Source organism: Fringilla coelebs (genome assembly GCF_963513975.1).
Source record: "Fringilla coelebs genome assembly, contig: SCAFFOLD_30, whole genome shotgun sequence".
NCBI lineage: Eukaryota > Metazoa > Chordata > Aves > Passeriformes > Fringillidae > Fringilla > Fringilla coelebs.
In genome coordinates, this window is record NW_028167448.1 from 6346231 (window position 1) to 6417810 (window position 71580).

Here is a 71580-nt window from a genome sequence, read left to right on the forward strand (position 1 = left end):
GGCCCTTGCAGAGCCACTGCTTGGACTTCCTTTGGCTTTTGTGCTTCTTGCAGGGCTGGGCAAACCACAGGCAGGCCTTTTACCCCACAGAATTCTCACCTCTGCAGCAGCTCTAAAGCTGCCAGAATCAAAGCCAAGGGGGCAGGGGGGACCCTCAGGTCCTGGCTGCCACCCAGGGCTGGCCAGAGCAGGGCTGGGCAATGGCCATCCCTGTGCAGTGGGGCTGGACCATGGCTGGGCCCCACCCTTGGATTGACAGGGGTCCCCAGGATGTGCCACCCCTGGGACAGGCTCCCAGCCAGGAATGTGCAGGGACATTTCTGGAACCGCCACCCTCTGGTAAAGGTTCTCCCATTCCAGGATGTGTCACCCCCTGGGACAGGTTCCTCCCAGTACAGGCGCCCCGTGGATGTGCCCCCCCAGGAGAGATCCCCCTTCCCCCATTTCCCATCTGAAACTGAGCACAAACAGCCTCTTCCTTCTTGTCCAGGAAAAAGAAAGTGAAATTGTTGAGGGGGCACAGCCCAACACTTCCATCTCCCACAGCCTCCCCACCCTTCCCTGCACCCCCTGCTCCCAATTCTCCCATTCCCCTGGGTCCTCCCAACCCCTTCCCTGCTTAGGTGCTCCCTGGGATTTCTGAGCCAGGAACCGGGGGTGAGGAGACCTGGCACAAAAGTGAGGAAAATAAGGAAAAAAGAGAAATCAAGGGAAGGGGAGGGCACAGAAGCAGAGGACCCCCATGTGATGCCTGCACAGTAAACAAGCACTCCATGGGGGCTGTGCTGTTCACTGGGTCACCCAAAAATCTGAGGCACCCAGAGAAGGAGATGAGATGCCTGTGCCCATCCAGCAACTGCCCATCACTGGTAACCCTCTTCCCCTGGGAACCCACACATGGGAGCCCCATTCCTTATATCCTCCCATTCCTGGGACCCCCATCCCAGCACTGCCATTCCCCAGGATCTCCATGGCCCAGCACCCCATTCCCAATGAACCTTCTCCTGTTCATTCCATCCCCTGAAATCTCCCTTTCTCCAGAGCCTTTATTCTCCCAGGACACCCCATTCCCCCGGCACCCTCATCCCAAGGACCCCCATCTCCTGATCCCTAATCTCTGGAGTCCACATTCCCCTTGGATTCCCAAGTCTGAGTCCCCCCAGGCCCTGGGGACCCCATTCCCATGGCACCTCCATTCCCAGTGACTCTCCCTCCTTAGCAGCCCCATTTGGCAGGCACCCCATACCTAGGATCCCCCCATTTCCCTGGACACTCATCCCTGACTCCCCAAACCCCCTGATCCCCCACTCCTGGGAACCCCATGTCCCACTTTGTCCCACCCAGCCTTGTCCCCAGCCTGTGCCCAGCTTGTGGCCACCCTGCCCCACCAAGGGCCATCTACACCTGGGGACAGATGTGACCTCGCTTCCTTCCCCTTCATCCGAAGAGCCGCCAGCCAGGGGAGTGGTGGCCACAGCAGTGAGTGACAGCCAGTCCACATGGCTGGGGACACCGAGATGGCCGGGAAGGTGGTGCTGCTCCTGTGGGGTGACTTCCCCAGGCACAGGCCTGACACCCCTGGGATGGGGAGGGGAGGGTGCACAGGGGGGCTGCAGGGTCCCCTGAGGTCCCCAATGCCAGCAGAGCCAGTCCATGTTACCCACAGTGGACCTTGGCGGGACTGTGACTGATGTAGGGTGGCTTTGGGGACAGGAACAGGGGGCAGGAATTTGGGGATGGGGATGTGGGAGCAGGAATATGGGGACTGGCACCTTTGGGCTCAGGTAGCTTTGGGGATAGGGACAAGGGAACTGGGATGCAGGGACAGAAGGGGACAAGAACCGTGAGGATGTGGCCATGGGGATGGGATCATGAGCTGCTGGGGGTGACCTGTGCCAGCATGGGCTGTGTCCGTGGTGTCCTTGTGCCTAGGGTGTCCACAGTGTCCCCATGTTCTGCCTCAGCCCAGGGTGGCCTCAGAGTCCCTGTTCCCAAGGTGTCTGTGTGACACGGATGTGGTGCATGGGTGGCTGTGATACAGACATGTCGCCCTGCCTCACCAAATATTTTGGGGACTACCCAGATACTTTCCCACAAGAACTGCTGTCCCCATGGTGTCAGTTTGGGCACAGCCCCCACACCCTGTACCCCGTTTTCCTCTGTCCCCACGGTGCCAACCCCTCCCAGCTCTGTCCCTTGTCCCTTCCAGCCCAGATCCTCGGCCTCTCTGGTGAGTCCTAAAGGGATGCCATGTCTCCACCCCACTGTCCCCAGCCCATGCTGGCCCTGGCAGCCTGGTGTTCACTGTCACCTGCAGGTGCCCAGACTACCCATATCCTCGTAGAGCCCCCTGGACACCGCTGGTGCTGTGGGACATGGTGACACTGACCTGCCAGGGCTTGGGGACCACTGGTGCTACCACCAGATAAAAGGACATGCAGCGCTGGTGGCAACAGGGACGCGACCGCCTCATTGTTGCCCTGAGTGGCACCTATGAGTGTGACAGACCCGGCAGTGGGCTCAGCCCCACTGTGACAGTCTTAGATGGTGAGGGTGCATCTTAAATGATCTGCGTGGCCCCTGACAGGTCTGGGTGGGCCCCACTCCATGGGTGGCTTCACACTGCTTGTGTGGCAGGAGCCTGTGCCCTGCACACAGGGACATCCCAGTGTATCCCAGTGCACCCAGATGTCCTCGGTGCCATGGGGACACACCTCTGACCTATCTTGAGCCCCTCAGTAAGATGGGACCCTCCTGTCCCACAGATGAGCTGCTTCTGCAGGTGCCAGCACAGGCGCTGCTGGAGGGGGACACGGTGACACTGAGCTGCCATGCCCAGTCACCAACGTGCAATTTTTCAAGGATGAGAATCATCTGACCAGGTCCCTTAATGAGACCGAGCTGTCCCAGTTCCCCCTCCAGCTGAACCACAGCGGCAGCTACTGCTGCAAGGGCTGGGTGAGGTCCTGGCCATCAGGCTCAGCAGCAGTGACAGTGACAATGCACGGTGAGCAGTCCTACAGCTGGAACTCCCATCTCCTGACAACCCAAAAGACACTTCCCAGTGCACTCTGAGTCACAGTCCTCACCTTCCCTCTCCTTCCCTGAACTCTTTCCCGTGCTAGTGCTGGAGGGTCCCCCAAGCCCACCAGGGGGGTCCCCTCTGACTCAGCTGCCTCAGCACCTCCTAACCCCCGTGGCTCCAAGCCTCCCACTTGCCCTCCCCCTCCTGTTCTACTAGGATGGGCAGGTGGTGGGGCGCCCACAGGGGTCCCCGCAGCTTTGGTGCGCACCATGGGGGTCTCCCACTCAGGGAAGTACAGCTGCGAGGTGCCCTCTGAGGGGGGAGCTGCACAGAAGAGCAGCACCTGGCTCTGTGTCATGGTGCACAGTGAGTGCGGGGATGGGCACAGGGAGTGCCCACAGCCTCCTGGGGTCCCCTGCCTGGGGACCTCCATGTCCCCCAGACACATTTCTTGGGTCTCCTCTACTCTGCCCTCTGTCCCCTCTGGTGTGACCCCATGCCTGAAATCCCTCATCACACCCATCCCCCCCATCCCTATCCCCCCACACTGGCTGCCAGCCCCTCCCTGTGGCCTCAGCCCTGTCTCTGTCCCCACAGTGCCCATGGCCAATGCCACTATCACCCCTGGTCCCCTGTCACACCAGATGTGTGCAGGTGACAACATGACCCTGTACTGCTCAGTGCAGGTGGGCTCAGCCCCTGTCCCCTTCACCTGGCTACACAACAGGAAGGAGGTGGGCCGGGATCCCCTCCTGGAGTTCGGGGCCACCAATGTGGGACATTCAGGCACCTACCAGTGCATGGCCACCGACCAGGCAGACGTGTTCCAGGTACTCAGCCCAGAGCTGGTCCTGGCTGTGAAACAGCGGGGATACTGCAACCAAGGTGGGGTCACACAGGGTCACCGGGGAGTGCAGGACCCCTGGGGTGATGGGTGACCCTGATGTGTCCCCCTCTGTTTCTTGCAGTAGCTGCAGGGGTCGGTGGGGCCCTTCTGTTCCTGCTCCTGCTCATGGGTGTCCTTGTGGCCTGGCACCAGTGGCACTGTGTGGGTGGGTGACAACGGGGGGACAGAGGTCCCAGGTTGTGGTAGCGGCCCCAAGAATTGGGCAGTGCTAGGGTAGCACCCAGAGCCCCAAAACTGTGAGCTTGATTGGGGGTGCTGTAGAGTTTGGGGAAGTGCTGGAGGGTCCTGCAGGGATGGTGGGGGTACTTTCTGAGGCCGTGGGGGTGTTTGGGGGAGTCTCTGTCCCTGCTGGGTTTTGGGTTCTTGAGGCAGATTTGGTTGGGAGCACTGGGGATGTTCATGAATTCTGGAAGCCTTCAGGGATGCTTGGGGGTCCTGTGAGAAATCGAGGTGACCCCACAGTCACCCCTCCCCTCCGTCCTTTGCAGCTGCCAGGAAGAATCAAGAAAGGTGAGTGGGGGGCTCAAACCACAGTCTCCCTTTTTTCCCCAACTCCCAAGACCTCCCATTCCCTCCCCCACATCCCCTTTATTCCCTCAGGCCCCCCCCGGATCCCCCAGCCCCCCCAGAGGAGGGGGAGGTGCTGTACACCCATGTCGTGGACACCAAGAGGGCAGCGGGTGAGTATGGGGGGGGACACATGCAGAGGGAGACATCACCCATGAGTCACCCCACTCAGAACCCACAGCCTGTGTCTCTCACAGCGTCCCCCCGTGCCACCACACTCCAGGATCCCAAGGTGACCTACACGGAACTGCGGGGACCCCAGGGGCAACCCTGGGAACCCGGTGACATCTACAGGAATGTGCTCTGACACTGGGGGGAACTGGGGGGCACTGGGGGTCCCCACCCATGGGCACCCACTCATGTGTGTGCTGCCACTAAGAACTGCCCCTCTTCTTCCCTGTGGGGGCACAAAGATTGCAAAGGGATGAGAGAAGAACAATTTCCTGCAACAGCAACGAGAGAGAATAAAACCAATAACAACAATAACAAGGTTCAGAGTCGAAAGGGTCACAAAAGGAACAATTTCTACAGAAAACCCAGAAAAAGAAACTATCCCCAGACGTTTCCCCCAGTACATTTCATCCACAAGAGAAACCTGGCAGAGCCCTCAATCTTTCTTGCTCTGATGGCCAAAGCGGCCTTCAGGAGGCTCTGGATTCTCTTGTCCCCTGTCCCAAACTCCTCCTCTGCCCTGTTCCCCACACAAAGATGTCACAAAGGCCCTTTGGGTGTTCCAGAGCCTCCCCCTTTGCCAGGGCAGTCAGGCTCAGGCCATGGCACAGGGCTGGGTGTCAGAGACAGGAAACATTTGATGTCTGGAGAAATTTTGGAACACGTGTGTGGCAGGGGTGCTTCAGGCCTTGCTTTTGGTGAGACAGGGCCCAATCTGTCCATCAGTCTGTTAGCCGTGGCACACTGGGGACAGTGTGACGCTCTGACAAAGCCAGCTCCTGAGTGGCCGGGTGACCAGAAGTGCCAGCTGGGGAGAGGGCCCTTGGTGGCCCAAAAGGGTTCAAAGGCAGAGCATGAGGTGGCCAAGTCCCTGACCCTGTCTCCTGTTGGGGTGTCTGTCCCATCCATGCTGGAACACAGGATTTGGCAACTCATTGAAATGAGAAATATCTGCCAAGGAAAGTGGGAACATTCCTGGAATGGAAAGAAGACCCATGCCTAAAACATTTTTTCATTTCAAAGATTATGGAGCTTCCAGGCAGAAGTGCAGGAAAAGGAATAACAGCTCTTTCCTGGGAAATTCATAAACCAGTACAGAACCAACAACACAAAACCAGAACTTTCCCTCTCGCTCAGCGTTGTTGGTTTTTGTGGCAGTTATAACTGCGGCCAGCAGGGGGCGCTGCAGGAAGCCATCCCGGCCAGCAGGGGGCGCCCCGGTCGAGCTCCATCCCTTTAGGAGCCATGGCGGCCTCGGACAGGAGGGAGGAGAGGAACCAGGGGGTCCCATCTTGCCTGCAAATCCAGGTTGGAGAACAGTCCATTGCCCAGCAAGGCATCAACTCCCACAGCGTGACATGGATCCTGCTGAGGTAACTCCATATTGTCCAATGCTACTCTTTCAACCATTTGTTTCCAGGTAGCTTGAAACTCACCATACTGCACTGGCTGAAACTGAATCATAGCAAGGTGAACAATATCATAAGGTGCAAGTACATCAGCATTTAAAACACAAATCACTTGCATCACCTACGAAGAGTTAACACCATACTGATCTACTTTTGACTGAAGGTCCTCTACATCCCTCCATGCAAAAACCTGATGGCTGTCTTCTTGTCCCAAATTAGGAGCAGCTTTGAAAACAGGAAAAGCCACAGCCTCATCAGAAGAAGCAGCAGTAGCCATCTCCATCCTTTTAGGTGGACCTATTTTCTCCAACAAATTCCAATCTCCCACCTCAGCTGCTCTCATTCTCGCATGCTCTCAAAATTGCAAAGGGTGTCAAGGAGCCACAGCTACCGGGCAGGGAGGCAGAGTCCAAGAAACAGCAGGCCTGGGTCTGCTACGAGGTCTAACAGAAACAGATTCCTGCATCTTTTTAGGTGTACTTATAACCAGCAATTTGTCATCAGAGCTATCACTAGACAGGAAAGGAATAACCAGCAATTTGTCATCAGAGCTATCACTAGACAGGAAAGGACACAATGTTAAAGACTGCATTTGTCCAACCAGTTCAGGAGGGAGGAGGGTGGTAGATGGCTCAATGGGGGATTGAGCAGAGGCAGAGGACTTGAGGAAGGGGAGAGAAGAGGTGGATGGCTCAAGGGAACATGGAGAGGAGGCAGATGACTCGAAGGAGGCCAGAGGTGGACGGCTCAAGGGAAAGCCGGGGGGGAGCAGCCGATCGAGGGGAGGGTGAGGGGGGAGCAGACAGCCCAGGGAGAGAAAAAGGGGCAATGACCCAGCCTGTTTTTCACTTCGCTTCTTCTGTGACTTCATTTTTGCTAATTGCCGTGCAGGCATAAGATACTTTGGTTTAGCACACAGTTCAACTAACTGCTGAGCAGGTGAAGTATACGCAGGTTTAACATAGTCTTTTGGACATAAATACCAAGGAACAGTCTTAGCCTGCCGTTTGATTCTCACAATAGCAAACCCTGGGGGAACCTCCACAGCAGCTACAGCAGCTTCCTCAGGGGGAGATACATGGACAGGCTCAGCCTCATCTTCCTCCTGTTCCTCTGCTTCTGTTGCTTGTTCTAATTCCTGCTCCTCCAATTCCTCCCCTCTATCTTGTTCTGCTTTCCATTCCTTCAATGCCTCATACAACAGTCTCCATGTAGTAGCCAAATCAACAACTGTCTTATCCCCCTTAGATATCACTTCCCATAGTCTCTTCCCAACCTTTTTCCATGCATGGACGCTGAAGGCAGTGTCAGCATCAGCTTCAAAGTCCTGTGATTTGCACCATATCAGTAAACTACGAAGATCATAATCAGAAGTTAGAACACTTTTTATTTTCAGTAAAGTTTTCCACGTGGACAAAACAGTCTTTTCCTTGTTTGATAAATTATTTCCCATTATTTTTCCCAATTGCTCACCTCAAATCAGATGTCTGAATTAGGTTCGGACCTCCGCAGCATCCCTGCTGCCTTCACTCATTTTTAGGGTACCCTTCAAGTTTTTTTTTTCCTCTCTTTTTACAGTCCCGTTGCAATCACGGCGGACGGCTTCCAGATATCGTTGTAATGCACGACACGGTACAAAAGTACACTACTCCATCAGAAAGGTGCAAGAGAGAGATTTATTTTAGCAATGTTGCTTTTATAGTTTTACAAGACACTAACACCACTCTAACAACATATTCAGTGCCCATTGGTCATAAAGGAGAAACAAAGTTCCCAGCAGGTGATTGGGGAGCCACGTCATTCTGGGAGCTAGCCAGACTCCATATCTCTCAACTTTCTCTACTTCATCCTGTTACCATCCATGGAAACAACCTTGGTGTCTTCTTTCAGGAGAGATATAGGGCTTCCTTATCTTCAGGAGGCCCTTGCTAGCTCACAAGAACAGCACAGAATTTCCTTCCTACAAGGTAACTAGCCCGCTGTTACTTGCTTCCGCACCTTCTCTTTGTTTCCTGTGATGAAAGAACAAAGTCACAGGGTCACTGATGTTTCCTCCTTGAGCAGGAGACCAGCTACCTGACACAAGTATGCTCAAAGGCTCTGATTTAACCTCCCTGACTGAGGGTCTCTCCTCAGGGCTCTCCTGTGGGTGGTTTTTTACTTCCTCAATCCCCCTTAGAAATCCTCACCTCACAGGAATTCCAGCTGTCCATGAAGGCACAATCTTGAAATGGTTCTCCCTTTACCCTCATACTTCTACCAGGGAGGGGACAAGAAACACAGAACAAAATTTTGTACATTTTTAAAGTCTCATTTGTGCTTTCTGTAGCCCAATAAATGAAGAGCTCCAGCTTTGAAGTGGGCCCACAATGGCTTCATTCCAAGCCCACAATGGCTTGAGCCAGCAGGAATTGCGGGGGTTTTCCTGGACTCTGCTGGGGCTGCTGCTTGCCCTGGTTTGCTGGCTGCAGCTGGAGCACAAACAGGACCCACGGTCATGAAGGCTGACCCTCCCTCAGCTGTCCCTGCCCTGGGGCCAGAGGCTGTTCCCAATACACTCGGTGTCCTGCCTGAGCCAGGCCCAGGGGCACAGTCTGGGGCCAGCCAGGCCCACACTGGGGGCTGTGCCCCAGCTGACCCTTCCCCTTCCCACCACCAGCTCCTGCAGGCAGAGCTGCTCTCCACAGGCCCTGCGCTCACAGACACATCCAGCCTCTGCTCAGGGGACCTCCTCTCCCTGCTGATTATCAACAGGGAAACAAGGCTGAGCTCACATCTGCCCCAATGCTGGACCAGGAGTGGGGCAGCAGGAGAAGGGCAGGGAGAAAGGGGCAGAGATGGGGACAGGACTTCAAGACTGGACCCCTTAGCAAGTATCAGGCAGTGAGAGACCTCCCAGCACACACCCTCTGCACCTTCAGAGAACACTTTAGCATGCACGTGTATGTCAGCAGCTCTCTGGCTACAGAGAGCAGCATGACTTTCCTAGGCATTCTGCTGGGAAAGGCTGTGAGAAGATTGGAGAGAAGAATGAGAAATAATTCTTATCTTCACTTGCTGCACCTGTTGCTGTGAACATGTGGAATGTGTTACGGAGTTTTGTCTGCCAAAGGCTGGTTTCTTAATTAGCCAATGGCAATGGTGTTTGGACTGAAAGACCAATTAGGTTCACCTGTATTGCAACTGTCTATAAAAGCAATAGGTTTCTTAATGAGTACAGGATATTAAAGTTATTGATCAGGCTTCCGTGAATCATGGAGTCAGTGCTAATTATTACCTGGCTAGGGGCCTGCAACAACAACTGATGACCCGATGTGTGTTACATTGATCAGCCCTACGTGGAGTCACAGGATGGTTGGAGACCCCTCGGGACTCAGTCGGGACCTTGCTAGGACCCCGCGGGGCTCCATGCAGCCCGCTTGTAACCAAACACCTTCTGTTTCCCTTGAAAGGTAACACGACCTTTCCTGTGTCTTCCCGGAGAAGATCTGTCCCTCAGGACCACATTTTTGACCTCGTAGCCTAAGGGCTGGGGCAAGGAACAGATCTCCCAACAACAGCACTGCCTGCAACCTGGGCTGGGCTTATGGTTGGGAAAGGGTGCCTGCAAAAATGGGCATCCGAATTTCTATGCTGGAACATGTAACCCTTACAGTGTGGAAACTTATGATTCCTTATAAGAGACTTCCTGTGTCAGAAGATGCTCTCTGCAGGCTTTTCAGTTGGGCCAAAATTCATGGTTCCCCCGTGGATGTGGAAACCTCACTGGATCCACGGGCCTGGGACTCACTGGGTTTCTGTCTACTACCGACTTGGTCACTGCTTTCCGAAGCAATGAGGCGCTGGACCACAAGGAAAAGTGAATCCACCACAGTAGGTACATCCCAATCAGACGTGGAAAAGCACCTCCCCCCGGGCAGGTGGCCACCGGCCTCTCCACCACGGCCAGCCAGGGAACAATCCTGTCACGGACACTCGCCATTGCTTCCTTCCCCCCCTGCACGGCGGGGTACGGGAAGCATCAAGCATCGCCCACATCGCACCCAGAGCAGAGCAACTCTCTCCAGTCTTCCTGGCGCATGCACAGGAAGGACCGGAGCCTTCAGCTGCTCCACTGCCACGGTCAGAATTTATTCCGACCAGAACCGCGGTCGGTCCTGCCCCCTTCACTTCCAGCAGTGCGAACAGGACCACCGCCTCCTCCTCCTCCCTGCCGTGCAGCGTGTGGATCGGTCCCGCCGCTGGGTTTCCTCCCCCCTGCACCGCAGGAAGGGGCAGAGCCGCCTCTGCTGCCCGCAAGGGAGGCAGCTGGGTCAGCGCCGGCGGCTGGCCTCCCCACGCTGGAGCTCACAACCAGCCCCCTCAGCCCTGCAGCCGGTTCATCGGCAGCGGCGCCCGCCGAGCCGCCTGGATCCGCTGCCTCCAGCCGGCCCTGCTCCCATCCAGGACGCGAGCTGTGGCACTGAAGAAGATCCCCAGCCCGCCTCGCCACTCCCAGCCGGTCCGCCCGCCGCTGCTTCCCTCGGCTTGCAAGGGAACACGGACAGGGACAGCATCGGGCACCAACAGCCTGTCCCTCAGCAGGGGCGTTCCCCCGTAGCTGGGCACCGGCCCGACTGTGTCACGAAATCTGAAGATCAACATTCCCCCGGGCTCAGCACCTTCCCTGCCGTGCCTTGGGGCACCCCGTGTGTCCCAATCTCATTCGCGGCGCGGGAGGAGCACGGTCCCGAGAGGCTGTGGCTCGGCCCATGCCCAGGAGGGGCGAGGGAAGGACGAAATGCCGGGAGGATTGCCGAGACATTGGCAGCGCGGTGGGGGCGGGCGGTGAAGGAGAAGGCAGGAGGGACCCGCTCGTCCTGGGATGGGCACGGGCTGTCCCAGGGACCCCAGATCCAGGGGCCCCAAGTGACACCAGTGCAAAATTGGGGGAAGGGAACAAGCCAAATGAATCTGGGCTTGGCAGAGGCGGAGTCGCCACCGCACCTGCCAGGGCTGGGTCCCTCGGCCCGCCTGCCAGGGCTGGCTTTCCGGGAGGGAGGAAGGGTGATAGAGGTACCAAGACTCACCGTCTTCACTGACAGCTCAAAGTGCTAGAAGGCCAAAAGTCAGGCTCAGACAATTGGTTGAATTAAAGGCTGTGGCCACGGCATTCCAGAGATTTTCTCAGTACCTCTGAATTTGATAAAAGTTTTACACAGGAAAGGTAATCCTGCAAACCCTCCAATTAGAGCCTGGGCTGTGGCCAGGTCCTGACTCTACCTGGATGGGATGATTGAAAATACACCCAGATGTTTTCTGCATCCAAAGGATTCAAGTCATTTTGGCTTGGCAATTTGACCACATATATATGACAGCTGAGGTTGCTGTCAAAGGGACTTTGGAAAGCATTGTTTGGACATGATTTCCAGCTCTGCAGATTTGAGGTTAATGAGCTGTTGCAGACTTTGGGATGACAGTCAGCGCTATAGTGCCTGAAAATTCTCTAATGTCACATGTGTTATTGATTATGTGCATTATCTGATTGATTTCTAATTGTTGCAAATCTCTTCTTCATTGCATGCATTGATTTTGCTCTGATGCTTCCTCATGCTCATAACAAAGACACACCTGTGTCTGGAAACATATAGAAGGAACTGCTCAGCAAAGCTTTTGTCATTATCATGGTATGATGCCCTTATTAACCTTATCCAGCTGTTCTCCATTTCAGGACCAAGAAGGACATTTACGGATGTCAAAGATCAACATCTCCAGCTAATGGACCTTTTCCTGAAACTCTGCTGTTTGCACTTTAAACAATGATCATTCATTGCATTCTCCAAAGAGACATTGCTATTTGGTTTTCTCATATTTTAAACCCTGTCTCAATGGTATGATAGATATTCTACAGATAAAGAATCTCCCTGACCATTCTAAGTCAGCATCTGATTGAGGTTCTGATTGACAACCAGCAAATTGCTGGGGGAAGCTGTGTTTGTTCTCCTTCCTGCAAAGGGCCCTGCAGAGGACTATAAACACCACCTTTCATTTTTAAACACAAAAGGGTGAACAGTGGCGACAGAGAGCAGCACGACTTTCCCAGGCATTCTGCTGGGAAAGGCTGTAAGAAGATGAGAGAAAGAATGATAAATAATTCTTAACTTGCTGCACTTGTTGCTGTGAACATGTGGAATGTGTTATGGAGATTTGTCTACCAAAGGGTGGTTTCTTAATTAGCCAGTGGTGATGGTGTTTGGACTAGAGGACCAGTTACGTCCACCTGTATTGTAACTGTCTAAAAAAGCAATGGGTTTCTTAATAAGTATAGGATAATAAAGTCATTGATCAGGCTTCTGTGAATCATGGAGTCAATGCTAATTATTACCCACCTGGGGGCCTGTGACAACAGAGGTGTTTCAGTGCCATGGATGACAGAAGCTGCTCCCCATGGAAGGACTGTCCCTCCCCATGCCCTCTGAGGAGCTGAGCAGGAGGAGCTCACAGAGTGGTTGGATTGTAGAGCAGCTTCTGCCTTCAGATGGATGAGTCTGCTTGGCAATGGCCCTGCTCACCTTTGTTGTTCTCCAGCTCTACTCTGAAAAGCCAAAGCTTAATCTCTGTGGTCTCTCGCCATTCCTGTATATCTTCTGTCACACTTTCAATTTTTCGGAAGAGCTGCTTGGAGTTCTTCTTCAACTTGGATTCCAAGGCCCTTGCAATTTCCTCCTCTTTATATTCTGTGATTAAAGAACAAGGTCACAGGGTCACTGATGTTTCCTCCTTGAACAGGAGACCAGCTACCTGACACAAGTATGTTCAAAGGCTCTGATTTAACCTCCCTGACTGAGGGTCTCTCCTCAGGGCTCTCCTGTGGGTGGTTTTTTACTTCCTCATTTCCCCATGGAAATCCTCACCTCACAGGAATTCCAGCTGTCCATGAAGGCACAATCTGGAAATGGTTCTCCCTTTACCCTCATACTTCTACCAGGGAGGGGACAAGAAACACAGAACAAAATTTTGTACATTTTTAAAGTCTCATTTGTGCTTTCTGTAGCCCAATAAATGAAGAGCTCCAGCTTTGAAGTGGGCCCACAATGGCTTCATTCCAAGCCCACAATGGCTTGAGCCAGCAGGAATTGCGGGAGTTTTCCTGGACTCTCCTGGGGCTGCTGCTTGCCCTGGTTTGCTGGCTGCAGCTGGAGCACAAACAGGACCCATGGTCATGAAGGCTGACCCTCCCTCAGCTGCCCCTGCCCTGGGGCCAGAGGCTGTTCCCAACACACTCTGTGTCCTGCCTGAGCCAGGCCCAGGGGCACAGTCTGGGGCCAGCCAGGCCCACACTGGGGGCTGTGCCCCAGCTGACCCTTCCCCTTCCCAGCACCTGCTCCTGCAGGCAGAGCTGCTCTCCACAGGCCCTGCGCTCACAGACACGTCCAGGCTCTGCTCAGGGGAGCTCCTCTCCCTGCTGATCATCAACAGGGAAACAAGGCTGAGCTCACATGTACTCCTATGTGGGACCAGGAGTGGGGCAGCAGGAGAAGAGCAGGGGGAAAGGGAGAGAGATGTGGACAGGACTTCCAGGGACGACCCTTAGCAAGTATCAGGCAGTGAGAGAACTCCCAGCACACACCCTCTGCAAAGATGAGGGACAGAAGAGGGACTCTGACCACCTGCACCTGCAGAGAACACTTCAGCATCGAGGTGTTTCAGTGCCATGGATGACAGAAGCTGCTCCCCATAGAAGGACTGTCCCTCCCTATCCCCTCTGAGGAGCTGGGCAGGAGGAGCTCACAGAGTGGTAGGATTGTAGAGCAGCTTTTGCACTCAGATGGATGAAAGTCTGCTTAATTATGGCCCTGCTCACCTAAGATCTTCTCCAGGTATGCTCTGTGAAGCTGAAGGTCAACCTTTGTGGTCTCTTGCCATTCCTGTATATCTTCTGCTAGATTTTTAATTCTTCGGGAGTGCTGCCGGAGGTTCATATCCAACATGGATTCCAGCGCCCGTGCAAAGGCCTCATGGTTAGTGGCCTTTTCCTTCCCTTTGTATTCCATGATGAAAGAACAAGGTCACAGGGTCACTGATGTTTCCTCCTTAAACAGGAGACCAGCTACCTGACACAAGTATGCTCAAAGGCTCTGATTTAACCTCCCTGACTGAGGGTCTCTCCTCAGGGCTCTCCTGTGGGTGGTTTTTTACTTCCTCAATCCCCCTTAGAAATCCTCACCTCACAGGAATTCCAGCAGTCCATGAAGGCACAATCTGGAAATGGTTCTCCCTTTACTCTCATACTTCTACCAGGGAGGGGACAAGAAACCCAGAACAAAATTTTGTACATTTTTAAAGTCTCATTTGTGCTTTCTGTAGCCCAATAAATGAAGAACTCCAGCTTTGAAGTGGGCCACATGCTTCACTCCAAGCCCACAATGGCTTGAGCCAGCAGGAATTGCGGGGGTTTTCCTGGACTCTCCTGGGGCTGCTGCTTGCCCTGGTTTGCTGGCTGCAGCTGGAGCACAAACAGGACCCACAGTCATGAAGGCTGACCCTCCCTCAGCTGTCCCTGCCCTGGGGCCAGAGGCTGTTCCCAATACACTGTGTGTTCTGCCTGAGCAGGCCCAGAGGCACAGTCTGGGGCCAGCCAGGCCCACACTGGGGGCTGTGCCCCAGCTGACCCTTCCCCTTCCCACCACCAGCTCCTGCAGGCAGAGCTGCTCTCCACAGGCCCTGTGCTCACAGACACATCCAGGCTCTGTTCCCTATGGAAGGACTGTCCCCTCCCATCCCCTCTGAGGAGCTGAGCAGGAGGAGCTCACAGGGTGGTTGGCCTGTAGAGCAGCTTTTGCCTTCAGATAGATGAAAGTATTCTTGGCAATGGCCCTGCTCACCTACGATCTTTTTCAGCTCTGCTGCGCTCTTCTGTAATTTTTTGAAATCTTCATGCAGATTTTCCATTTTCTTGTTGAGGTCCTGTAAGACCTTGTCTATTTTGGATTCCAGGGCCTTGTTTGTCTTCTCCCCCTGTCTCCTTCCTGTAGGAAATGACTGGTGTTAGTGGGAAACTGACATTTCTCCCTTGAGGAGGAGACCACCTATTCTCTCTGAGGATGCTCCTATCCTCTTCTATAAAGTCTTATCTTGAGGGTCTTTGCTTAGATCTTGCTGCAGGTTGTTTTTTTCTTCCTCTCTCGGGAGAAATATCACTTCAGAGGAATTAAGCACTGTGCTCAAAGTGCAACCCAGAAATAGATTCTTTTTTTGCTTTATTTCTTTATTCAGAGGACAGACAAAAAGCTCAGACTTACCTTCTTCATGTCCCCCCTCTTTATCAGTTTCCTTTCCCGAAACCTCTTTTTCTGGAATCATCCCTTCTAATTCAGCAACCTTGGAAATGACTTCATTAATCCCTGAAAAACAGAGATGTAAAATTCATGGGCTGAAGCACCTGTGGGTACCACATAGCACTATCCTGGCTTTCAAATGCTATTCCAACAGGAGTTTGCCGTGGGAAAAAACCTTGGCCTCCCTACTGTAGCCCCAGTTTTCTTCCTGACATGGAGACTTTTTCTCTAACAGCTTTTGCCTGTTGAAAGGAGTCTTGGCACCACTGAGAGCTCTTCTAAACATGGGCTTGGAGCTCCTGTGCAGCTGGTGAGGAATACTGGGAGGAGCTCCAAGGCCTCCTCACTGCCCAAAGGCCTGGAATGGGAGAGAGCCCAGGCCATGCTAAATTCCAAATGTCCCTTGAGGGAATGACATTCCCCTCCAGCATCCCAGCTGGAAAGAGCAGGGGCAGGAGAACAGCTGGCCTTAGAATCCAGGGGGTGGGATCCAACAGAGGCCAGGCTGTCCTGGTCTGTGCTGGGAAAAGCCCACTGCAGGGACATCTCTGCACTCTGGGATCCTGGGCATCTTCATAGGGATAGGCAATGTAACAAAGGACTGGCTGGAGGCCTTTGGAAATGGGAATTTATGGACAGGTGGGACTGCTTGATCTGACTGCACCAGACCCTCACGTCTGGATCTCCTCCTTGCTTGGCAGCGTTTAGTTTCCAGCTAGTGTGGGCAAGGATTGGTACTCACCTGCACAGAAAGGCTTCTGCCCTTTGTCCCTGTAGTTAAGCCCAAGGTGAGATTCTTCCTTTCCTGTTCAAACAAAGGAAAGGAAATCCCAGAAGGGATGTGCTATGGCTTTGAAACCATTACCAATTGTGAGGAACACACCCCCCCCCCCCCCCCCCACTAGAGTAGGACGTGTCCCTGGTCAAAGAAGATCACCCCTCTAACCAAAATGATCCCACCCCAAAGGCCAGGCCTTCTGCTGTGCTCTGGAAGAGGTTCTGCAGGCGACTTGCTCAGAGGAGAGACCTCCACTGGCCTCACTTCTCTCACGGATAACACATACCATCCCATCCCATCGGTTCCCAAGGATGGCCACAGACAAGAGCAATGGGACCCAGAACACTTACTGATTGCATCAAATATCATTTCTCGGACTTGCTGAGCCAGATTGACAGCAGCTGCAGTTTCTGGACATGAGGTACATATGAAAATAAAATCAAAAAGAAAACCAGGACATTAAACAAGGATCTTTCCCCAAGGAACTCCAGGACTGCACTGAGGAGGTTCTGGGGTAGAACACATTCCACAGCTGGCCCAGGAGCCGTGAGGTCCTGTGGACCAGGAGCCCCACAGCAGTGCTGGGGGGTTCCTGACCCTCAGACCCCACTGAGGCTCTCCTGAACCAGGGAGCTGCCTCAGCTGCCACAGCACTCAGGCACCACACAGGTGCCTCAGTCCCACCAGAGCACAGCCACCCATGAGAGGGTGAGACTCTTCTGACTCACACCAGGAGTGGAGAGGGACCTCCCACGCCCCTCCAGTGGCCCTTGGCACATTCATTTCAGCCTGACCCTCAAAGCCCGGCTCAGTAACACCCACTGCTAGAGTAGGATGTGTCTCTGGTCAAAGGAGGTCACCCCTCTGACGAAAAAGACCCCACCCGAAACGCCAGGCCTTCTGCTGTGCTCTGGAAGAGGTTCTACAGGCAACGTGCTCAGGGGAAAGACCTCCACTGGCCTCACTTCTTTAAAGGATAACACATCCCATCCCATTCCATCCCAAGGGTTCCCAAGGATGGCCACAGACAAGAGCAGTGGAATCCAGCACACTTACTTAATCCATCAAATATCTTTTTTATGCGTTCCTTAACTGCATCCCATGCTGTTTCTGGACATCAGGTACATATGAAAATAAAAACAAAAAGAAAAACAGGACATTAAACAAGGACCTTTCCCCAAGGAACTCCAGAACTGCACTGAGCAGGTTCTGGGGCAGAACACATTCCACAGCTGGCCCAGGAGCCATGAGGCCATGTGGACCAGGAGCCCCACAGCAGTGCTGGGGGGTTCCTGACCCTCAGACCCCACTGAGGCTCTCCTGGACCAGGGAGCTGCCTCAGCTGCCACAGCACTCAGGCACCACACAGGTGCCTCAGTCCCACCACAGCCCAGCCACCCACGAGAGGGTGAGACTCTTCTGACTCACACCAGGAGTGGAGAAGAACCTCCCACGCCCCTCCAGTGTCCCTTGGACCATTCATTTCAGCCTGACCCTCAAAACCCTGCTCAGAACACCCCCTTTGTGGAATCTTCTGAATCCTCACCCCTCACCAGGTGGGAAGCTAATCAAAAAACATCCAGTTTAAAGACCAAAGACTCCAAACACTGACTGCTCCCCAGCTGGAGTTCCTGTGTTCATGCTAGCACATCTATTTCCTCTTCAGAGGAGGACAGTGATACCTCAGATTCAGACAGTGAATTTCAGGACCACTGGGCAAAAGTCTAAAGAGAAGCAGCTTTGGACAGTAATTGGGATTTTGCTCAAAAACTAAAAGTTCTAGCAGCCCCAGCTATATACAAAAGAGGGAGATTCCCTAAATGGGAATCTATTCCATAGAAGAAACTTAAAAAACTATGCAAAGCATCTAAAAGTTATGGACGTAAATCTCTGTATTTTAAATATTTATTACAAGTAACTTTCTCAGCTCATGAGCTCCTCGCCCATGATCTTTCTTATGCTATGTCCCTCCTCCTATCACCTACAGAGCTTCTTCTGTGGGAATCAATTTGGAAAAAATAAGTAAAAGCATTAATAAAAATTTACAAACCTGAGGATGGGTGAGCTCATTTTACAGTAGAGCACATGAATGGGGAAGGACCATTTGAAAATCCACAAGATCTACCCTAAATCTACCCCCAGCTGTTTTAGAACACAATAAAAATGCTGCCCAGAATGCTTTATTCCAAGCACGGGATGGTACCACCCCACAACAAAGTTTCACTGACATTTGTCAGAGCATTGATGAGACATTGAATTCATACACAGACTAAAAGACACTATTGATAAACAAGTTGGCTGCCCAAAGGCTAGAGAAGAGCTGCTCAATAAACTAGCAGTGGCCAACGTGAACGAGGAATGCAAAAAAATTATAAGAGCACTCCCTCCAGACCCTGAACCCACCATTCAGCAAATGGTGGAAGCCTGTACCCGTCTCACAACTACAAAACATATGGTAGCCCGGGCAGCCAGCAAAGGAGTAGCTTAAGTCTTTGTGGCACAAAATAAACAACGTATGAGATGTTATAAGTGTGGGGAACAAGGCCACCTCGAGGTGGAATGTGATAAAGACTTTTTGCAGGGACACCCCTCTGCTGCATGCATGGTTGTTCCCTCCGCTGCATGCTTAGACTGTAAAGAACATTTTAAACACTGTCCCCAGTTTCAGTATCACAAGCAGATCCAGCATCAGCCGTCTCAACAGCAACATCAGGGAAACTTCCAGCAAAGTGCAGGGTGGCCCTGTGCAATGACATCAAATGCCAAGGCGTTCCATCCCTCTTTCCCTACCACCCTGGAAAGTCAAGGCACCGAGAGACTGTCTGTGATGACAAGAAAGAGAACCAACTCTCCGAGACCTACTAATACATTCGGGCAAGGACACGACGCACGCTGGTAAGGCCCTTTCCATCCAGTTTGAGGATGAGGCAAGCTACCAAATTCCAACTGGGGAATTTAGACCTCCTGATGGACCAAGGGACATTTTAATCATAGGGGATTCTATTAATGGACTAGACAGTTCGCAAGTACTTCCAGAAGTCCAGACTGTGAGACCAAGGGATGAAATTACTGTGACAGTCTCATGTGTAGACCCATCCTGGTATTTATCTAGGGGCACACCCATAGCCCAAGGTTTCCTCATACTCAAATGGACTGACATTATGCAAAAAAACCCCAGAGTTTTTCGAGCAGAGTTTGTGGGCCAAGACAGACCTCCTATAGAGTGTGGCTTGTTTAACAAAGGGGACAAAGTTTATCTTACAAGTGCAGCAGATACCAGAAAGGACGTGACCATCATTGCCCACTCCAATGGCCACAGGACAGGAACTGGTGCCAGCCAATCAAAGACGTCTCTGGGATTGGAGGAGCTGCCACTTCTATGTGGAGCAAGCAGACAATTCTTATTGAAGGACCGGAGGGTCAGGTAGCCACAGTAAGACCTTTTGTGGTAAGGGCACCTTTTACCTTATGGAGCAGAGACCTATTGTCTCAATGGGGAGCAAGGCTAGAAATCCCCTCACCACCACGGGATTTCTAGCTGGGGCCACTGTGGGGCACCCTACCACACTGCTCACATGGAAAACTGATGAACCAGTGTGGGTTGATCAGTGGCCCCTTTCAGAAGTAAAGTGAAAGGGCGCTTAAATCCCTTGTGCAGGAGCAGTTTTCCAAAGGCCACATAATACCATCCATTAGCCTTTGGAACACCCCTGGTTTTGTCATCCATAAACCAGTCAAAGACAAGTGGAGGTTCCTGCAAGACCTCAGGAAGGTTAATCAGGTCATTGAAGACATAGGCCCTCTGCAGCCTGGCCTAACCTCCCCCTCAATGCTCCCGAGAGATTGGAAATTGGCAGTCATTGATATCAGAGACTGCTTTTATAACATCCCTCTTCATCCCAGAGATGCCCCAAAGATTTGCATTTTCCATGCCATCAATTAATAGACAAGCCCCTCTCAAAAGGTATCAATGGGAAGTTCTTCCCTAAAGAATGAAAAATTCACTAGCTATCTGCCAAATGTTTGTTAATCACATTCTCTTGCCCATTCAAGAAAACCTTCCTGATGCCATAATTTTTCAACCTATGGATGATATTTTAATATGCACTGAGACTGATGACTATTTGGAGACTGTTCTCAAAAAGACTATTCAAGCCATTGAAGGAGCAGGCTATAGGAAATTGCTACAGAGAAGGTTCAGCGCACCTGCCCATGGACCTACCTAGGACTGTGGATCCGTGAAAGAACCATTGTATTCCAGCAGCTCGCCATCAGGGACAACCTGAGAACCCTGAGGGACTTTCATCAGCTATGTGGGAGCATCAGCTGGGTTCGTTCACTGCTCGGATCACAACCAAGGACCTTACACCCCTTTTCAAACTCCTGAGAGGCTGCAAGGACTTCGACTCGCCACAAACAATCACACTGGAAGCCCAGGTAGCGATCCAAAAGTATCAGAGGCATTGTCCACGAGACAAGCCCACTACGCTGACCCTACCCTGCCTTACCAATTTGTCATCTGGGCTAAGTCACCCAAGTTTCATGGACTCATTTTCCAGTGGGACCCCACTCTGAAGGATCAGCTTTTTATCATAGAGCAGGTGTTCCGATCACACCAACCACAGAAGATTAAGACAACCACTACACCCCAGGAGCTGATGGCTCAGCTCATTATAAAAGCCAGATCACGCCTCAAAACCCTAGCAGGGTGAGAGTTCAATACATTTACCTCCCAGTGACATCAGGTGAACTGGAAGCTTTGCTCCAGACCAATGAACACCTCCAGTTTGCTCTTGACAGCTACCCAGGTCAAATCTCTATCTGCCTACAGAAACATAAACTATTTAATGATTGTTTTAATTTGGTCCCAAAATCATTAAAGAGTTGTACTCCTTTAAGGGCACGGACTGTTTTTACTGATGGCTCCAAAAATCCCATAAGTCATGACTTGGAAAAATCCTGACACTCAGGAGTGGGAGTCTGATGTTCAAATTGTTCAGGATCCCCACAAATTGCAGCATTAGCAGCCGTTCTCAGAGTCTTTGAGAAGTTCAAACAACCCTTGAATCTGGTTACTGATTCAGCTTCTGTTGCTAGAATAGCTGAAAGAGCAGAGCATTCCTTGTTGAAGGAAATGCCAAATCCAGACTTATACAGCTTGCTTTCAAAGTTAACACACCTCCTCTCCTACTGAGAGCAACCATATCCCATTAGGCATGTGAGGTCACACACTGATCTCCCGGGACTGATTACAGAAGGCAATTGGAGAGCCGATATCTTAGCCATGGCAGTGCAGACCACACATTTTTAATCAGGCTAAATTGAGTCACCCGTTTTTTCACCAAAATGCACCAGCCCTTGTCCGTATGTTTAAAACCACAAGGGAACCGTTAAGAGCAATTGTGGGCTCCTGCCCCACTTGCCAGGAGTTTGCTTTGCCTTCCATGGGGGCTGGAGTGAACCCCTGAGGCCTCGAAATTTTACAATTGTTGCAAACAAATATTACACACTATGCACCCTTTGGGAGACAGGAATGTATTCATGTGTCCATAGATGCGTTCTCCAGGGCTATATTCCCATCTGCCTATACAGGAGAAAAGGCCAAAGACGTTATCAAACATTTTATTCCAGTGTCTTCCATCCTAGGCATTCTGCAAGCCATCAAAACATATAACGGTCCTGCTTACCCCTCCAAAAATTTCCAATAATTCTTAGATCAATGGGGGTGAAACACACCACTGGCATATCCCATTCTCCAGCGGGACAATCCGTTGTAGAGAGGGCTCACTGTACACTCAAGAGAGTCCTTGATCAGCAGCATAGGGGAGTTGAAACACCACCAAATGTAAAAAGATTATGTAAGGCTCTTTATGTAATCAGTTTTCTTAATAATTCATTCATGGAGCCAAACATCCCCCGCCGCATTGCCAGGCACTTCTCAAAGTGCCTTGAGCTCAGGTCACAGAGAAAACTGTGCTGATCAAAGACCCTGAATCCAAGTGAATAATGGCCCCATTCCCATTAGTAACTTGGGGCAGAGTGTTGTAGTGTGTTGCAATTTCCTGTTTTAGACTTCCCTGTCCTTTCCCAGGTAGAAATAGCTTCTCTGTTACCCTCCCCCTTGCTCGTCTTAAGTGATCTCCATCAAGCTTAACTTTCCAGCAAGGGCATCGTGTGATTGGCAGAAGATCAAAAGATGCCTCTCAGCACTGGGGCCATTGGCCTGTCTGAGTGTCATTGTCCCCTGAGACTCACCCTCTCCCACATGGTTGGTAGCTCACCTATCCTCTCCCTTCCCCCTCCCCCTGAGCTTAAAAGGACCTGGGGACCATGCGGCCGGGATTCTACTGTAGCTGTTACCAAGATTCAGAGATCTGAGACCCTGGAATAAAACTCTGGATTAAACCCTGCGGTAGAATCCTCTCCTTTTGTCTTCACCTAGCCTAAGGACTTTCACCCGAGGTAAAGCTGAGTTCCTACCATCCTGGGCTTGTTCTCAGTGTCTAGCTCCAACTCCTAGCTAGCCAGAGGGATCTCTGTGGTGAAAAACCACAGCAGCTGCCTTTGGCCGAGCAGCGAGAGTGGGACAAGCCCAGACACGTTCTATCTGGTAATATTTGAATATTATTCCAATATTTGGCACCCAACCGTGGGGCAGATCGACTCTGCACCCCCAAGAAGAACCTCAGAACCTTGGAAAAGCTCTTAGGCAGCTCAGCATCCACTGGAAGAGCTTTGGCTGCATAGCTCTCCAGAGAGACTTTGGGACTAGTCCCACAAGAAGTTTCGTGGAACGCTCTGCGCCTCTGGAAAGTGCAGCTCCTTTCTGGTGAGCAAATTTTCCAGAGGAGAATAGGGGAGCCCCCCTGCCGGTGGGGTCCGATTCCGGTGAAGACACCCTGCCCGACCTTGCCAGCAACAGCTCCGATTTCGGTGAGTATTTCTGCTCCTTGGAGGGGGTAGAAGCTCATAAAACAGTCTCTGCCGTGAGTTCTGTTCCTTTTTGCCTTTGCATTATAGGCTGCGCAGCCCTGCGGAGCGGCAGCAATACTCTGTTAGACTTAGCTCACTGCGGTGTGCCTTTGATACTTTTACAAATTCGCGGTGCCGGTAGAGGAGCGGGAGAACTCTCCCTGCCCCTCCCCCGGCTCAGCAGTGCAGTGTGCTCGGCTCTCTCTCGGTGCGGAACGGGGGGGGCTCTCTACACGTGGTGCGGGGGAAGGCAGTGCTCTCTCTCTCGGTGTGGGGGGTTAGGGTTAGGCTCTGAAACCCAGAGCACGTGTTAGCTTTTCGGAGAGCAGTGATCCTCAAACTGGCCCCCAGTCCCTAGGGGCTCCACAAGATGGAGGATGCCACGTGGCACCATGCCATACCTGGTCTCCTTCTTCCCAAGATCCTCTTAAACATCCCAAAATTCCTTCCCCATCCCCCTCCTCTCCTGCCCCTTGTGACACCTTCCCTCCCCACCCCTTACCTGCTGTACCCTCAGCTCCGCCCCTCTACTCCTCCCAGGGGGCGTCTGCTGACGGGATGTCACCAGGTGTCCCTGCCCCCTGTTCCCACAGTGTCCCCGCCCCCTCCCCCAGTTCCCACGGTGAGGGCACGCCCACTGCTTCCCCCCTAGCTGTATCAGTGTTCCCTATGCTCCCGATTCAAGTGATACAGGGCAGGAAACTGCAGACCTAATACAGGGTCCCACTTTGTCATTTGCTCCTGTTACGTATCAGCCTGCAGCACAAGAGGGAGCAGCCCCAACTGCCAATTGGAGTTCTTTTGGACGTCAATTGATTAAAGAAGTGTGCAAATCACATAAGGAGTTCGGGCCACACAGCCCATACTTCCGTGGCCTTTTAAATTCTGAACTGAGTAGAACTGTGGTAGTCCTACATGATTTAAAACAGCTTTTTTCATGTCTCATGACTTCCACAGAATTCAAATTATGGGAATTAGCATGGAAACAACTGCTAAAAGAGGCTCTCCCAAGCTTGCTGGCTGATCCAAACACAGCAAGAGATACCAATGGCATACCAATTACCATTGAGCATCTCTCTGGTGAAGGCCAGTGGTCTTCACCCTCATCCCAAGCTACTGCAATTCCTGTAGAAACACTTGAGAAAGTAAAAGAAGCAGCTGAAAAAGCATTCTTTTCCCTCCAACCTGAGGGGCCTTTAGAGCCTTATAGTAGGATCAAGCAGCTACCATCAGATCCTTTTTTGAAATTTGTAGAACAGTTAACTAGAGCTATTGAAATACAAGTTAAAAAAGAGAATGCAAGGGAAGAGGTTTTAGAGGAAATGGCATTTACAAATGCAAATGAACAGTGTCGAGCGGCAATTTTGAGTCTTCCCCTAGAACCCCCCCCTACACTAAAAGATATGCTTCTAGTCTGTAACAGGAAAGTGCCTCTGATGAGTGTTGCTGAAGACACCAGACCAAAGCTGCTGCCAAGACTCCCTCAGCGTGTCGCCGTTGCCAGCCCCTGCACCCATTCCCTCAGCACAGCAGTACCCTGGGCAGCAGCGAAGACCAGCACTGGTTGACCCCACAAAGCCATGCCTGCTTTGCAATAACCTTGGGCACTGGAGTAGCCAGTGCCCCCTGAAAAAGCAATTTGATGAGTTTATAAATAGCAAGGGGGGAGAACTACAAGCACTCCCAGGGGGTCAACAACAACAGAAAAACTCAAGGCTGAGCGCCGGCCTGCCAGCCGTGCAGACACAAAAGGAGCAGGCCAAGAGAATAAGGGAAGCAAAAGAAACCAAGTGCGCGGTAATGTTAATATTTCTGTACGTGAAGCACATGCTTCAAAGACCACGTCTGCTGGTCCATTATTGCAAGTGAAACAAAATGACCTTTGTTATGATTTAAGTGAACCTGTGTTAACCACATCTTATGTCAATGAGCCTTACAGGTTGCAACTGACAATCACTCAACCTGAGAGACACTGACTGGCATTTTGTCTCTGTCAATCCGGAAGAGAAGGGTACTTGGCACAATATTCCTTGTAAGTATCTCGTCATTGGGGACACCAAACACCACGTGAGATCGAAATTGCTCCAGGAGTGACAACATCAGATTCTGAGCAATTCGTTCTCGGACTGCACAGTTTCCACCCACCCCTGTTTCTTCCAAGGGTCAAATTATTGCCCAAGCTATCCCTGTGCCATGCTTGCCTGAAGGCACCAAGAAACAAGGGCCCACAATCGCCCGGGTCCAAGTTATTGGGAAAGACAAACCCAAAATCTGGTGTAATGTCAGTGGGGGTGGGGAATCAAAACGCATCAAGATGCTTGTAGACACTGGTGCAGACTGCACAGTGATTCCAATACAAGAATGGCCAGCACATTGGCCTTTGCAAAACATGGCTGGTCATGTTCAGGGTGTAGGAGGCATGCAATTGGCAAGACAATCCAAGAGCGTCATCCAAGTTGAGGGACCAAACGGACAATTGGCAAATATCCGTCCATTTGTTTTAGATTATTCAGAGCCATTGTTGAGGAGATATTTAACGGCCCAGTGGGGTGTCACAATTGATATTCCAGACTCTCCACAGGATTTTTGTATAGCGGTCATTGAACAACAGCGCTGCACCCAAAAACTGAAGTGGAAGACAGACGAACCAGTTCAGGTGAAACAAAGGCCGCTCAGTAAACAAAAAATAAAGGCGCTTGAGGAGCTAGTGGAAGAGCAATTGAAAAAGGGTCACATTGTGGAGACCACGTCCCCGTGGAACTCTCCAGTGTTTGTCATCCAGAAGGCTGACAAAAAGAGATGGCGGCTCCTCCACGACCTCCGACAAATTAATAATGTTATTGAAGATATGGGCTCTCCCCAACCTGGTATGCCACCTCCAACAATGCTTCCACAGGATTGAAAATTAGCAATTATTGATATAAAAGACTGTTTTTTCGACATCCCTCTACATCCTGACGACGCACCTCGTTTCGCATTTTCGGTCCCCACCATCAACATGGAAGCCCCTATGAAAAGGTATCATTGCAAAGTTCTGCCTCAGGGCCTAAAAGTCTCACCAGCAATCTGCCAGTGGTATGTCTCTTCCCTGTTGTCTCCAGTGCGTGCAGCCGCAGTAAAGGCCATCATCTATCATTATATGGATGATATCCTTGTGTGTGCCCCCAATGATGATTTACTCACACATGCGCTTGACCTAATGATCGATGCATTGATTGTTGCAGGGTTCGAGCTCCAAGAAAAGAAAATTCAAAAGATGCCACCTTGGAAATATTTAGGCTTAGAAATTGGAAATAGGACCATTGTTCCTCAAAAACTAGAAACCAACCCGAACATAAAAACCCTTGCGGATGCTCACAAGTTGTGTGGGTCCTTAAATTGGGTAAGGCCGTGGATAGGTCTGATTAACGAAGACCTTGACCCTCTTTTCAATTTTTTGAAAGGGGGAAAAGATCCGGGTGCTCCTAGGTCTATTACCCCAGAGGCACAGAAAGCTCTAGAAAAGGTTCAGATTGCAATGTCCACAAGACAGGCCCACCGATGTCAGCCTGACCTGCCATTCAAATTTATCATCCTAGGTAAGTTGCCACATCTCCATGGAATCATTTTCCAATGGGATGAAAAACAAACACCTAAGCCAAACAATACACCTAAAAAGGACCAGGACCAGAGGGACTCTCTCTTGTTCATAAAATGGGTTTTCCTTACTCACAAAAGGTCCAAGAGAATGACAAAGCCCCAAGAGCTAGTAGCAGAACTGATCCGGAAAGCAAGGACCCGGATCAGGGCGCTAGCAGGATGTGACTTTGAGTGCATTCACGTTCCAGTTGAGTTTAAATCAGGCCAAAATACTATGCAAATATTGGAACAATTGTTACGAGAAAATGAAGTGTTGCAGTTTGCTCTAGATTCCTACTCAGGACAAATTTCTGTCCAGCAGCCTGCCCACAAAATGTTCGAACAAGATGTTCAATTCACTCTGAAATTGAGGAGTGCTCTAAGTAGGAGACCTTTAAAAAAGGCTCTGACTATCTTTACAGATGCGTCCGGGAGGTCCCACAAGTCCGTTATGACTTGGAAGGATCCTCAAACCCAGCAGTGGGAGACGGACATTGCTGAGGTGGAAGGTTCACCTCAGGTTGCGGAATTGGCTGCAGTTGTTAGGGCTTTTGAAAAGTTCTCAGAACCATTCAACCTGATTACAGATTCTGCATACGTGGCAGGAGTAGTATCCAGGGCAGATCAAGCAATACTGCAAGAGGTGTCTAACATCGCACTTTTCGAATTGCTCTCAAGACTTGTAAAGTTAGTCACTCATCGAGAGCAACCATTTTATGTGATGCACGTCAGGTCACACACTAACTTGCCCGGGTTTATCGCTGAAGGCAACAGAAGAGCAGATGCCCTTGCTGCACCTGCAGTGATGGCCACTCTCCCAAATGTTTTTGAACAGGCAAAAATCAGCCACCAGCTTTTCCACCAAAATGCACCTGGCCTAGTTCGTCAGTTTCACATCACTCGAGAACAGGCCAAAGCGATTGTGCACACATGCCCAAATTGCCAACAACATGCACTCCCTACAGTGAGTACGGGAGCAAACCCAAGGGGATTGAACAGTTGTGAACTGTGGCAAACAGATGTTACACACATACAGTCATTTGGGCGGCAGAAATATGTTCATGTTAGTGCAGATACATTTTCTGGAGCGGTCTATGCTTCTGCCCACACAGGAGAATCATCTATCGATGCCATTAAGCACCTCTTACAGGCTTTTTATTTCATGGGTATCCCCAAGGAGTTGAAAACTGATAATGGGCCCGCCTACAAATCCAAGGAATTCGGGAGCTTCCTGCAGCAATGGGGAGTAGAGCACCAAACTGGCATCCCCTACTCCCCTACAGGCCAAAGCCATACTACAAAGGACTCACCATGATATTACAAGAGTCCTAGACCAGCAACAGCAGGTTCTGAAGGTGGAACCTCCCCACATCCGATTGTCTAGGGCGCTGTTCACTATCAATTTTCTGAACTGTTCTTTTGACAGCCTGAATCTGCCCATCCTACGCCACTTTGGGGGGAGCAGTAATATGCTGATGAAAGTAAAGCCTCCGGTCTTAGTAAAGGACCCTGAGACTTGGAAAACGGTGGGACCTTACAAATTGGTTACATGGGGACGTGGATACGCCTGTGGGTCCACCCCCTCTGGTTTAAAGTGGGTTCCTTCCAAATGGGTAAGGCCCTATGTTCCCAAAGTCTCAGAGAAATCTTCAGATGTGCCCCAGGTTGCTAATGCTGCCTGGAGAAGGAAATGCCGTGTGCTTTCTCTGGAGGAAATTCCATTTAAGCCTCCTGTCTGGAATAATTTGTAATATATGTTTGTCTTAAGTTCCCTTTTACCGGTTTAGATCCCTCTGTTTGTGTGCAGTCTCAAGACGCCATGAAACCGAGCCTGCTCCTCGTCCTACTTGAGATCATTTCTCCAGCGATCTCCTGGATAGTCCCTCAGCGCAAAGCAAACGTATGGACCACCTTGGCCAAAGCCCTTGGACAAGATCACATTTGTCTCTCCACACCATTCAGAATAGGGCAGCCATAGACTATCTGCTCCTTCTGCACAACCATCGCTGTGAAGAATTTGAAGGTCTCTGCTGCCTCAACCTCTCCTCAAAAGCAGAGAACGTCCATGCCACGATCGACAAGATGAAAACCATGGTGAGCGACATCAAGAGAGAAACTGACGACTGGCTGAGTGGACAGTTCAGAGGCTGGAGACTCTCGGGCTGGTTGGGATCTATTCTGAAAACTGTGGTTTTAGTACTGTTTATATTAATTATTGTTGTTGTAGTTGTTAGCAATGTTTTAGACTAATCAAACGCATGGTTCTCAAGTTGATTTAAAGCTCATCTCCCCCTCCTGAAGTTTACCATTTAGAAGCCCTTAGTGCTCCAGTGGATGGCATAGAAGCCTCAGTAGAAAACACTAACCCTCCTGTAGAGGAGGAACCGATTTACCAACCATGGTTTGGCAACTACTCTGCCCCACAAACCCAGTCCTCTTCTTTTTAAACAAAACTAGGGGGAGATGTTGTAGTGTGTTGCAATTTCCTGTTTTAGACTTCCCAGTCCTTTCCCAGGTAGAAATAGCTTCTCTGTTCCCCTCCCCCTTTCTCGTCCTAAGTCATGTCCATCAAGCTTAACTTTCCAGCAAGGGCGTCGTGTGATTGGCAGAAGTTCAAAAGATGCCTCTCAGCCCTGGGGCCATTGGCCTGAGTGTCATTGTCCCCTGAGACTTGCCCTCTCCCACATGGTTGGTAGCTCACCTATCCTCTCCCTTCCCCCTCCCCCTGAGCTTAAAAGGACCTGGGGACCATGCGGCCGGGATTCTACTGTAGCTGTTACCAAGATTCAGAGATCTGAGACCCTGGAATAAAACTCTGGATTAAACCCTGCGGTAGAATCCTCTCCTTTTGTCTTCACCTAGCCTAAGGACTTTCACCCGAGGTAAAGCTGAGTTCCTACCATCCTGGGCTTGTTCTCAGTGTCTCGCTGCAACTCCTAGCTAGCCAGAGGGATCTCTGTGGTGAAAAACCACAGCAGCTGCCTTTGGCCAAGCAGCGAGGGTGGGACGAGCCCAGACACGTTCCATCCGGTAATATTAGAATATTATTTCAATAGCAGAGGCTATGCTTGCATGTCCACAGAATCTGGCCCAAGGTGGATTCCCAGCAAGAATGTAATGCTGTTCGTTGAATTGCCAAGTGCAGCTCCCAGAGACACTTCCCCAGAGACAGCATAGAGATCAAGCTCGGGAGGCATGGAGGAGAAGGAAAAAAACACAGATGTTTGTCACAGAAGAAGATGACTCTCCACTGCTCCAGAAGATCATAAAACTCTCTGTTGCATTTTATTTGCTCTTTGTTTTGCACTACTACCCCTCTTTAGCTGGTTTTACTGCTACCTCTCTTGAGTTTGTTGCACTGTTACCCCCTCCTGTTTTCCCACCCCTTTTCTACTCAGTAAAAACTGAGGGGATAAGAAGAGAAGATTTGAGGGACCGTTAAAACTATGTAAGTCTAAAAATCCATTTTTTCAAACTCACAGATCAGCTCATCACCCCACAAGCATCCCGCCATGTTTCTGGCAGCAGGGAATCCCCAACTATTCCAGACAGGATTTTGGATGCACCTCGTCTTTCCATCAGCTGGTGCATGGATCGTCCCTCAGCCCAGTCAGAACATCTGGGTCAAACTAGCCAAGACTTTACAGCAAGACAATCTATGCCTGTCCATGGGTAGCGTGGACAACCCCCTGTTGACGTGCCTGGTAGGGGTTCCTTTAGCAGCAAACGAATACCCATACACAGATAAGAAACCCAATCTGGCAGACATTCGGGACAGGTGGACCAAGACCTTACCTCAAGCACCAGAAGAACCCCAAGAATTAGAGCTGTTGGGGTCCTCTAAAGCTCATTACTGTGTCCAATTTCAGTATCAACCTCCCGACCGACACTTGACCCACCTTGAACTTATTAAGTCTACCCACAGGAAAGATGTAACCCCATTTAATAAAAATTATACCCCTCCAAATTGGTGCAATTACACCAGCCCCAAACTTTCTTCACCCTCACTCCACCCCAAAGTGCTGCCCCAGGGAGTGTCCCTTGTCTGTGGAGACCGACTATGGGCCAGGATCCCCTCATGCCTTCAAGGGAGTCCCTGCAGCCTTGGCCAGGTTACTACCCTCACCCCAAACATAACTTTACTCAAAAATTGGAAACAAAAAGGGAAATTGGCACACCAAAAGAGATCATACACTGAATTTGATGAAAATTGCCATAGCCAAGTTTACAATTGGAACAAAGAAAAGAGAGCCGTGGTCTCACTTTTTCTACCTTGGGGGGCCACAGCTAAGGCTCTCGGCGAGCTTTCTCACCTCGAGTGTTGGCTTAGTAAGCAGGCCAACGCTACCTCCACTGAGGCATGACCTTCTTAGTGACACTGAGACTACCAGGCACGCAACATTGCCAAACCAAGCAGCAATGGACTTTTTACTGCTTGCCCATGGACATGGCTGCCAAGACTCTGAAGGGATGTGCTGCCTCAACCTTTCTTCATACTCAAAATCTACCCATGCAAGCATCCAGAAGCTGAGGGAACAAATAAAGGATTTAAAGGTGGAAAAGAACACAGATTGGATCAATGAACTTTGCTGACAATGGCGGTTGATGAGATGGGTTTCATCTTTTGTTAAAGGAATTTTTTAGATTGTAATAATTGTTTTTATCATTTTACACATATTTCCCTGTTTATTTAAGTGTCATCAGAAGTCCATTGGGGAAGTCTTCATTGTAAGAAAAAACAGAGGAGTGGTAGAATCCTCTGAATCCTTCCCCCTCAGGGAAATTCCCAGAGCATTGCCTTGCAGAGACTTACGACAGAGTTTTCCCCATCTGGGAAATGAAGGACAGAAAGGACTTCCCCATGGACTCTTGCTTAGCACTGACGCATCCAATTCCCCATATGTCCCAACCTCCCCTGGTTTCTCCTTTCCCCGTTTCCTCATTGGTTGTGGTACCCCCTGGTGGCTGGCCCCATCTTCCCTTAAGGCCAATGCCCTTTGCCTGCCCTCTGTACCACCCCCATATCCTCCCACACTTAAGAGTGTGCACAGCACAGGGCCAGGTCTTTTTGCCCCTGGTTTCCCTTCAGTGTGCCACAACAAACCTCACTGGAACTGACCACACAAAAAGGCCCTTCTGCCTCTCTTTGCTGAGCTAGTGGTGATGAGTGTGGTGTGTGGACTTGACTGCTTTGCCTGAATGCTAACCCAAGGGGCCTTTCCACAGGAGATGCTCATTGGAAACAGATATAGGTAGCAGCAACCACCATCTAAACCCATGCTGCCAAACCACTTGGTAGAGTAGGACATGTCCCTGGACAAAGAAGGTCACCCCTCTGACCAAAATGATCCCACCCCAAAGGCCAGGCCTTCTGCTGTGCTCTGAAGGGGTTCTACAGGCAACATGCTCAGGGGAGAGACCTCCACTGGCCTCACTTCTTTAAAGGATAACACATCCCATCCTATCCCTACCCCTTCCAAGGACGGCCACAGACAAGAGGAATGAGATCCAGCACACTTACTGGTTGCGTCGAATATAATTTCTGTGCATTCCTTAACAGCATCCCATGCTGTTTCTGAACATCAGGTACATATGAAAATAAAAACAAAAAGAAAACCAGGACATTAAACAAGGACCTTTCCCCAAGGAACTCCAGAACTGCACTGAGCAGGTTCTGGGGCAGAACACATTCCACAGCTGGCCCAGGAGCCGTGAGGTCCTGTGGACCAGGAGCCCCACAGCAGTGCTGGGGGTTTCCTGACCCTCAGACCTTTCCTGAACCAGGGAGCTGCCTCAGCTGCCACAGCACTCAGGCACCACACAGGTGCCTCAGTCCCACCAGAGCACAGCCACCCATGAGAGGGTGAGACTCTTCTGACTCACACCAGGAGTGGAGAGGGACCTCCCACGCCCCTCCAGTGGCCCTTGGCACATTCATTTCAGCCTGACCCTCAAAGCCCTGCTCACTACCACCCACTGCTAGAGTAGGATGTGTCTCTGGTCAAAGGAGGTCACCCCTCTGACCAAACTGACCCTACCCCAAAGGCCAGGCCTTCTGCTGTGCTCTGGAAGAGGTTCTGCAGGCAACATGCTCAGGGGAGAGACCTCCACTGGCCTCACTTCTTTAAAGGATAACACATCCCAGCCCATCCCAAGGGTTCCCAAGGATGGCCACAGACAAGAGCAATGGAATCCAGCACACTTACGTGATCCGTCGAGTATCTTTTTTATGCATTCCTTAACTGCATCCCATGCTGTTTCTGAACATCAGGTATATATGAAAATAAAAACAAAAAGAAAAACAGGACATTAAACAAGGACCTATCCCCAAGGAACTCCAGGACTGCACTGAGCAGGTTCTGGGGCAGAACACATTCCACAGCTGGCCCAGGAGCCGTGAGGTCCTGAGGACCAGGAGCCCCACAGCAGTGCTGGGGGGTTCCTGACCCTCAGACCCCACTGAGGCTCTCCTGGACCAGGGAGCTGCCTCAGCTGCCACAGCACTCAGGCACCACACAGGTGCCTCAGTCCCACCACAGCCCAGCCACCCACGAGAGGGTGAGACTCTTCTGACTCACACCAGGAGTGGAGAAGAACCTCCCATGCCCCTTCACTGTCCCTTGGACCATTCATTTCAGCCTGACCCTCAAAACCCTGCTCAGAACACCCCCTTTGTGGAATCTTCTGAATCCTCACCCCTCACCAGGTGGGAATCTAATCAAAAAACATCCAGTTTAAAGACCAAAGACTCCAAACACTGACTGCTCCCCAGCTGGAGTTCCTGTGTTCATGCTAGCACATCTATTTCCTCTTCAGAGGAGGACAGTGATACCTCAGATTCAGACAATGAATTTCAGGACCACTGGGCAAAAGTCTAAAGAGAAGCAGCTTTGGACAGTAATTGGGATTTTGCTCAAAAACTAAAAGTTCTAGCAGCCCCAGCTATATACAAAAGAGGGAGATTCCCTAAATGGGAATCTATTCCATAGAAGAAACTTAAAAAACTATGCAAAGCATCTAAAAGTTATGGACGTAAATCTCTGTATTTTAAATATTTATTACAAGTAACTTTCTCAGCTCATGAGCTCCTCGCCCATGATCTTTCTTATGTTATGTCCCTCCTCCTATCACCTACAGAGCTTCTTCTGTGGGAATCAATTTGGAAAAAATAAGTAAAAGCATTAATAAAAAATTACAAACCTGAGGATGGGTGAGCTCATTTTACAGTAGAGCACATGAATGGGGAAGGACCATTTGAAAATCCACAAGATCTACCCTAAATCTACCCCCAGCTGTTTTAGAACACAATAAAAATGCTGCCCAGAATGCTTTATTCCAAGCACGGGATGGTACCACCCCACAACAAAGTTTCACTGACATTTGTCAGAGCATTGATGAGACATTGAATTCATACACAGACTAAAAGACACTATTGATAAACAAGTTGGCTGCCCAAAGGCTAGAGAAGAGCTGCTCAATAAACTAGCAGTGGCCAACGTGAACGAGGAATGCAAAAAAATTATAAGAGCACTCCCTCCAGACCCTGAACCCACCATTCAGCAAATGGTGGAAGCCTGTACCCGTCTCACAACTACAAAACATATGGTAGCCCGGGCAGCCAGCAAAGGAGTAGCTTAAGTCTTTGTGGCACAAAATAAACAACGTATGAGATGTTATAAGTGTGGGGAACAAGGCCACCTCGAGGTGGAATGTGATAAAGACTTTTTGCAGGGACACCCCTCTGCTGCATGCATGGTTGTTCCCTCCGCTGCATGCTTAGACTGTAAAGAACATTTTAAACACTGTCCCCAGTTTCAGTATCACAAGCAGATCCAGCATCAGCCGTCTCAACAGCAACATCAGGGAAACTTCCAGCAAAGTGCAGGGTGGCCCTGTGCAATGACATCAAATGCCAAGGCGTTCCATCCCTCTTTCCCTACCACCCTGGAAAGTCAAGGCACCGAGAGACTGTCTGTGATGACAAGAAAGAGAACCAACTCTCCGAGACCTACTAATACATTCGGGCAAGGACACGACGCACGCTGGTAAGGCCCTTTCCATCCAGTTTGAGGATGAGGCAAGCTACCAAATTCCAACTAGGGAATTTAGACCTCCTGATGGACCAAGGGACATTTTAATCATAGGGGATTCTATTAATGGACTAGACAGTTCGCAAGTACTTCCAGAAGTCCAGACTGTGGGACCAAGGGATGAAATTACTGTGACAGTCTCAGGTGTAGACCCATCCTGGTATTTATCTAGGGGCACACCCATAGCCCAAGGTTTCCTCATACTCAAATGGACCGACATTATGCAAAAAAACCCCAGAGTTTTTCGAGCAGAGTTTGTGGGCCAAGACAGACCTCCTATAGAGTGTGGCTTGTTTAACAAAGGGGACAAAGTTTATCTTACAAGTGCAGCAGATACCAGAAAGGACGTGACCATCATTGCCCACTCCAATGGCTACAGGACAGGAACTGGTGCCAGCCAATCAAAGACGTCTCTGGGATTGGAGGAGCTGCCACTTCTATGTGGAGCAAGCAGACAATTCTTATTGAAGGACCGGAGAGTCAGGTAGCCACAGTAAGACCTTTTGTGGTAAGGGCACCTTTTACCTTATGGAGCAGAGACCTATTGTCTCAATGGGGAGCAAGGCTAGAAATCCCCTCACCACCACGGGATTTCTAGCTGGGGCCACTGTGGGGCGCCCTACCACACTGCTCACATGGAAAACTGATGAACCAGCGTGGGTTGATCAGTGGCCCCTTTCAGAAGTAAAGTGAAAGGCGCTTAAATCCCTTGTGCAGGAGCAGTTTTCCAAAGGCCACATAATACCATCCATTAGCCTTTGGAACACCCCTGGTTTTGTCATCCATAAACCAGTCAAAGACAAGTGGAGGTTCCTGCAAGACCTCAGGAAGGTTAATCAGGTCATTGAAGACATAGGCCCTCTGCAGCCTGGCCTAACCTCCCCCTCAATGCTCCCGAGAGATTGGAAATTGGCAGTCATTGATATCAGAGACTGCTTTTATAACATCCCTCTTCATCCCAGAGATGCCCCAAAGATTTGCATTTTCCATGCCATCAATTAATAGACAAGCCCCTCTCAAAAGGTATCAATGGGAAGTTCTTCCCTAAAGAATGAAAAATTCACCAGCTATCTGCCAAATGTTTGTTAATCACATTCTCTCGCCAATTCAAGAAAACCTTCCTGATGCCATAATTTTTCAACCTATGGATGATATTTTAATATGCACTGAGACTGACGACTATTTGGAGACTGTTCTCAAAAAGACTATTCAAGCCATTGAAGGAGCAGGCTATAGGAAATTGCTACAGAGAAGGTTCAGCGCACCTGCCCATGGACCTACCTAGGACTGTGGATCAGTGAAAGAACCATCGTATTCCAGCAGCTCACCATCAGGGACAACCTGAGAACCCTGAGGGACTTTCATCAGCTATGTGGGAGCATCAGCTGGGTTCGTTCACTGCTCGGATCACAACCAAGGACCTTACACCCCTTTTCAAACTCCTGAGAGGCTGCAAGGACTTCGACTCGCCACAAACAATCACACTGGAAGCCCAGGTAGCGATCCAAAAGTATCAGAGGCGTTGTCCACGAGACAAGCCCACTACGCTGACCCTACCCTGCCTTACCAATTTGTCATCTGGGCTAAGTCACCCAAGTTTCATGGACTCATTTTCCAGTGGGACCCCACTCTGAAGGATCAGCTGTTTATCATAGAGCGGGTGTTCCGATCACACCAACCACAGAAGATTAAGACAACCACTACACCCCAGGAGCTGATGGCTCAGCTCATTATAAAAGCCAGATCACGCCTCAAAACCCTAGCAGGGTGAGAGTTCAATACATTTACCTCCCAGTGACATCAGGTGAACTGGAAGCTTTGCTCCAGACCAATGAACACCTCCAGTTTGCTCTTGACAGCTACCCAGGTCAAATCTCTATCTGCCTACAGAAACATAAACTATTTAATGATTGTTTTAATTTGGTCCCAAAATCATTAAAGAGTTGTACTCCTTTAAGGGCACAGACTGTTTTTACTGATGGCTCCAAAAATCCCATAAGTCATGACTTGGAAAAATCCTGACACTCAGGAGTGGGAGTCTGATGTTCAAATTGTTCAGGATCCCCACAAATTGCAGCATTAGCAGCCGTTCTCAGAGTCTTTGAGAAGTTCAAACAACCCTTGAATCTGGTTACTGATTCAGCTTCTGTTGCTAGAATAGCTGAAAGAGCAGAGCATTCCTTGTTGAAGGAAATGCCAAATCCAGATTTATACAGCTTGCTTTCAAAGTTAACACACCTCCTCTCCTACTGAGAGCAACCATATCCCATTAGGCATGTGAGGTCACACACTGATCTCCCGGGACTGATTACAGAAGACAATTGGAGAGCCGATATCTTAGCCATGGCAGTGCAGACCACACATTTTTAATCAGGCTAAATTGAGTCACCCGTTTTTTCACCAAAATGCACCAGCCCTTGTCCGTATGTTTAAAACCACAAGGGAACAGTTGAGAGCAATTGTGGGCTCCTGCCCCACTTGCCAGGAGTTTGCTTTGCCTTCCATGGGGGCTGGAGTGAACCCCTGAGGCCTCGAAAGTTTACAATTGTTGCAAACAAATATTACACACTATGCACCCTTTGGGAGACAGGAATGTATTCATGTGTCCATAGATGCATTCTCCAGGGCTATATTCCCATCTGCCCACACAGGAGAAAAGGCCAAAGACGTTATCAAACATTTTATTCCAGTGTCTTCCATCCTAGGCATTCTGCAAGCCATCAAAACATATAACGGTCCTGCTTACCCCTCCAAAAATTTCCAATAATTCTTAGATCAATGGGGGGTGAAAAACACCACTGGCATATCCCATTCTCCAGCGGGACAATCTGTTGTAGAGAGGGCTCAGTGTACACTCAAGAGAGTCCTTGATCAACAGCATAGGGGAGTTGAAACACTACCAAATGTAAAAAAATTATGTAAGGCTCTTTATGTAATCAGTTTTCTTAATAATTCATTCATGGAGCCAAACATCCCCCGCCGCATTGCCAGGCACTTCTCAAAGTGCCTTGAGCTCACGTCACAGAGAAACCAGTGCTGATCAAAGACCCCGAATCCAACTGAATAATGGCCCCATTCCCATTAGTAACTTGGGGCAGAGGCTATGCTTGCATGTCCACAGAATCTGGCCCAAGGTGGATTCCCAGCAAGAATGTAATGCTGTTCGTTGAATTGCCAAGTGCAGCTCCCAGAGACACTTCCCCGGAACCCCAGAGGCAGCATAGAGATCAAGCTCGGGAGGCGTGGAGGAGAAGAAGGAAAAAAACACAGATGTTTGTCACAGAAGAAGATGACTCTCCACTGCTCCAGAAGATCATAAAACTCTCTGTTGCATTTTATTTGCTCTTTGTTTTGCACTACTACCCCTCTTTAGCTGGTTTTACTGCTACCTCTCTTGAGTTTGTTGCACTGTTACCCCCTCCTGTTTTCCCACCCCTTTTCTACTCAGTAAAAACTGAGGGGATAAGAAGAGAAGATTTGAGGGACCGTTAAAACTATGTAAGTCTAAAAATCCATTTTTTCAAACTCACAGATCAGCTCATCACCCCACAAGCATCCCGCCATGTTTCTGGCAGCAGGGAATCCCCAACTATTCCAGACAGGATTTTGGATGCACCTCGTCTTTCCATCAGCTGGTGCATGGATCGTCCCTCAGCCCAGTCAGAACATCTGGGTCAAACTAGCCAAGACTTTACAGCAAGACAATCTATGCCTGTCCATGGGTAGCGTGGACAACCCCCTGTTGACGTGCCTGGTAGGGGTTCCTTTAGCAGCAAACGAATACCCATACACAGATAAGAAACCCAATCTGGCAGACATTCGGGACAGGTGGACCAAGACCTTACCACAAGCACCAGAAGAACCCCAAGAATTAGAGCTGTTGGGGTCCTCTAAAGCTCATTACTGTGTCCAATTTCAGTATCAACCTCCCGACCGACACTTGACCCACCTTGAACTTATTAAGTCTACCCACAGGAAAGATGTAACCCCATTTAATAAAAATTATACCCCTCCAAATTGGTGCAATTACACCAGCCCCAAACTTTCTTCACCCTCACTCCACCCCAAAGTGCTGCCCCAGGGAGTGTCCCTTGTCTGTGGAGACCGACTATGGGCCAGGATCCCCTCACGCCTTCGAGGGAGTCCCTGCAGCCTTGGCCAGGTTACTACCCTCACCCCAAACATAACTTTACTCAAAAATTGGAAACAAAAAGGGAAATTGGCACGCCAAAAGAGATCATACACTGAATTTGATGAAAATTGCCATAGCCAAGTTTACAATTGGAACAAAGAAATGAGAGCCGTGGTCTCACGTTTTTTACCTTGGGGGGCCACAGCTAAGGCTCTCGGTGAGCTTTCTCACCTCGAGTGTTGGCTTAGTAAGCAGGCCAACGCTACCTCCACTGAGGCATGACCTTCTTAGTGACACTGAGACTACCAGGCACGCAACATTGCCAAACCAAGCAGCAATGGACTTTTTACTGCTTGCCCATGGACATGGCTGCCAAGACTCTGAAGGGATGTGCTGCCTCAACCTTTCTTCATACTCAAAATCTACCCATGCAAGCATCCAGAAGCTGAGGGAACAAATAAAGGATTTAAAGGTGGAAAAGAACACAGATTGGATCAATGAACTTTGCTGACAATGGCGGTTGATGAGATGGGTTTCATCTTTTGTTAAAGGAATTTTTTAGATTGTAATAATTGTTTTTATCATTTTACACATATTTCCCTGTTTATTTAAGTGTCATCAGAAGTCCATTGGGGAAGTCTTCATTGTAAGAAAAAACAGAGGAGTGGTAGAATCCTCTGAATCCTTCCCCCTCAGGGAAATTCCCAGAGCATTGCCTTGCAGAGACTTACGACAGAGTTTTCCCCATCTGGGAAATGAAGGACAGAAAGGACTTCCCCATGGACTCTTGCTTAGCACTGACGCATCCAATTCCCCATATGTCCCAACCTCCCCTGGTTTCTCCTTTCCCCGTTTCCTCATTGGTTGTGGTACCCCCTGGTGGCTGGCCCCATCTTCCCTTAAGGCCAATGCCCTTTGCCTGCCCTCTGTACCACCCCCATATCCTCCCACACTTAAGAGTGTGCACAGCACAGGGCCAGGTCTTTTTGCCCCTGGTTTCCCTCCAGTGTGCCACAACAAACCTCACTGGAACTGACCACACAAAAAGGCCCTTCTGCCTCTCTTTGCTGAGCTAGTGGTGATGAGTGTGGTGTGTGGACTTAACTGCTTTGCCTGAATGCTAACCCAAGGGGCCTTTCCACAGGAGATGCTCATTGGGAACAGATATAGGTAGCAGCAACCACCATCTAAACCCATGCTGCCAAACCACTTGGTAGAGTAGGACATGTCCCTGGACAAAGAAGGTCACCCCTCTGACCAAAATGATCCCACCCCAAAGGCCAGGCCTTCTGCTGTGCTCTGAAGGGGTTCTGCAGGCAACATGCTCAGGGGAGAGACCTCCACTGGCCTCACTTCTCTCACAGATAACACATCCCATCCTATCCCTACCCCTCCCAAGGACAGCCACAGACAAGAGGAATGAGATCCAGCCCACTTACCGATTGCGTAGAATATAATTTCTGTGCATTCCTTCACTGCCTCCAATGCTGTTTCTGGACATCAGGTACATATGAAAATAAAAACAAAAAGAAAACCAGAACATTAAACAAGGACCTTTCCCCAAGGAACTCCAGAACTGCACTGAGCAGGTTCTGGGGCAGAACACATTCCACAGCTGGCCCAGGAGCCGTGAGGTCCTGTGGACCAGGAGCCCCACAGCAGTGCTGGGGGGATTCCTGACCCTCAGACCCCACTGAGGCTCTCCTGGACCAGGGAGCTGCCTCAGCTGCCACAGCACTCAGGCACCATACAGGTGCCTCAGTCCCACAACAGCCCAGCCACCCATGAGAGGGTGAGACTCTTCTGACTCACACTAGGAGTGAAGAGGGACCTCCCACGCCCCTCCAGTGGCCCTTGGCACATTCATTTCAGCCTGACCCTCAAAGCCCTGCTCAGTAACACCCACTGCTAGAGTAGGATGTATCTCTGGTCAATGGAGGTCACCCCTCTGACCAAACTGACCCCAAACGCCAGGCCTTCTGCTGTGCTCTGGAAGAGGTTCTGCAGGCAACATGCTCAGGGGAGAGACCTCCACTGGCCTTACTTCTCTCAGGGATAACACATCCCATCCCAATCCAAGGGTTACCAAGGATGGCCACAGACAAGAGGAATGGGATCCATGAGTCCACTCTTACTTATGGACCTACTTGAGTCTCTTTGGGCGATCCTTGTGTAGCTCATTTATTCTAGTCACTGCTTCGCCTGAAAAAAAAATGAAAAAAAATGAAGCTTCTCTATGGTATTTCCTCAAGGATTTAAAAAGTGCATTTCAGAACTTTTTGGGGACTGATATGTCCCTTATACTAGTGAAACCTCTGATCTGCTCAGGGTTTTTTTAATTTTCTGATTTTTCCTTCCATCGCTGTCTTAACAAGTAATACAATTCCTAGCAAAAAATTTAGCCATGCTCCTGTTTCTTGTTACTTGTGTCCATTTTTCAATATTCATTCTGCAATGCAAGGGAAAAGAGGGTCAAAATCTCTGTGGTGGGCACAGCACTGGAGAAGATAACGCAGTTGATAAGATGTTCTGTTGTGCTCCCTGCTGGTCCCTAACCCATCTTGTCTGCCCTGGAGCACTGAGAATTCTAACAAACACATATATCATCTTCCTTGTTCAAAACTAAGACCTTCTGTTTTTGCAGACTGCAGAACCTGGTGTTCCACCCCAGCTACAATTTTCCACAAAGGAAAGGGACCATTTTCCATTGCTTCAGACTCAAATCCTGGTGGTTTCCTCACCAGCTATGAAGAAATCTATGGAGAAAGGGTAAGTAACCTTGGATGGCCACCAGTTGCCCACCAAACTTCTCTCACTCCCCCTCCTCAACTGGATATGAGGAAAAAATACAACTGAAGAGCTCACATAAAGCCTGGGACATCCCTCTCAAGTTGCTACCATGGACAAAGCAGACTCAACTTGGGGACGATTGCTTTGCTTTCACAGCAATTCCCAATAGAGCAGCAAGCCAGGTAACAAAGACAAAACTGAAACCACCTCACTCCCACTCTCCCTCCTCCTGGCTGTGAACACACCGGGTGCAGGTGGCTAGGGCAGCTGCAGTGCATGATGCAAGCTGAGTTCCAGGTGGAAGCCCGAGATAAGAGCTTGTGAACTGCCAACAAAGCCCAACAAAAGGCACCAAGAGGAGTGGCACCACTGGGGAAGGGACACCGAGAGACCCAGCAGGAGCTGAGGGCCCGGGAGGAAGAGCCAGACTTGAGCCTTGGGCATGCAGACTGTGAGGGGATAAAACTGAGGGGCCCCCTTGTTGGGGGAACAGCTCAGGCTGTTCCTGTGTTACTGCGCTGGGAATAAATGGCTTTATGGAATCAGACAGCTGAGACTCTGCTCTGGGAAACCTGGGCTGGAACCAGGGAGGACACAGGGGCTGGGTGTGGGAGGGGGGGTGTGGGGAGTCCAGCAGGGCCCATTGGGGCACTGGAGCCACTGCTGTGGAGGGGCTCCAGTCCCAGCACTGAACACCTCTGGCGGCTGGAGTGTGATGGCCAGAGAGCCTTGGGAAGGGTCAGACTGGGAAGTTTCCTAAATGTCCTCTGCACAGCTGGCTGCAGAAAGCAGGGCCCTGCTGACTCTTCCAACAAAGCCGCCTATCCCTTCTGAGCACGTCAATCAGAGCAGCAGTGACGAGGTGAAGGCAGAAACAGGGACTGCTCAGGAGTGAGGAAAGGTCTGCTCAGGGCACAGCTCTCTGCCATGCTCTGCTCTCCCTCTTTCTTGCACTCCATTTCCCTGGGCTGTCTGCTCATTCTTCTCCTTGGGACTTTGTTTTCTTTGCCCAGGGCCATCTTCCAGAGGAGGACCTAGACTGAATTAAGGAAGCCCTTGCCAAAAGCAGCTGCATGTCAAGAAAGCTTTCCTGGTGTTCAAGGGGAGGATATACCTGGGTGAGGAAAAGAGCTCCACTGAGGATTAGAAACAGAAAAGTGCCAGCAGGGACCCAAGAGCAGTCACAGCCCCAGGGCCCCTGGCTGTCCCATCGGTCTGACTCAAGGCATCAGCCAGGAAATGCCAGGGGCGCTTTCCCAGGATTGAACCCTGCTCTATCTCCTCCCACTACTTTTTGCTCTTTTGCTCTGGTCTGAAGGGAGGGAAAGCATACAAATGGCATAAAATGCTCAGAGTTTGAGGAGTTTTCTCCTGAAAGCAGAGCAATAGCGTGATGGCTTCTCAAACAGTAACAATGAACAGATGATGTACACATGGAGCTGTCCGGGATGTGCCTCTGCCTTGATAACAGATGAACACAGACATTAGCTCAGATCACCACTCATGGAAAGATGGTTGTGCTTCCAGGGATGGGTCACCCCACTTCTCACAGTCAGAGACAATTTGTTCTGTCTCTTTCTCATATTTAGAAGGAGCCCTGATAACTGCTTTAGACAGGAAAATTATTTTATGCAGGGCCAGATCTGCAATCCTGAGCCAAAACTGAAGCTTTGAGGCAAAAAAATGAAGGGGGAAAGACAGGAGAGAGGAGGAGAAGGAAAAAGAAAATGAAGCGGGGGGGAGAGAGAAGAAAGAAAAAGTATGGCCAGGAAAAAGAAAAAAGGCAAAAACTCTCTCTTCTGCGTCGCCAGCGATAGCTCTGTTGCCCAGAGACCAACAGAGTCTGGCCTGCCAACAGAGGCCAAATAAATTAGACTTTTTGAATTATGCATTGAGTCTATTACAACATTAGTACCAGTATTTGCGTTAAATCCAGGTGGATTGTATGAGTGGTGGTGAAATCTCATTATGTTTTGTATGGGGTGCTAAGGTGAGCTATTGTTTTAATTTTTATATTTTATATTATGAAGATCTACTCACTCCATGAAATAACTATTCATCATATATTCAGACTAAAAATTTTTCTGATCAGCCAAGATCAAAGAAACAAACAATTTTCCATAATATATTCATGGCATCTAGGCTGTGCCTGATCAATATGCTACTTACTTCTTACTTTTCTCCAATTTAATGTGTAGCAAAAGCCACAGCAACAATTTTTGCTATCAGACAAAAAACCTATTATATAAATAAGTAAGGCCTGAATTGATAATTTTTTCTCTTTGTAGGAATGAATTAGGAGCTGGATTAGTCTCTCTAAACAGTGGGTGGGAAGGGACAATCCACCTTGAATGGGAATTCTATGAAATATTAACTTTGTGGTCTCCCTCCAACCATTCTTGACTGTTCCCCCACCCTCTGCAGCACAGCTGGGCCTTGATGAGGCAAAGACACTGAAAGCCCTGGAGGGCAGCAGGGCTCCTTCAAACCTCAGCAAAGCCCAGTGAAGGCCCCAGGACGGTCCAGGGAGCTTTTCCCACTCAATCCCCTCTGGCAGAACTGGACACGGCACTCGAGGGGCCTCAGCAGTGCCCAGGGACAGTCACTGCCCAGGAAGCTTTGTGAGGAGGGGGTGTCACTGCTGTGTATTGCCAACAGTGATTCCACTGGCCTTGCCCAGAGGGCCAGCTGCAGACTGCTCTGCTGCAGACAGGTCTGGTTGGGCAGGGTCACACTTTTGTTGTTGCTGATATTTTCCTGATATTTTAAGGAAATCCCACCAGCAGTTGAAGGACAGCTGGAGGAGGATTGCCACCTCAGTGACCCACCTGGGCAGTGGTTCCTGAGTGCCACAGCCCTGCTGCAGCTGGGCAGGTGTGGTGTGAATGTGCTGGGCAGGGGGATCAGCCCTTCCCCTGGCTGGGCTCCTGCTCACACAGCCCCAGGTGCTGCTGCCTTGCCTTGCTGCTGGCTCTTGTGCTCCACCTCCCAAGTGCTGCCTTTTCACCCTGGAGCTCTGTCAGTTCAGCCAAGAGCCTCAGGAGATGAGTGCTTTACTCCTGGCTCTTGGACAGACCATTCCTGCCTCCTCTCAGATTTCCTGATAGGCATTTACAGGAAATTGATGCCAAACCAAGAAAGGAGGTGGTGGGGGGGAGGGAGGAGCCCATGGGGATGAGAACCTTCCAGAGCTACTGCCCCTGCCACCACCTGATTCAGCACCCCAAGCTCATCAAAGTCTTCTCCTCTGGAGCCCCAGCTCTGTGCTCTGCTGCTGGCCACAGTCCCTGCCCTTTGGTGCCTGGACCCCACTACTTCCTGGCTGTGACAGCCCAGGCTGGCACTGAGGAGCATATCCCTGACCAGCCCTTTCTTGTGGGGCAGGACCACGTCCCCATGAGCATCTCCCTCTTCACCCAACAGGCAGCTCTGCTGAGCCATCACTCCCAGATCCCTCACACTGCTAGAGCCCTTTGCTTTGCCTGGCCATGAAGGCCAGGCCAGTTGCCATTCCCCATGGGAACCTGCTCACTGGCCTGGACACCCCTTGAGGTTGCCCCAGAGCTCTTCTGCCAGCTCTTCCTGATGATCAGGGAGTTTCTGAACTGCCAAGGCAGTGTCCCCCCTTTCTTACCCCTCCAATGCTCACACACACAAGTCAGCTTAACCTCTGCCCATCCTGTTGACGATCTCCAGGTATCCCAGCTGCTCTTCACACTCCCATCCTCATCCTCCCTGACACTCCTCTGGCAGAGCCTCTCTCCTTCCACTGCATTCCACCAGCACACAGGCACACCCTTCCAAACCATCTAGGGATCAGTTTGGCGCCAAAAAAAAAAAGATGTAGGCAGCTTCTGAGATCAAAACAAGCAATTTTGGGTTCTCAGAGATTCAGAAACTCCCATTCAGGAGCATTTGGGCTAAGAAGCTTGCAAGTTTGGGAGCTTTGGGACTTATTGATTTAAGGAGCTTTGGGGTCTCAAACACTGATTTAGAGAGATTTTGGACTCTGAACAAGCCCAAACTTTAGCCAGCATTGGGGTTGAGAAACACCAATTTAGGAAGCATTTGGCTCAAAACCACTGATTGGGGGAACTTTTGGCCTCAAAAAGGCCCCTCTAGGCAGCTTTTCAGCTCAAAATTCCAATTTAGGGAGCTCTTGGCTTCAGAAGCACGTGTTTAAGGAACTGCAGTACTCAAAAAGGGATCTCGGGAAGCTTTCGGGGTCAGGAAAAACAACTGGGGGAGCTCAGAAACACACATTTAATGAGCTTTGGGGCTCAGAAAAATCAATTTCCAGAGACTTAGGGTTCAAAAGCAGCAATTTAGGATACTTTGAGACTCCGCAATACCATTTCAAGACACTTTGGGCCTCAAAAAATAGGCATTTAGGGAATTTCACAGCTGAGAATATGGAAGTCTGGGGCTCAGGAACACCTGTCTGGGGAGTTTTTGGGACCGGAAACAGCATTTGGGTTCAGAAATACTGATTTAGGGAGCACTGGGGTTCTTAAACACCAATTTAGAGCCATGAAACCCTGATTTACAGAGTTCAAAGCCAAGAAAAAATTATGTTGCGAGCTTTGGGAATCAGGGAGTGATCTGGGGATATCTTCAGATCAGCAAGAATGATTTAGAGAGCTATTGGGCTCTAAATAACCAATTGAAGCCGATTTTGGGCTCTGTAGTCCCCATTCAGGGAGCTTTAGAGCTCCAAGGCAGCGATTTCAGGAGCTTTTGGGCTGAGAAACATCAATTTCAGGAGCAGAAGGAGCAGGCCCTGAGGAAACACGGGAGCAAGGGGCTGGCACTTACCTGGGACAAGGTTGGGAAGACGCAGCTCTGCACTGGGCTGTGAGCGCCGGGGGCTCCTCATCCCGGCTATATCTCACCCTGCCCGCCCCGATCCCGCCCCCACGGGCTCCTCCCTCCTCCCTCAACATCTCCTATTTTGGTTTTAAACCGGTATCTTCTACAGGCCTGAAAAGGGAAAGTTAAAATGCTCCGATCGGGGGGCGGCTCCTTGGCTGGGGCGGGGTGGGGGGGAATGGGCGCAGCCAGCGGCCTCTGCCTGCTCTTGGAGCCGCCCAGGGTCACCGGGAATGCCCCGGGAGGGCACCGGGAGCGCTGGGAGTGAACCCCACGGGCTGGTGGCAAACAGGGCACAGGGCTTGTGTTAGGGTCGTCAGGGCTCTGGAACACTGATTTTGGGAACTTCATGGCTTAGAAACCCTGTTTCAGCAGCTTCGGGGCCATAACGGTGATTTCAGGAGCTTTGGAGCCGAGAAAGAGCAATTTGAGGGCTTTGGGGCTCCAAAACACTGATAGTGGGAAGTTTTTGGCTTGGGGAAAAAAAAATTAGGGAGATCCAAATCTCAAATAAAGCAATTTAGGGATATTTTGAGCTCAGAAACTGCAACTTAGAGAGATTTTAGGCTCAGAAACACCCATTTAAGGATATTTTGGTGTCTGAAACACCAATTTAGGGAGCTGAGAAATACTCATTTAGGGAGGATTTGGGCTCAGAAATATCAAATTAAAGAGTTTTTGACTTCCCAATTCAAAAACCTATTTAGGGAGGGCTGGAATACAAGTATGGGGAGGCCTGGCAAACTGACTATACCCTAACCCACCACAGCAAGTGCTGTGTGCCTGTGGTGGTGAGAACAGCTGCTGGATGACTGCAGACAGACCCTGTGTCCCATGTCACTGCCTGGGGCACTGTCTCAGGCTTTGAAATGAGTGTTTTGGGCTCAAGTACCCCATGAAAGAATTTAATCAGACAATGGTACTCATTGCCAAAACAACCTTACAGACACCTGGCCAAGAAGCAAGCACTGAGTGGATTTCTGACATCCTCTGTGATGGACCAGCCAATGGAATGATGGAATGATGGAATGGGCTGGTGAAGATGACAGTGAGCAACGGGTGGTGGGACAATAACACTTTGCTAGAACTGATGTTATTCTGGTTCTTGCATCAAGAACCAAATGACATTAAGTGATGTATACAGGAATGTTTCTCATTTTTGTTTAGGCTTTAGAGAAGGAAAATAAAGAGAAAATTATTAAATGTTGTTGTTGTATGTGTAGCATGGGACATGTCTGCTCTAATCGTTTAGATTATCAAGAGAAAGAAGGTAAACCTTCTTTCTCTTGATAATCTAAATGATTAGAGCAGACATGTCCCATGCTACACATGCAAAGCCCAGTGCACAGAGGACTAAGAAGGCTGCCTGCAGGCACAGATAAGAAAGCAATAAAGGTAAAATAAAGTTTAGGAGGAAGGTAAAAGTCATCTGGAGGATCATTCAGGAGGAAGGTAAAAGGCATCTTATTTACATAGCATAGTCCTTAATAATATCGGAACAAAATTACAGGAAATCCAGGAAACAGACGCATTTGATGTGGGTAAACTACTTGACATTGCATGGGCAGTACATACAAATCAAAGGAAAACTAGCTGGAAGTGACTAAATAGAAAATATCTCCAGCTGAAGAAAAAGGAATCAGGAAAGGACTGCTGCCCCCAGGGAGGAAGGGGGTGTCATGGCAGGGAAAGGAGTTCAGTTCCTTGACGTTCATTAGGAAGATTGGGAACAAATCAATGCTCATATTGTAAAAAGGAGAGACACTGGAAACAGAAGTGTCCTCACCTAAGACCCAGGACTTCTCCAAATTCCTTCACGGCAATAGCTGGGTACTTGTGAAGGGGACCAGAGGTTTTATCTCCAGCAGAGCCAGTGGTAAGAGCTACACTGGGAAAGGAAACATGAAGTTTTGGCAATGGGAGCTGTTTATTTTGTATTATATACCCTGCAAGGGAAGTTAAGTGATGATTCCATCATAACTGTCAGTGCCACTGGGACTTGTGAAACACGCCCCTTTTTCAAGCCAGCTGTGCAATGCAAACTTCACAATGCCAAAGGTTTATGTCCAAAAAGGAGACAAAACAATCCTGTAACTTTATTCTAATAAAGGGAGAGGCCATGACATGTTTACCCTGGGGTCCCTCCAATTTATTGAGGACATAGCCTCCTTTTCAATGCTGTTTTCCCATCCACATAACCCTCTGTCTTTCCCCATTGGCTGAGATATTTGAGACGTACAGACTTCCCTGTGGGAAATGGCTTTGTAGAGTTCTCAGGGTCTGAAAGAAGGCCTACACAGAATCACAGAATCACACAAGGTTGGAAGAGACCGTCAAGATCATTGAATCCAATCCAGACCCTAACGCCTCAACTAAACAAAGGTACCGAGTGCCACATCCAATCTGTTTTTAAACACATCCAGGGATGGTGACTCCACCACCTCCCAGGGCAGACCATTCCAGTACTTTATCATTCTTTCTGTGAAATTTTTTTTCCTAATATCCAACCTATATTTCCCTTGCCACAACTTAACACTGTGACCTCTTGTTCTGTCAGTTCCTGCCTGCAGAAAGAGACCAACCCACACCCGACCACAGCCACCTTTGAGGAAGTTGTAGAGCGGGATAAGGTCACCTCTGAGTCTTCTTTTCTCCAGGCTAAACAACCCCAGCTCCCTCAGCCGCTCCTCACAGGACCTGTGTTCCAGGCCCCTCACCAGCCTCCTTTCCTCCTCCAGATGCGCTCAGGCATCTCAACGTCCTTCCCAGACTGAGGGCCCAGAACTGGACAAAGCACTCAAGGTGTGGCCTCACCAGTGCCCAGTAGAGGGGAAGAATAACCTCCCTGGTCCTGCTGGCCACACCACTCCTGATCCAGGCCAGGAGCCATTGGCCTTCTTGCCCACCTGGGCACACTGCTGGCTCATGTCCAGCCTGCTGTCCATCAGTGCCCGTAGGTCCCTTTCTGCCTGGCCGCTGTCCAGCCACTCTGTCCCCAGCCTGTAGCACTGCAGGGGTTGTTGTGGCCAAAGTGCAGGACCCGGCACTTGGACTTGTTAAACTTCATCTTACTGGACTCTGCCCATCGGTCCAACTGTTCCAGGTCCCTCTGCAGAGCCCTCCTACCTTCCAGCAGATGGACACAGGCTCCCAGCTCAGTATCATCTGCAGATTTACTAATGAAAGACTCAATACCCTCATCCATTGTCTCAGTAAAAATATTGAAGTGACCTGGTCCCAGCACAGAGCCCTGAGGGACACCATTGGTGAGTGGTTGCCAGCTGCAGGATTCAACACCACTCTCTGGGCCCAGCCATCTAGCCAGTGGTAGGTGTTTTGTTGATGTACCTAATTCTTTCAAGGAATATTAAAAAACTGAATAACCTTATGGTCACTGTGCCCCAAACAGCCTCTGACCAGCACATCTCCCTCCAGCCTTTCTGTCTGTGACCAGCAGGAGACAGAGCTTTCCTTGGCAGTGGGAATTGCAGCAAACCTCCCCAGAGGTTCAGCCTGGAGCTGAGGAGAAAGCAGTGTCCCTCGCAGGGCAGAATGTTGGTGCTGGAGGTGTCCCAGCGTGAGGCTGGGCCATGGCCGGGCTCTGTGTGCCAGGAGCCGGCAGCGCTGGATGCAGGGAGCCCAGGGAGGGCCCAGAAACGCTGGGTGAGAAATGCTGGGGCACAGCGAGATGGGCGAGTGCAGCCAGCCAGGGCAGAGGAGCAGCACGCCCAGGGGGCACAGCCTGCAGGACAGATGGCCGAGGGCTGGGCAGGGCTGGCAGGGCCACAGGCACCCAGGCCTTTGTGCCCTGGGCTCGGGCAGCGCCTCTGGAGCCCCACAGGAGGAACTTTCCTGGCAGGGGCTGCACTTTGGTTCTGCCTCGGCCTCCCTGGGGAGGCTGGCAGGGGCTGCAGGCTGATGGCGTTTGTCCTTGCTGCCCCTCACATCCCCCTGGCCCACAAAGAGCCCCGAGCCAGCCGGGAGGGACAGGCCCTGCTGGCCCAGGCTGGGCTCAGGGCTTGGCCTTTCTGCTCCCTGCAGCCAAGCCAGGCCTTGCTCAGCATTGCAGTGCCCTGCCCAGAGCCTTGGGCTCCCTGCACTCCTGGCCTCAAGGATCTGCTCTCAGCACTGCCTGGGCAGCCTTGGGCACTCCCTGCCCTCCCTGGGGCCCAGCCGTGCTCCAAGGCACTTGGAGTTTGGCTGCTGACTCCTTGAGCAGCTTCTTCATCCTTCTCTCGCTGCCTGAGGCTCCTGGAGCCAGCCCCAAACCCACCGTGGGGCTGATTAAAATACAGAAAGCCCTCAGGAGCTCTTTGTCTCCCTTCCATTGTCTGTGAGTCTCCAGGGCTTGTGCAGAGATTGGAGTCAGCTTGGAGTTCCCGTTAGGAGGGAGATTCCAAAGTGCACCTCATGATATCTGGTTCTAGTCAAGGAAATATTTTTTTATTTTTCATTTCAGAGAAGAAGTGAAAGAAGCATTCCCCAGGTGATCTTGATGCTGAATGTCTCCTTAGGAGGTCTGGGCAGGGAGAAGAATGAGCCCCTTGCAGGCTGAGCCTGTTTGGACAAGCTGCTCCTCACCCCCAGCCTCACCGTGTCTGACATCGCCCACCTGGGACTGACATGCCCAAAAAAAAAAAAAATTCAGCATTTCTCTTATTATTAAAATTCTTTAACTAATAAAATTTTTATTCTATTTTTCTAATTTATGATAATGTTTCTCTCTATTTTATTACATTATTTTTATGTTTATATTTCAAAATCAATAAATTTTTAGCAACCAAAAAAATTATTGGTCTTTTATTCTAAATAACATAATTCCCTTAATGAACTAACTGATCACTATTGGCTATTTATTTTTCCCTCTTTATGATAATTAGTCCTACTTTTAGTCCTTTTGTAATCTTTTATATAGTTTTTTCAGACAGGGTAAAAGGGGCCAATCTGGGGTCCCTGCAGACATTTCTGGGGCACATTTGGGGCAGTTTTGGGTCAGGGGAGGGAATTTACAGAGAACTTGAGGCTCTGGAGGACACTTGGGGCAGCCAGGTGGGCACTTGGAGGGGCACTCAGGGATTCTGAGGGAGAGTTCGGGGTCCGGAGCAGGGCTTGGGGGTGCAGGGGGGTCCTGGGAGCTCAGGGAGGGGAATTTGGGGCCCTTCGGGGTCCGGGCGGGCCCTTGGGGGGCTCTGCCAGGGCTCTCTGGGGCGCGGGGGGTGATGGGAGTTGTAGGCGCGGGTATCCTACGGTTGAACGGGGCCGCGGAGCATCATGGGAGTTCCAGGCGCAGCTGCACTGGCTCTTGGCGGGGCGCGGGGCATGACGGGAGCTGTAGTCCCGGCTTGAATAGCGCTGAACGAGCTCTGCGGAGCATGACGGGAGGTGTAGTCCCGGAAGTGGCTCGAACACGATGTTTGGGGGTCCGGGAAGGGACTTGGGGGACACTTTTGCGTCGGAGCCGCGACTTGAGGTCCTGTGGTAAACCTAAAAGTTTCGTGAGCACTTAGGGGAGCACGGGGAGCTTTAACTGTTTCTCTGTAGGGCGTGGGGAACGGCAGGAGTTTTAGGCGCGGGACTGTGTTCTGAGGGGCTCTGGGGCCGCAGGGGATGAGAGGAGATGAATTCCCAGAAGTGGCTGTGCCGGGCATCTGTGGCGTTGGGAGCACTCAGGGGATCCGGGGACGCTTTTGGAGGGTCCCGAATGGGCGCTAAGGGGGCTCTCAGGGATCCTGGAGGGTCTGGATGACACCTATGGGACAGATAGGGGGCTGATCCCGGGTTTCTGTGGAGCGCGGGGCATGACGGGCATTGTAGTCCCAGCTCCAATAGGCCTCAATAGGGCCGTGTGGCATGACGGGAGTTGTATGCAAGAAGAAAGGATGGCGCCGACCCTAGACACCGCCCCCGAGGCTCCGATCTCCGGCGCTGATTGGATGCGGGTGGTGATGGGCGGAGCCTCGGCAAATGGGAGGTGCTAGAGGCAGGAACAGCCCATTCAACCTCTCCAGTCCCTCCCAGTGCAGCCCAGTTCGTCCCCAGTACAGACCAGTACAACCCCAGTACAGCCCAGTTCATCCCAAGTAGAACCCAGTCCAATCCTAGTGCCCTTCTAATCCATCCCAGTACCGACCAGTCCCTCCGAATACACCTGAGTTCATTCCCAGTCCCATCCAGTTCCCCTCAGTGTTATCCACAGGATGCCCCAGTGTCCCCATCTTTTCCACTATGTCCCCAGTGTTCCCAGTTTGTCCCAGTATCCCCCAGTATCACTCCCAGTATTTCCCAGTATGTCTCAGTGTGTCCCAGTGTACCCCCACAGTCCATCCCAGTCCACCCACATTGCCCCTCAGCATTCCTCATGTTCCCAGGTTTTCCCAGTCCTCCCCAGCATCACTCCCAGTATGTCTCAGTGTCTCCCACAGCATTCCCAGTGTTCCCTAGTAAGTCCCAGTCCTCCCCAGTGTTTCCAAGGACAGTTTAATTTCTCAGGGTTGCCATGGCAGCCAAACCCAGCAGTGGGGTCAGTGCAGTACCCATGGCCACAGCCCCTTGCAGTGGCCCAGGGCAGCTTGGGCTGATGATCCACCCTCACAGCTGGCCCAGGGCAGGGCTGCAGTGGCTTTGGTGGCACCTTGGGCTGGCACACACCTGAGCAGTGTGTCTGTTTACAGTGGGGAAACTCAGGAGTTTGAGATTGCATAAAAAAATACAAGAAGTGAAATTCCCTCTTATGCTGAGTGCAGCCAGCTCTCCAAGCAGAGCAGGTCCCAGGGGAGTGAGGACAGACAGGATGGGGCTGGGGAATGTGGAGCAAAGTTGTCCTCCGTGGGTCAGAGCTCAAGGCACAGCTTCTGTGGGCAGGCCAGAGCTGCTGAGGAGAGACCCTGGGTCAACATCAATCACAGAATGCTGCAATCACCTCTGATCTAAAGAGAAATAAAATAAAATACATCCTTTCAAATCAGAAAGTGTATTTCTGACAAGGTCTTTGAAATTTTTCTCCATAACTGGACTAGGAAAATTTTAATGACCCTCTCAGGGCTTTGGTATTGTTTACATCAGACTCAGTCCCTGAGAGTGTCTTCAAAAAACCTCTCAAGAACTAAAATTTTAAATACAATTCCAAAGTTTCTTGAAGTTTTAATGGGTCCCACTGAGGGACACAACTGAAAAAGTGTCTCCAGGTTCCAGTAAGAGCAGAACACTGGAGGCAGTGATGACAGCTGGGGAAAAACAAGGCAAAGGTGTCTCTGGTGCTGAGCAAAGCTGGATGTGTTTCAGGAGTGCAAAGGGCCAAGGCCTGAGCCCCAGCCCCTGGCCAGGCAGATCCTGTCCCTCCCTCCTTGCTCAGGGCTCTTCCTGGGATGGGCACTGGCATGTGGGGATGTGCAATGCCAAGGGCAGGAGCATGGGGCGGCCCCTGCCAGGTTGCTGAGCAGGGACAAGGAGGCAATGAGGCCCCAGGCCTGCAAGGGTCACGTGTCTCCTGCTCCTGCCTCAGGCCCAGGCCCAGCAGCCATGGCCAAAGTGCTGCAGGAGTTGGCTCTTTCAGGGCCTTGCAGCTGCTGCACATACCTGTGCCCTGTGCAGCCCAGGCTGTCCTACAGTGTCCCTGCCCTGCGCCTCTGTCCCTGCAGGCTGTCGGCATCCCCCGGCTGCCCCACCTGGCTGGCCCCTTCCTTTGCTGACAGCTCTGCCTCCTGCCTGCCTCTGCCTGCCCACACAAAGCCTTGGGCTGATACCAAAAGGGTTCATTCCATTTTTACCCTGCCTGTGAACTTTGAGCACAGGAACAAGGAATGCAGTGGCTGCTGTCCAGACAAGGATGGTTGGAAGAGAAGAAGAAGACATCTGGCTCAAGGGTGCAGGGATAGAGAAAACAAGGAGTGAATCTGGGAAGTTGGGGTGGGTCTTCTGGAAATGGGTAAATTGTAATTGGCATTTAGTGACTGTATATGAGCAACACACTGGTAGAATTACATGTCCACATAAGTTTGGGAGGTTTTACTCACTAGACCTCAGGCTTGAATAAATTATACCTTTTGAAATAGCAAATGACTGTTAAGGAGCCTTATTCTGATATTTCAGAGATTTGGTGACAGCAGAGGCTCACAGAACCAAGGAGTCAACTGTGACACTGTGCAAACTCATGGAACAAAGGGTCCATGGTGACACAGCAGAACCCCATGGAACCAAAATCCATTTTGACAATGGATCAATGTAGCCCCAATGGTCCATTGTGATACTGCAGATCCAAGGAGACCATTGTGACCCTGAGAAACCTCTTAGAACCAAGGGGCCATTGTGACACAGCAAGGCCTCTTGGAACCATGAGCCATTGTGACACAGCGTGGCCACATGGAGCCAAGGGGCCACTGTGACACTGCAGATCCAAGGAGACTATTGGGACTGAGGAACCTCATGGAACCAAGAGTCCATTGTTCCACTGTGGGGCCCTGTGGAACCAAGAAGAGCACAGTGACATTGCAGGGCCTCATGGAACAATGGAGACTGTTCTGACACTTTGGGACCGCCTAGAACCAAGGGGCCATTAGAGTGTGGCTGTGCCTCAAGGAATCAAGGGGAACCCAGTGACACTGTGGGGCTCCATGAAACCAGTGGTCTGTTGTGACACGGCAAGGTCTTGTGGAATCATGGCGACCATTGTGACGTGTTCCAGATTGCAAGGCAAGATGTATTCTATTGCCATCTGTATGGCTGTTGTCTTGTGTCAAGTAGGCAATTCTCCTTATCTCTCTTCCTGAGTGATCATAATCAAGGTCCCTCAGCAGCGAACATCTGCTGATAAGAAGCTATTGAATGTCACCACATGACTGATAAGAACTATAGCATCCCATTGTGAGATGCTCCGCCCAGAGGGAGGAACCAAGCATTCCTTCCCAGATATAACCTGGAAGATTCTGACACACCAGCATGGCTCTTCTTCACTGGACTCCCCAGAGGAACAGCAGCTGCTTCTACTTCCACGGATCTGCGGAGGAAGAATACACCCCTTTCCTACAGGACTCCCTTGCTCCAACAGAACCACGGCTGACACTCCAGGAGGACTGCAGCCCTTTTTCCAACTGGACTGCTACCAACACCCTGACCCACAGGGTGTCAGGTTGAGTTCTGACTCTGTCAGTGTTGTTCTTGTGTATTGCATTGTTGTATTTTATAATTTTATTTTTTCCTTCCCTAATAAAGAACTCAGGAGTTATTTCCTGCTCCCATTTTTTTTTGCCTGAGAGCCCCTTAATTTAAAATTCATACCAATTCGGAGGGGTGGGGAGGGTTTGCATTCTCCATTTCATGGGAGGCTCCTGTCACCTTTAGCAGGCACCTGTCTTTCCAAACCTAGACATAACACTACAGGCCCCATGGAACCAAGGGGCCATTGTGACACTCTGGAGTCTTGGCAGGCCAAGGGGCAGTGTGGCACCATGGAACCAAGGAGTCCATTGTGACTCTCCAGGGCCCCATGGAACTAAGGATCCATGGAACAGTGCAGGACCCCATGGAACCAAAGGTCCATTGTGACATTGCGGGGCCCCATGGAATCCTGGAGGCCATTGTGACACTTTGAGGTCTCGTTGAATCAAGGGGCTCTGCAGGGCCTCATGGAACCAAGGAGACACTTCTGACACTGTGAGTGCCCATGGAACCAAGTGTCACAACCATTGTGACACTGCAGCACCAAGGAGACCTCTGTGACACTGCAAGGCCTTATGGAAGCAAGGGGTATTGACACTGTGACACTTGGGGGTATTGAGTCACTATTGAGTAAGAAACTACACAAACTCACCAGGAGGCTGGTTTGCACAGCAACAGCTTTATTATGAAAATTCTCTGTCTTTAAAGACTGGTCTGATACAGACAGACCAGATTGGTCAGTCAATCCATACGTGTCACCTGATTGGCAAATAAACAAAAACATATTTCTTATAAACAATCTTTGAGAAAATCCAGGAAAACAGAGTAGGAAAACACCACTTCAAGTTGTTTCTAATAACAAGCTATCATTGTTTCTCTACAACTCCCTAAAGTCTCACAAGTCGGCCATGAGAAAACTTACCTGGTTTTCTTGCTCTCTGACCAGGCTGTCACATCCACAGAACCCTGTGGAAAAAAGGGACCAGTGTGACACATCTGGGCCTCATGGAACCAAACATCCAATATGACACCACCATTGTGACAGTGCAGGGCCCTGTGGAAACACAGACACAGGTCTGGTTGGCTTGGCCTGACTAGTTGTGATAGTCCATCCAAAATTTCTCTCATTTGTCTCATGATTTTCATCATGAAAAAGGACAGAAACTGAGACCACCGAAAGATCCTGTTTGATATCCGGGTTTGACAAAAGTCTGCCAAGCTTAGAAGGCCGAGAGGTAACTCCCAGCCTGCGAAGTAATTGTGCAAAGGAGCACCTTGACCCGTTATGCAACAACAAGCTTTGGAATTTCCCTTCCTCTCAGCTTGGATGGACTCTTTCCTGGAATAACTTTTAAGTGGTCCTCACAAAAGACCCTTCATCTGTTCTGCAACCATTGTGACTGACTGTTTGAGATTGGAGAAACCTCTTGTTCAAGGACTGAGACGTGAAATCCTCACATAAAACTCCTTTTCTTCAGGATTGAGACTGAAACCTGGGAGGAACTGGCGGGGGGAACAGAACAGGCCGTGATGCCTGCTTGCAGATAGTGATTATTTGGACTATCAGACCAAGAAGGAAACTATTGCATTATTTTCCCCCCCTCTTTTGCAATCCTCCATAGGATAAAAACCCCCAGGTTAGCTAGCCCAATTTGAAGATCTTCCCCGCGCTTGGAACCACTCCTTGACTGACGGAACCTCAACTGGACTCTGAAGGACCCCGTCGCTTCCGCAGGCGGTAGCTATAGCCTCCTCTTTTCTCTTTACCCCCCTACTTTTCCAGATGCTTTCCCCACTTTCCCTCTTTTCCCTCACACGCATTTTGCTGTAATCATTCAATAAAGTGCACTGTTTTGATTGTTATTGCAAACCCCTTTGCCCTGTTGGTATTTTGTACTGAGAAATCCTTTGGAAACAAATCATCACAAAATCTGTCAATAAGGACGGTTTGTGACACTGGTCCAACTGCCCTTGGCATGTTGAGAGTCTCTTCTCATGTGGTCCTGAAAACCTGGGGCTCTGGGCTTTCCTTTAACTGGAAAACAGCTGCCCTTCTCATTGACGCATCCATGGCCAAGACAGGATTCCCCCTCCAAAATTCCCAATATCCAGGAATTGCTTCTAAAGAAAAGCTGCCATTACCCACAGGACTGGCTGACCGTGTCTTCCTCAGATCTGGGTCTCATCTGCCCTCAAACACTGAGGCTCTGTGCTTTCCTTCCTATGGAAAAGAACTGTCCCTTCTGCCAGGCACCCATGGCAAAAATGTCTCCTCCAAAATTCCCATATGCAAGGGTTTCTCCCAGACAAAAGCTGCCAGGACAGACTGCTCTGGCTGCCCTTGGCCTCTGGTGACTGCTGTTCATCAGCCCCTGAAACACTGGGGCTCTGTGCTTTCCTTTCTGTGGAGACCATGGTGTCACTGTGGGACCCCCTGCAACCATGGACACCATTGTGACACTGTGGAGTACCATGGATCCAAGGGACCATTGTGACATTGTGGGGCCTCGTGGCACCAAGGGACCAAGGTGACACTGTGGGACCTCGTGGCACCAAGGCCATCACTGTGGCTCTGCTGTGCCGCATGGTCCCAAGGGGCCAGTGTGCAGTAGCAGGGCTTTGTGGAACCAAGAGGCCATTGCTGCATTCCAGGGCCTGGTGGAACCAAAGGGCCGTTGTGATCCTGGGGGCACTGTGGAACCATGGAGAGCATTGTGGAATTGCAAGGGCCCGTGGAATCATGGAGACACTGGTGACACTGTGGGGCCTCATGGAACCAAAGGGCCACTGTGACCCTGCAGGGCCTCATGGAAGCACGGGGCCATTGTGACACTGCTGGGCCTGGTGGAACCAAGGGAACATGGAACAGGTCTGGCTGGTTTGGCCTCCCAGGGGCCACCTGACAGGTCCAGCTGATCTTGGAATGCTGAGGGCTACCTCTCATCAGCCCCTGGAGAATTGGGGCCCTGTGCTTTCCTTCCTATGGGAAAGAACCATCCATCTTTCCAGGTGCCCATGGCCAAAACTTATACTCCCCCTTAAAAATTCCCTATGTGCAAGGATTCTCCCAGACAAAAGCTGCCAGGACAGAGAGCTCTGGCTGACCTTGGCCTCTTGTGGTCACCTCTTATCTCAATGGAGCTATGAGAAAAGTATTTGATAAGGTTTAACTACTGGAAAAATCAGTGAATCTCTCATCTTCTGAAAAACACAGATGCTTTTCTGATCATATGTGTATTTTTTTCCCCATTGTGAATTTCAGATGAAATATTATTTTCAGCTAAATAATATCAATCTTCTAACTCTACCAGTGTTATCTGAAACAAAACACCTCCTCTACATATGGATCCAGGTCACCTCTACAAGCAAACACAAGACAGAATGCAGTAGGAATGATTTGTCTCTGCTCCGATCTGTCCCATCTCCTGTGGAGCTGGAGGTGCAGCCCCAGCACTTGGCAGGGCTCAAGGGCTCACAAGCTCAGCTCCCACACAGAGAACTTGCAGACCCTGGGCTGCTCTTCTTGGCCTCTGCACGCTCAGCCAGGCTGAGATGGACACTGATGGTTTCTGTGCCAGGCTCTTTGAGCCCAGCCCAGCTCCCTGCAAGCTCTGCCAGCTGCCCTGAGCTCTGAGCAGCACCAAGGGCCTCTGGCCAGCCCAGCCCAGCCCAGCCAGCTCTGGCCCAGCTCCCTCAGCCTCTGCTCACAGCCAAAGGACTCCAGCCTCACCTTGGAGGCCCTTCCCTAACCCTGTTCCAGCTGCCAGACATCTTTCCTGCCATGGGGACCCCAAACCAGGCCCCAGTGACCTGGGTAATCCATGTCCTTGATATCCTGGTCACAATGCCCACACCCTTGTACCCATGTCAGGCTCTGGGGTCGATCTTGTGGAACATCCTTGGGGGAAGAGCTTCAGGTGGTCTGGGGGATACCGGGGACAGGGTGCCCTGCTGGGCATGAACATCTGTGACCGTGTTCACAGGCGTCACAGGACAAGGGAAGAGACCAGAAAGTTAACTCCATGTTCAGAAGGCTTGGTTTATTATTTTATGATCTATATTAATAAAAAATATACTAAAAGAATAGAAGGAAGGATTTCATCAGAAGGCTTAGCTAAGAATAGAAAAGGAATGAATAACAAAGCTTCAGACCGACTGAAATCGTCTGAGACGGGTGGACTGTGATTGGCCATTAATTAGAAACAACTAGATGATCCAATCACAGATCCACCTGTTTCATTCCGCAGCAGCAGATAAGAATAGTTTACATTTTGTTCTTGAGGCCTCTCAGCTTCTCAGAAGAAAAAATCCTAAGCAAAGGACTTTTCATAAAACATCAAGGCTACAAACAGCATTGGAATTCTTAGGGGGAAACTGTGAGGGGGAACTTGGGCAGAGTCACCAACCCAGTGACCTCACACAGCCTTTCTGTGATGTCACACAGCCCCCTGTGATATCACAACCTGCTCTGTGATGTCATAGCCTGCTCTATGATGTCACAGCTCATTCTCTAATGTCACACCGCTGGTCTCTGATGTCACACCCACTCTGTGATGTCACACAGCCACCCAGTGATGTCACAGCCACCCAGTGATGTCACAGTTGCTCTGTGATGTCAGAATTCTGATCTGTGATGTCATAGCCAGCTCTGTGATGTCACACCTGGTTCTGTGATGTCACAGAGGAGTCTATGATGCCATAGCTGCTCAGTGACCTCACATAACCCACTCTGTGATGTCATAGCCGACTCTGTGATCTCATGTTACCAGATGATTAATTGTCAACACCAGATGAGCTAACTCAATGCTAGTTTTGCATTGAGAAAAACCCCAGGCCTATGGAAACCACACAATGCCCATTGTGTGAGAAGGGGAACTGAAATTCACCAGCCTCAGTGTCCTGCCAGCTCAGCCAGCCCAACTCGAACGTTGGGATCACGAGCACCAGGGACCACCAAAGAGACCCCCAGGACAGAAGAATGCATGGGTAAAGGGGAGGGGAAATATGTTAATGATTTTGGGGAAATGATTATCATATGTGTGTTTAGTCTAGGACAATCAATGAATATGTATGAAAAGCTATTCCCCTGTGCATCTGGCAAAATAAAGAATGCTGCTTCTTAAGGCTTTTTTGGTGTTAAGGAGTTCTTTACTCTGTCCTGGTTTAGGGCAAATTTGGGAGAAAATCTCCAAAGGGGGCCCCTCCAGAAACCAAACACACACGGCCCCTCCTCACAACCGGTTCAGGAAGGATTCCTCGGAGAGAAGTGGAAAGAACCTGTTTATTTAACAGGCACAGCACCCCCCAGCACACAAAATGAACAGTACCAGAGGACATCACTCTTTCCCCGCTCTGAAAAGGATGACAAATTCAGAAATTCTGTCCTGGGGGTGGTTGCTCTGGTATCAGTCCCTCCGGCACTGGGGCAGCTGCTGCAGCCACAAGGTGCAAACTCTCAGTGTTCCCAGGTCCCAGTCCAGAGCAGGTTCGAGTGGTTCCAAGAAAAGGGAAAGAAAAACAGTCCATGAAAAATTTGGACTGCTTAGCTAAACTAACTAACAAGCAGAAGCAAAAAGCAAGAGCAAAGCTGGAGCAAGACCAAGCAAAAGCAAGAGCAAAAAAACAAAAGCAAAAAGTAAAAGCAGCACTATGTACTGCCCATCTCTGTGTCCCGCTGACTGTGGGGGAGTGAGCAGGCTGATAAAACATTTGCTTTTCAGAGCCAGTCTTGGAGGTACAGAACATAATATCCAGCACAAACAGAACAGACAACTGGGCATACAAGCATCATAATGTCATCCTGGGACTCTATGTCAAATTAAATGCCCCAAGTAGGGAGTGTTTCTGTGTCTGCCCTTGGGTGTGAGCCCCACAGGCACAGCTCTGTGAGTGAAGACTTTGTGTCAGTGACCATGGAGCAGCACCCAGAGGCAAAATTGCAGATGACCCTGAACTTGCACGGCCTTTGTTTGGGCATCCAGATCCTATACCAGAGGCTGGAAGAGGTTAAATGGTTCAACCATTCACATACCTGGAGGAAGCTGATCTGCAGAGGAACCCTCTTGTTGCCTACTACAAAGTGGTCACGGTGTTCCAGCTACAAGGAGCAGCGCAGGTGTTCCAAGATGTGCCACAGCCACTACAGGAAATCCCAGCTGTGCCAGTGTGACAGGGGTGTGGTGTGGAGCAGGTGCATCCCAACCCTCTTCCAGGCAGAGCTGGAGAAGCCTGTGCCCATCAGGATGCAGGGGAAGAGCTGCAGCATTCCAAATGTGAGTTGTCAGGGGGCACTGCCTGGGATGAGCCTGGAGAATTTCCCCTCTGCCACGGGCAGGTCCCAGGCCATGCTGTGCTTGGGGTGCAGTGGGGCTCTGCAGGCTGGCTGCTCACAAAGGTGTTGGAGTCGCCTTGGCACACCCCAAACATCACCTCAGCCATGAGGCTTTTCTTGCCTTTGCTCAGCTGGGAATTGCAGGAGTGGCTGCAGGGCTGAAACACTGTGGGAACCCACAGAATCAGAGGGTTTTGGGAAAGCTGCAAAAGACAGGCCTCAGATATGACAGAACTGTGATTAGAGCTAAGCAGTAGCCATGAAATAGGTCAGCAGAAAAATTATTAAAAAATTAAAAAGTAGAAAAGCAAGGACAAATAGAACAATGGTCTGTGTATTAACGCTTGTCTAGAATAACTTTCAAAGCTGTAGAAAAGAGCTCTGTGCATTGTGTTTTAAGGCTTACAAGCAAGTATTGTATTCGAAATAAGCAAGCATTGTTTTAACCAAAGGTACATGTGCTTATAGCGGTTGGATGGAACTACTGTCAATATGCTTCTGCTTTTTGTGATTGGTCAAAAAACTTATAAAGTAAGTTATAACATTAAGTTCTTGGTCTGCTGCCTGGGATGTGAGCTGCTGGCATCTTCCCATTGTCATAACCATAATGAGACTGATGCTGAAAAATAAAACAGCCTCAAGGCACATTCCACAGCAGTCCCGTCCCATTTGTGATTTGTACATAGCCCCCCGGCCATTGATAAAACACCAAATGCCAAAGGTAGGAATGAAGCAAAAGATTCCACACTGATCTCACCAGTTGGTAGAACCAGCAGGCAGATAGATAAATATTGCTGTTCTTAATCCAATTGGGACAAAGATGTACAAAGGCTCAATTCCACCTGTATAATCCTTTACACGTAAACCCTTGACAAAGTCTGGGGCTGGGATTGGATCCAGCTGTTCCCAAGTTCCTCTCACAGGAGTTTAGAAAGACCAAGGCTCCTGGTTTGGGGAGCCTGGGGGTATAATTGAGGTGTTGGGAATCCTTTCTGCACCTCAGGAATTGAGGGAAACTTCTCTAGTAAACTTTGCCTGAAGCTCCCAGTCTGTCCATGACAGGAGCCCCTGTGAGTGTCTATGACATCCTGGCTCTTTGGGGGCCTGGAGAATCCTGGGATGTCACCCTGGAGCCCCTGTGAGTGTCTGTGACAAACTGGCTCTTTGAGGGCCTGGAGACTCTGGGGATGTCACCCTGGAGCCCCTGTGAGTGTCTGTGACATCCTGGCTCTTTGGGGGCCTGGAGAATCCTGGGATGTCACCCTGGGACCCCGGTGAGTGCCCATGAGAGATCAGGGCCTGAGCAGCCTAAAGACCCCTGGGATATCACCATGGAATGGCTGTGACTGCCTCTGACCATGTGGCTCTTTAGATGTAGCAGTGTGATGTCATAGTTAGTCTCAGGTATCCTTGTCCTTTCCCAGGTGTCAATCACCTTCCTTCTCCCCACCCTTGACCCCTGCTGGTGCTGTCTGTCAATACTGGCATTCCAGAGGCACATTGAGTGATTGGCAGAGTTCAAAAGATGCCCTGCATCCCTGGGGGCCATTGGCCCACCCAGGTGTCCCTTGCACCTGAGACCTGCCCACCCTGCACCTGGTTGGTGGGATCCCTGCCCCTCCCCTCCCCCTCTCCTTAGGCTTAATAGAGCCAGAAACCACGTGGTTTGAGATTCTGTTAGAAGCTGTCGCTAGATTCAGAAGCCTGCCATCGGAATAAACTCTGTATCGAACTCTTTAGGAGAATCCACTCCTTTCCTTCATCATTTACCTTAAAGAATCTGCAACAGAGGTAAAACCAGAGCTTTTGTGTCTGGGCATGTCCCTAGGTCCAACTGCAGCTTCCAACAGCCAGAGGTGTCTCTGAGCTGAATACACCACAGGTGACGCTTTTTGGTCAAGCAGCAGAGGCTAGGCAAGCCCGGACAAAGCCCCATCTGGACAAATATTGGAAAATATTTCTATATCTTGGCACCCAACGAGGGGCTGCCTGATCCTGCAGCCCCGACAAGACGCAGATACTTCAAGGCAGCATAGCGTCCACTGGAAGAGCTTTCATTACAGGGCTCTCCATCAGAGACTTTGGGACTCATTCCCACAGAAGCCTTGTGGCTGCTCTGTGCCTCTCAAAAGTACAGCTCCTTTTTGGTGAGCGGTTTTCGAGGGGGAGAATAGGGTTGCTCCTGCCTGAGGGGTCCTATTCAGGTGAAGACAAAAACCCTGCCATACCAGCACCAACAGCACCATTTTCAGGTGAGGATATCTGCTCCATAGAGGGGTAGAAGCTCAAATACAGTCTCTGCTGTTATAAATGATTGACTCTGCAGCCAAATTAAAAAAATTTGACAAAGATTTATTAATTACAAATTGGAAAAAAAAATCCGCCTCAGCCAAGACAGCGTCAACTTTGGAATTTGGCACTGGGTGAACCTGGATCCGACTGACAGAGTGCCAGCATTTCCCCGGAGGTTCACCCCAATCGTCTTGTACAGCCTGCTTATATACCCTATATTCTCCCTGAGGCCTGAATAACACAGGATGTCCCTTGTGTTTCTTCACATGTAGAGTTAGAACATAGGGATGCAAAAGTCAGTCCCGGTACTTCTACAATCATCTAGGTCCTTTCTGGATGTTCTTTTCACATCGATAACTGAGTCCATACGGATGCAAAAGGTGTACATCGATGTCTGTATATCTTTCTTTCACATGTATTCGGGTAGTACTGGTGTTTCGGGACAACTGATGTAATCAGCTCCTGGCGTCACTTTCGTGAATAGACGAAGGAGATGACGTTCATGGCCCGGGAAGGCTTCATTCTTAGGCTAAAGACTTGATATTATCTTTAGCGTGTTCCGGGAACTGATTGAATAGAAATGGGACTATGCTCCCGGCCGGAGTGGTCAAGGGCATGTGGTGAAATAATGTAATATTTTATACATACACATATTTACTTACAGCATGAATTAACCATACATATATAACACTAGTTACTGTGATAAGCAGGGCCAGGAGACCAGCTCCTTTAAAAAGGCCTTTATTAAAAACAGCTCTGGGTGGGGAACCTGATGGGTCACGCACACTGCCGCTGCTCCCACAGGACGACACTGAGGAGGAGGAGTGCAGCTTTGTCTCTCAGCAGAGCTGGGGCTTTCGTCCTCACGAGAATCCTTAGGAAGACAAAGTTGGCTCATAGTTTAGGGGTGTCATCCAAACTGAATATTATTAAAGTTATGGTGACAGGATGGAATCCAGCTCTGGTCAGTGGTGGGTGATTTCCTGTGGTTGTGCTGGGTTAAAGTGAGTTTATGTGCTGGTTTGTTGTTTTTGAGGGGGTCCATATTGTATCATCAGCCTCTCATTAAAATTCAGTCTGGGTGCAAGTCCTTCTGGGAGCAGGGGAAGTGGTTCCTAAAGGAAAGGTATACAACTCCGGATAAGACAGAAAGGGGTACAAATACAGAGTAGGATGGAAAGGGATACAAATACAGGGTAAGACTGAAAGGGGTAACTTAAGGGTTTAGCAACAATTTAAATAACCCAACTTGTTATAGTTTCAGATTTACACTAACTATTCTAACAGTATTAACTTGTGAACTTGTTCACAACAACTCCCCCCTCTATTCTTTTGATTGGGCTGATGCCCGCATCAATTTGCAATTTCTGTTTCTTGGACATAAAACTTTTGTAACTTCTGATACTGGTCATAAACTCTTTTAGCTGTTTTGTGTTCTCTTTCTTGACTTTAAACCATCATTATTTTCGTTTGGGCTTGAGTAGTGTGTACCAGCCTGAATTGTGGATGATATAATCGTAACTAGACATGGGAGTAGGCAAGGTAAGAATATTAAACTCATTAAGGCTGCCACCACCATAAAAAATATTGTCTTCCACCATTTCCCTTTAAAGGACCAAAAATCATCCCACCAACTGGTGTCCATTAGGGGAGTCCACTCTTGATTTCCCACATATGCTTTTTTTCATATTTCTGTAGAGATGTTTCTTATTACTTCACTTCTATCATTGTTTTCCAGGCAGAGCTCTGATGAATTAAATTTTCCACATATCCCTCCCTCACTGGCTAATAAATAATCAACTGCATGTCAGATTTGGTAGATGACAGTTCTAGTTTGGGCCAATTGGTAACTAATATGGTCAAGGGCAAGTGATGTTCTGTTGGAGACTATTTCTAGTACTGCCTGGAGTCGAATAATCGTATTAAGCATGTAAAATGGGGTACGATATCCCCAGGATCCATCCTGGGCCCAAGTTGCAGGTCCATATGTGTTAATTATTTCTTCTGGAGTCCAGATTTTTCCCTTCCAGTTTTGTTCCCCCCCCCCCCCGGCCCAGGTCAACTATATTTGTCCTTTTCCAATTAGTCTTTCTCAAATTGTCATTCAGTGGAGCTCCTAAGCCTGACCCTGATTCCTTTGGCAAGAGGAAGAACACGGGTTTGATGACACCTAGGGTGCAGCTTCCCATCCAGTCTCCTGGAAGAGTAGTGTAGGCTGTGTTGCCACAAATCCAAAATAGATGACTGGGGGCTTTCCAAAAGTTATCTCAGACTTCCCAAGAGTATTCCCAGTATTTAGATATTTGTCTTATTCCCCAAAAGGGGCTTACCCCTTTTTCTGCACATTTGTGCAGCCTATACACTTCATGATAAATACACCCCTTTTCCTTTTTCCCAATGGATCAGTATTGATTTGGCTCTTGGGGAATCCATCTAGCATTTAAGTCTTCAATCTTTAGATACCTCTTGCATGCCATCTTTCCTACTGGGGTATTATATCTCTTCCCTGCCCTTATTATGCATTCTTCCCCAATTAGTTTAGATTTTAAGTGCCATGGTTCTTTCCTTCTTTGTCCTAGAATTTGAGGTTTCTTTCCTGATTGTTCCCACCTTAGAATTTTTAATGGTCCTAAACTTATTCTCTCCCATGGCCTAATTTCTGTCATTTTAATACTCCCACAGACCCAACAGTTGGTTAAATTTAGTTCTTTCTAATCCTTTCAAGTAGGTCTAGGAATAGGTTCTTCCCTAAGGGCATTTCTAATTCATCCTTTTTGGTGGTTACTGTTAGTTGTCTTTCCTTGATTAGATCTTTCATTCCTTCCTGATTAGTTTCATGCTCAAAACAAAACCAAGTTTCTCCTACAGGGCATTCTCCAAGTAGGCGTTGCCTAAATGAGGCAGTGCTTCTAGCAATCCAATAGACTTTCCCATCCTCTTGACAGGTAGATAACTGGGAGTAGTTAAAACAATTAGGGTTTACATTGGTGTGAACCCTTATCAGTGACCCAAGGTTCTCCCCATCGTAGAGGGGGTGATAGCACTTAGTACATGCATTTTTCTTACTCCCTATGCTTTTCATAAACAGGACTAACACCAGTCCTCCCAAGAGTCTGGTATGAACCATCACCACGATCTCACCCAACCTTGCCTCTTAGGATTGGGGAACTTTCTTCCTTATGATGGGCAGCAGGGTCTTCTCTTTCCTCCCACTTACTATCAGTTTATTAGCCTCTGAGGAATGTTCTGTAGGAAAGTAGGCTTGAAACCTCAGAGGTTTACTTTGGAGAAAAATAGATTATTAGAACTTGATTGGTGGTATACCCTTTTAGTAACTTTAAACTTAACCATAATACTAACAGTTAACTCTCATAACTCTTCAGCTTGTAACCTTAAACAGTTAAAAATAGATGGAGGAACTCATTCCCTATGTTCAAAATAATATATGAAATATTTGCACCAAAGAGTTAACAAAATGTTCACCCCAATCTCTAATCCAGTAGCATCCTAATATACTCCAAAACAAATGAAGGCTCCACCATGAACAAAAAATTCCACATTCATAAGCTAACAACAATAACAATAAATAATAATGACTTGAACAAAAAGTACAATAATCCTAGTATTTTAGTCTCTGTCTTTTTACCAGTCTTTCTAAGTGACTTTTGGTTTCCTTCTAAAGGTTACTTTGAGATTGTTTGAGTTTGGGATTGCAACCCACGTGGAAGAGTCTGTAGCTGGTGCTGTTGGATCTGGTCTGCTGTTTGGTGGGGTTGTACTGGTCCTTTGACTCGGGTGATGTGAGTCCAGCCTCTTTCTTGTGTCCTTACTGCAGTGTGTGTCGTGAGTAATACCTGGAAGGGACCTTCAAATTTTGGAGTCAATGGGGTATTGCTCTATGACTTAATTAGTACCCAATCTCCCGGACTTATTTGGTGCGCATCTGTACCAAGGAGAGAAGTTTGGGGAAGATATCCTCTTTTTCTCAGACTCTCTAGGGTCTTTCCAATGGTTTCTAGGTACTTTTGGGTAGTCATTTCCCCTTCTAAATAGTTCCCAGTGCTATAGGTAGTCATTAAAAATGGGAGTCCAAACATCATGTCATAGTGAGAAACCCCTATGTCCGATCAGGGTCTAGTCCTGATGCTTAAAAGGGAAAGGGGCAGACATTTGAGCCAGTTCATCTGAGTTTCTGCTATTAATTTTGTTAATACATTTTTGAGGGTTTTATTCATTCTTTCTACCCTCCCAGAGCTCTGGGGATGCCATGAAGTATGTAATCTCCATTTTATTCCTAAAGCCTCAATTATTTTATGGAATACTTGGGTGATAAAGTGTGGATCAATATTGTTCACCAACCCATATCAGGGAATGATGTTTTCTAAGATAATTCTGGCAATTTCTTCCGCAGTCTCTTTTCTGGTTGGAAAGGCTTCTACCCAATGAGTAAGGTGGTCAACTATTACCAATAAGTGTTTGTAACTCTGTACAGGGGGGATTTCAGCAAAGTCTCTCTGAACATTTGGGAATGGTCTTTGGGCCAATTCTCTTCCCCCTGGTATGGTCTTCCTCATCACCTTTTGATTTACTTTTTGGCAAATTAAGCACCCTTGAGTTACTGCTTTTGCTAACTCATGTATTCCAATACATAGGTTTTCCCTTAAAAAGTGATCACATAACCCTTGGACCCCCCAATGGGTAATTAATGTATCTCTGTTAACATTTTCCAGGCTAGGGCTTTATTTAAAAAATTTACACCCATCTGGTGTCAACCACTCCCCTTGTTACCCCTGATGAATTTTTAATTCTTTTATTGCTTTTAGTTCTTTCTCACTGAATACTGCTTCTCCTTTCTTCGCCTGACACTTCGTTTAACCTGAGTAATTTTACTGGCTCCCCTGGGTCTAATGCTGCCTCCTTAGCCACTTGGTCAGCTAACTGATTCCCTTTCTTCTCAATGGTCTCCCCTTTCTGATGTCCCTTAACATGTATCACTGTGATCTCTGCAGGTTTAGGTAGAGATTCTAGTATTGATCTTATCAGCTCTGTGGGCACTAAGTTTTTTTCTTTGGAGTTCAGATGCCCACATTCCTCCCAAATCTTTCCAATTGTATGAACAATTCCAAAGGCATACCATGAGTCGGTGTAAATTGTCCCTTGGTCTCCTTCTAAGAAGTCAAGTCCCCTCTTTAAAGCATAGATTTCACAACACTGAGCTGACCAATTAGAAGGCAGTTTGCCCTTTTCAGTAATTCCCATGTCTTTCTTTTCTGTAATTTCAGTTATTGCATATCCAGACATCCTTTTCCCCTCCACTACTCTTGAAAACACATCTGTAAATAATTTCCTTCCATAAGGTAAAGGTATCTCCTCTTAGATCTTCCGTAACCTTTGTCTGAAAGTCCACTAGTTCCAAGCAGTTATGCTCCAGTTCTAACAATGGCTCTCCAGAGAGAAACTGTGCTGAATTTAGAGTTTTAGAGGTTATCAGCTCTAGGTTATCAGCATTTATTAAGATTATTTCATACTTTAATACTCTGGAGTCAGTAAGCCACTTCTGGGCTCTTTCGGTTAAAATTGTTTTTAGATCATGTGGTGTAGAGATTCTTATTTTACCTCACAGGTTCAGTTTTTGAGTCTCTTCTATTAAGGTGGCTGCTGCAGCAGCTGCTGGAATGCAGGTGGGCCATCCCCTAGCTACCGGGTCTAGCAGTTTTGAGATGTAAGCTACTGGTTTCTTGCACCCTCCCCTCTCTTGGGCTACCACCCCATATGCGATTCCTTTCTCAGTGTTTACAAGTAAGTCAAACTCTTTGTCAAGATTTGGCAAACTTAGGACAGTTGCTGAGGGTAGTTTGTCTTTCAAATTATTTAGGTTTTCATCATCCTCCTGTCCATTCTATTGGGTCAGGGCTTACTAATTTGTCATATAAAAATTTAACGGTTTGGGTATATTGGTCTGACCATAACTTACAGTACCCAAATAAGCCCAATAGTTTTCTGACATCTCTTTTAGTTTTTGGTGCTGGTATGGATAGTATGCCTGAAATTCTTTCAGGACTCAATTTTTATATCCTTTCCCAATTATATGTCCCAGATAAGTGACTTCTGCTTCCACATATTGCAATTTATTCTGAGATACCTTTAAACTCTTTGCTCCTAAGAAATTTAAAAGATGTATACTTGTTGCCCTGACATTATTCTGTTCCTCTCCAGATATTAATAAGTCATCTACATATTGTAGAATTTGTACTTCACTCTCAGGGTGAATTGTTCTAAAAGCTCTTCTAAGGCTTTCCTGAAGAGATTTGGGGACTCTGTAAATCCTTGGGATAGGCGCGTGCACCTTAATTGTTGTTTCCTCCTTTTCTCTGGATGTTCCACTCAAATGCGAACCAATCCCTACATTCCTCAGCAAGAGGACATGCCCAAAATGCATCTTTTAAATCTATAATGGTAAACCAGGCATGCTCCCTCGGAATCTGACTCAAGAGGGTGTAGGGATTTGGGACCGCTGGATGCCTGGTTATAGTTCTCTTATTTATTTCCCTTAAGTCTTGGACTAATCGGTATTTCCCGTCTGCCTTCTTGACTGCTAAAATAGGGGTGTTGTGGGGAGACATACACGACTCTAGGATACCTTCCGCTAATAACTGCTCAATCACAGAGTCAGTCCCTTTTTAACCTCAATAGACATTGGGTATTGCTTTACCTGAACGGGAGGAATTCCTTTTTGCATTTCAATTCATATTGGTGGGATGTCTAGATAGCCTCTCTTTCCTTCTCCTGCCCAAACCTCTGGGTTTATCTGCTTTGTATCTCCCAATGTCAATTTCATTATCTGGACTATCATTCTCCCATCCTTTGGGATAATCCCCACTCCTAATTGAATCTGTTAGTCCCTTCCTAGTAAATTACTTTCTAGATTAGGTAAATAAATAAAATCAGCCACACACTGCCTTCCGTTTCCTTTAATTTCTACATTTTCAACTATGGAAGCTCTAAACAGTTTTCCCTCTGCTCCCATCACCTCACAGACCTTTCTCCCAGTTGTCACTCTTGCAGGTAATTCCTTTCTACTTGATCTATCTGTTCCAGTATCGACTAAAAATTCAAATTCTTCACTTTGTGGCCTCACCTCAAAGTTTACTAGGGCCTG

General features: G+C 49.4%; 1 protein-coding gene across 1 annotated transcript; it reads right to left on the minus strand.

Moving 5' to 3' along the window:
• Positions 1–7743: 7743 nt before the first annotated feature.
• LOC311165853 (uncharacterized protein) lies at positions 7744–46666 on the minus strand. Its single transcript, XM_084227350.1, has 13 exons — positions 46592–46666; positions 41134–41188; positions 40426–40479; positions 32971–33024; positions 32286–32339; positions 17231–17284; positions 16525–16584; positions 16139–16201; positions 15361–15462; positions 14944–15087; positions 13923–14099; positions 12631–12795; positions 7744–8091 (listed from the first exon to the last, which is right to left on the minus strand). Exons 2-13 carry the CDS (start codon positions 41165–41167, stop codon positions 8051–8053), a joined length of 1002 nt encoding a protein of 333 aa, XP_084083476.1. The 5' UTR covers positions 41168–41188; positions 46592–46666; the 3' UTR covers positions 7744–8050.
• Between the last annotated feature and the right edge of the window lie 24914 nt (positions 46667–71580).

Coding starts and splice junctions, on each gene's coding strand:
- LOC311165853 (XM_084227350.1), bottom strand. CDS start 41,167: ATGAGCTACACAAGGATCGCCCAAAGAGACTCAA. Junction 17,285..32,285: donor AATTATATTCGACGCAACCA/GTAAGTGTGCTG, acceptor CCTGATGTCCAG/AAACAGCATGGGATGCAGTT. Junction 16,585..17,230: donor AAAGATATTTGATGGATTAA/GTAAGTGTGCTG, acceptor CCTCATGTCCAG/AAACTGCAGCTGCTGTCAAT.